We start from the raw sequence: 71,760 nt of genomic DNA, 5'->3' as shown, positions 1-71,760 counted from the left end.
TCCATGAAGTTGCTCGCCAACTATTACTTCTACTACTATGGCTAACGCGTTTAGCAATAAAGTAAAGTAATTTACATGGCGTTTCTCAATGACACGCAGGTCATATAAAAGAATAAAGACAACTCCTATGGCTCCTGCCGGTTGTCATACTCATCGACATGCAAGTCGTGAATCCTATTACAATAGCATGAACATCTCATACATCACATATAGATCATTCATCATTCATCACAACTTTGGCCATATCATATCACAAACCACTTGCTGCAAAAACAAGTTAGACGTCCTCTAATTGTTGTTGCAAGTTTTACGTGGCTGAATTAGGATTCTAGCAAGAACGTCTTCTTACCTACGTTAAAGCCACAACATGATTTTTCAACTTCTATTTACCCTTCATAAGGACCCTGTTCATCGAATCCGCTCCAACTAAAGTGGGAGAGACAGACACCCGCCAGCCACCTTATGCAACTAGTGCATGTTAGTCGGTGGAACCGGTCTCACGTAAGCGTACGTGTAAGGTTGGTCCGGGCCGCTTCATCCCACAATGTTGTTGAAGCAAGAAAAGACTAGTAGCGGCAAGAAAGTTGACAAATCTACGCCCACAACAAATTGTGTTCTACTCGCGCAAGAAGAACTACGCATAGACCTAGCTCATGATGCCACTGTTAGGGAACGTTGTGGAAAACAAAAATTTTCCTACTCGTTTCACCAAGATCCATCTAGAAGTTCATCTAGCAACGGGTTATCGGATGCATCTACATACCTTTGTAGATCGCGTGCGGAAGCGTTCAAAGAACGGTGATGATGTAGTCGAACACGACGTGATCCAAATCACCGATGACCAAGCGCCGAACGGACGGCACCTCCGCGTTCAACACACATACGGGACGGGAGACGTCTCCTCCTTCTTGATCCAGCAAGGGGGGAGGAGAGGTTGATGAAGATCCAGCAGCACGACGGCGTGGTGGTGGATGCAGGGCGTCACAGTAGCAGGGCTTCGCCTATACTGCGAGAGAGAGACGTAACGGGGAGAGAGGGAGGCGCCAGGGGCTGGTGTGTCAAGTCCCTCCTCTCCCCCACTATATATAGGGGTACTAAGGGGGGGCGCCGGCCCTAGTAGATGGAATCTACTAGGGGGGCGGCGGCCAAGGGTGGGGGGCTTGCCCCCCAAGCAAGGGGGCGCCCCCCTTAGGGTTTCCCCTCAACCCTAGCCGCATGGGCCCTAGGGGAGTGGCGCCCCAGCCCACTTTGGGCTGGGTTACTTCCCACTTCAGCCCATGGGGCCCCCCGGGATAGGTGGCCCCACCCGGTGGACCCCCGGGACCCTTCCGGTGGTCCCGGTACAATACCGGTGACCCCGAAACTTGTCCCGATGGCCGAAACAGCACTTCCTATATATAATTCTTTACCTCCGGACCATTCCGGAACTCCTCGTGACGTCCGGGATCTCATCCGGGACTCCGAACAACATTCGGGTTACTGCATATACATATCTTCATAACCCTAGCGTCACCGAACCTCTTCCCCCCAGAAGTCTGCCCGAAGCTGGAGGTGCTTTTCCTCATCTGTTCCCAACAGATTGAGAAAGAAGTCATAGATATGTGCCACGATGTCAGCCTGACTAACCAAAATCCCTTGACCAGATTGGAGTCTCAAAATCGAGCACTTCCGTTTACGACCGTTGGCAAAGGCGTGGAAATATCCCGTATTCGCATCGCCCTTGGTAACCCACTTGACGCCGCCCCGACGGTGCCAATATTCCTCCTCCTCCCTGAGAATGGCGAGCACCTGGTTCTCAAGAGCGTAACGGTGGGCCCATTCGGCTTCCAGGAAGGATCTGGAGTCAGCTTGTACGTCGAGGGCTTTGATTTCAGCAATAATAGCTTCCCGAGCGCGCTTCGCTTCGCTCCCATGGTTTGCACCCCACCCACGGAGGAAACCCCAAAGGGTCCCAACCGCCGCGATCCAAGTGTCCAAGGGACCCCTGGAGCAGCCGACCGCAGCTCTGCCACGCTCCCAGCGCGCCATGAGCAAGGGCCCGAAGCCCTCTATCTCAAACCACCCAGTTTCAAAGAAAAAGCGGGGGCTGCGCTTGATCCGATCCTCCCCCGAGCCTAGGATCAGTGGCACATGATCCGACCCAATACGCGTTTCCGCAACCAGCGTACACATGGGGAATAACACTTCCCAGTCGGAGGTCACAAACACCCGATCTAGAACACCGCGCACCGGCGACAGTTGCTTGTTGGTCCACGTGAATCTAGCGCCAGTCCTAGCAATCTCCCGCAGGGCGCATGATGCAATCGTATTATTGAACAAGTTAACTCTAGGCCAGTCAATGTTAGGATTATTCTTATCCGCTCCCGAACGGATAAGGTTAAAATCACCCCCAAGGACAATGGGGACATTGGCGCCTTGCTTAGCCCCAACCAAGCTTTGAATTTCTCCCAAGAAATCAGCCGCCCTAGAGTGGTCAGCCGGGCCGTAAACGCAAACAATTGCCCATGAAGCAAGCGAGATCTTGTGTTTAATCGTGACAGAAATGAAAAACGCGCCCACATCCCAGCTTACAACATCGCATACATCACTGTTACATCCCAATAGGAGACCACCAGAATGGCCTACAGACGGCACCCAGCCCCAGACAAAACGATGAAGAGGATCGTAGGCAGCCAATTCTCTATACGTGAAATCATCTTTAATCGTCTCCTGGAGCGCAACCACGTCAATGCGCTCCCTAGCAATGTATTCTTTAAGTTGGGTCCGACGGCCAGCGTGGCCGCAACCCTGAATGTTCCAAAAAAGGTAGCGCATCTAAATAATACGGTTGCAAAGGCGCACCCCCCTGGATGTCACCGGTTTTGCCACTCGTTTTTTAGCCGGGGCACGGCTTGTCGAGGGGATAGCCTCCACCTCCCTGGCGTCAGCGTTCCCACTCGCCACCATAGCAGACCCAACAGGGTCGGAGTGTTAGGGAACGTTGTGGAAAACAAAAATTTTCCTACTCGTTTCACCAAGATCCATCTAGGAGTTCATCTAGCAACGAGTTATCGGATGCATCTACATACCTTTGTAGATCGCATGCGGAAGCGTTCAAAGAACGGTGATGATGTAGTCGAACACGACGTGATCCAAATCACCGATGACCAAGCGCCGAACGGACGGCACCTCCGCGTTCAACACACGTACGGGACGGGAGACGTCTCCTCCTTGATCCAGCAAGGGGGGAGGAGAGGTTGATGAAGATCCAGCAGCACGACGGCATGGTGGTGGATGCAGGGCGTCACAGTAGCAGGGCTTCGCCTATACTGCGAGAGAGAGACGTAACGGGGAGAGAGGGAGGCGCCAGGGGCTGGTGTGTCAAGTCCCTCCTCTCCCCCACTATATATAGGGGTACTAAGGGGGGGCGCCGGCCCTAGTAGATGGAATCTACTAGGGGGGGCGGCGGCCAAGGGTGGGGGGCTTGCCCCCCAAGCAAGGGGGCGCCCCCCTTAGGGTTTCCCCTCAACCCTAGCCGCATGGGCCCTAGGGGAGTGGCGCCCCAGCCCACTTTGGGCTGGGTTCCCTCCCACTTCAGCCCATGGGCCCCCCCCGGGATAGGTGGCCCCACCCGGTGGACCCCCGGGACCCTTCCGGTGGTCCTGGTACAATACCGGTGACCCCGAAACTTGTCCCGATGGCCGAAACAACACTTCCTATATATAATTCTTTACCTCCGGACCATTCCGGAACTCCTCGTGACGTCCGGGATCTCATCTGGGACTCCGAACAACATTCGGGTTACTGCATATACATATCTTCATAACCCTAGCGTCACCGAACCTTAAGTGTGTAGACCCTACGGGTTCGGGAGACAAGCAGACATGACCGAGACGACTCTCCGGTCAATAACCAACAGCGGGATCTGGATACCCATGATGGATCCCACATGCTCCACGATGATCTCATCGGATGAACCACGATGTCGAGGATTCAATCAATCCCGTATGCAATTCCCTTTGTCAATCGATATGTTACTTGCCCGAGATTCGATCGTCGGTATCCCAATACCTCGTTCAATCTCGTTACCGGCAAGTCACTTTACTCGTACCGTAATGCATGATCCCGTGACTAGACACTTGGTCACTTTGAGCTCATTATGATGATGCATTACCGAGTGGGCCCGGTGATACCTCTCCGTTATACGGAGTGACAAATCCCAGTCTTGATCCATGTCAACCCAACAGACACTTTCGGAGATACCCGTAGTCTACCTTTATAGTCACCCAGTTACGTTGTGACATTTGGTATACCCAAAGCACTCCTACGGTATCCGGGAGTTACACGATCTCATGGTCTAAGGAAAAGATACTTTGACATTGGAAAACTCTAGCAAACGAACTATACGATCTTGTGCTATGTTTAGGATTGGGTCTTGTCCATCACATCATTCTCCTAATGATGTGATCTCGTTATCAATGACATCCAATGTCCATAGTCAGGAAACCACGACTATCTGTTGATCAACGAGCTAGTCAACTAGAGGCTTACTAGGGACATGTTGGTGTCTGTTATTCACACATGTATTACGATTTCCGGATAACACAATTATAGCATGAATAAAGACAATTATCATGAATAAGGAAATATAATAATAATGCTTTTATTATTGCCTCTAGGGCATATTTCCAACACGGAGACGACCAGCGCCGTGGCAGAGGCCTCCCTGGCCTTAGCCAACGTGGCAGCTGCGGCCAAAGCCGCTTGGGCATCTTCGCGAGCACGAATCAACGATACTAACTCTCCTATGTGCTTCTATGTGGGTAAATATTTATTTGAGGGGAGTTTCTATTAGTAATTAATTTGATTGATGAATTATTCTTTCTAAGCTGACAAATTTTAGTGTTTGTTTCTATCCTACACAAATAAATATTTCTTAGATAACCTTAAAATTGGGAGTTTCTATTAGTAAGTTGATTGATGAATTATTCTTTCTAAGCTGACAATTTCTAGTGTTTGTTTTCTATCCTACACAAATAAATATTTCTTAGATAACCTTGAAATTGCAAATTTCACAATTAGTTATCAAAGGATTCATGGCATCCTTCAATTTTATTTACATTTCCACTAGCCCTCGTCTTTTGCTTCTCCACTATTTGCCGCTCATTCACCACCTGCAACGGCCAACCATATGCCCTAGCCTATTCTTCTAAAGTATTGATTATATGATTGTCTCATGTGTAGCCCTTGGTGTTACCACATCACTCAATTTTTTGGAAGGTGAAGGAGGGGGGTGATTCATCTTTCTTTGGGCGTGTTAAATATGTATCGTTTTACTATAGTCACACAACACACTAACAATGTTTTAATTATGATTATCAGCCACAATCACATTTTTTGTGATGAAATTTATAACCACTTTTTAGTTATGATTATATAATATTTTTTCAAACAATGATATGTATGCTCGAACACAAGCACACCATTGGTTCTTTGACATACTACATATTAGACAGTTGCTCATTAGAGTTCCTGATATGTATTGACTACCAAAACCTTGTTAAATATTTATCTTTGATACCTCAATACCATATGTTTTGATGTTGAACATTGTTCGATTTTTTTATGCATATGCATGCAACACGAACTAGATAGTGGTTGAAGTTACACTTAACAATGTGTGTCACTGTTTCAAAGAGAATGATTATTCTGTTGCATTATCTTCAGTACCCAATAAAGGTAGTATAGTAGGTATGCACATAGCGTATAAAGTACAACTATACTTGGACACTGAACCACCCATCATATCAGCTAGCACGTACATGCACACAAACATAGGTCATTTTCTTAAGATTTTTACTTTTGTGTAGCTTTATGGTGGCTTCTTGTATGAGGTGTTTTCTTCTTCATTTTAGATGGATGATTTTTTTTCTTGCCAAAAAAATGTTATACATATGTAGCATGATTCTAGCATGTATTTAAATTCATTTTCCATCACATCAAAATTTGAAAATTGTTACATTTAGAAAACAACAATTTCATTACACACTGTTTTTCACGTATGCAGAGAAACAAAATTGTGACCCGATAGTTTCATCTGTATGTTAGAGGGGTTAGAGTGTACATATTTAAGTTAATTTAAATTACGCACTAACAAAGAGCCAACAAAAGGTATCGTGTACTTACGCTTTATCAAACCACCCGACTATGGTTGCATTAAAAAAATACCTGGCGTGGATCTATAGGTAACAATTAATTACTAAACCATTTGCAAAAGGTACAGCACGCAGCTCTCCTTGGAGTGTACTGCCGCGAATCTCTCAAAAATAAATAAAATGCTGCCACAAATCTTGAGGAAATATAATACCGCTACTGGTACTGGAAGCAAGGATTACAGCAGGGTAGAGCTGTAGATTTTTACCATGGAATTTGCTAAGCATCGTTCTACTCTCTGCATCAAGCATGTGCGTACTACAGCTCGCCGAAGACAAACGTAGCTTAGTGGCTAGTGAGCGAGACTAATTAAGCTTGAGGTCTTACTGGCTAATTGCATACGTCAAAAAGTAAAATTAACTTCCAGAGTTTGCAGGCAGGGTGGCCGAAGCATATGCCATGCACATACAAGTGGACTACAGATTATTACTGTACTTTTCTGTTCCTTCCAATAACATTGTACTGGATCTACTTTGTAAGAGCGAGACAATAAGCATCGTACGTCTTGGCTTAAACAACTCCACACTCCAGACATAGAAATGCTCCGCCGATGCAGCGTAAATAGTTACTCCCTCCATTCCACAATGTAGTGTTTATAGATTTTTGTGAAAGTCAAACTTTGTCAATTTTGATCAAGTATATAAAGAAAATTATCTACATCTACAATATCAAACATGTACATTCTGAAAATATAACTCACGATGTATCAAATGATGTGCATTTAAAAGGAAATGCAACACGAGGACTTCCCAGAAGGTCACCCATCCTAATACTACTCTCGCCCAAGCACGCTTAACTTCGAAGTTCTGATGAGATCTGGTGCTTTAGTGTTGGTTGTGCTTTAGCAATGATCTTGGTGGAAGATTCTGATTCGAGGAGTCGGCTGGAGTGCAAGGAAAAAAAATGAAGAGGGCACGATAGGAGGGTCGACTAGCTATGAGACCTCTCCCCTCCCCTCCCTCCCCCTCCACCCCACCCAGGATGGGTTCTCCGGCGACCTCGCCGTCATTCCTGCGCCGCCCCCACCCTCCCACCCCTTCATCGACCACACCAAGACCCGTCTCCACCAGCCACGCCCCTCCTCCTTCCCACCAGTGCCCAGATATGTTCAGGCCGCCCAGGTCTCCCTTCGTTCGTTCCTTAAGGTTGGTTGCGCCGCCGGGCTCTGCTTCGAGCAATAACTGCTACGGCTTTTCGGCCAGCACACCTCAACGCTGCTTTCGGCTACGGCAGTCTTCATCTCCTTTTCACGGGTTCTACGCCCGCTCGACTCGGATCTAGTGGCGGCCCTGGTGCAAGCTTGCTTCGGAGGCCTTGCCCATGAATTCGCTGCCTCCAAGATCGACAAGTTCGCATACAGGCTGTTGGTCGCCTCTCCGGCCATCATGCACGCCCTTTGTCAACTCCCTCCAATCCACCTCAGGGGGCTCTCCTTCTCCTTCCTCATGCTCCCACCTCCATTGGCGCCTTGCTCCTCTGGCCGCTCCCCCCTCCGCACACCATCGTGCTGCTCTCTTGCCGAAGTGCTTCATGTAAGCGATGATCTTGGCCTACGCTTCGAACAATCCGTCAACCTCTCCATCGGTTCTTCGGTTACGCCTCCCATTCAGCCTGGCTGCCATGGATGCCGCTCCTCCGGTAGAGTGGTGCAGTTTCCCTTCCCCCTCAACGAATCCGTGCTGGCTCTTATCCTAGCTTGTCTCTTCGGCAGAGATTTCGCAGCTTTCAACGTCACCCTTGATGATGACGCTCGTTTCTCCTTCACGGTGGCCGACACTGCTGTGGCCACCCTCATCGCCGCCTCGGGGGATTTCGCTCGGCCCGGAATCCTCCTCAGGTTCCTGCTGCCTAATGCTGCTAGACGTCGCAAGGCTGCCTCGCCGATGATCCACCATGCGGCCGCCCTGGCGGCGGCTGCACCTGAAGGCGCCCCTCTCCGTACCCTCGTCACCTCCAACGACAGCTGCATGAACAACCCACCGCCTCCTTCTCGCCAGGGGCCCAAGGTACGCCGCGTCCGACCCGGTGTTCGTTTCCGTAACCTTCTACTGCATGATTTTCACGTAGAAGCCACCTCATGTCCCGGTTCACCCACCAGAATGCCAATTACACCCGTTTGGATAGCGGTTAACTGCATTAAGCAAGTGGTTCCTAGTACTAAGTTAATCTCTGATGCCTTAGACCACCTTTTCTCCAGTTTTAGTATGTTTAATTCGCAATACGTCAGCGAGCGCCTGTTCTGTACCATGGTCATCTCTAGAGACGTCCGCAAATATCCCGTTCTCCTCTACGTTTGTCACATTTTGAAATTCATCTCTTTGACTCTAGCGCTCGTGCCGCTCGCCTCATTGGCCAGACCAACGGCACGCAACCTACTCCAGCAGCCCCTATTCATCATCAGTCGGTGACACCCCCCTCGGATCACCTCCGAGCTTCGATCCTTGGGCCTCGCCCTAGCTTAAGGCCCTGTTTGGTTCCAAATAAGTCACCAACTTATAAGTCGAAAAGTACAAAAAGTGACTTATTTTGCCAAACGGACCCAACTTATAAGTCACCCCAACTTATAAGTCATAAGTTGCTCCAACCCAACTGAAAACTTATAAGTCACTCCCTTTTGCGTGGGTCCCATCACCTTTATATTAAAAAACAAGGTGGGAAGGTGTGCTCAGGTGACTTATAAATCAGGTGACAACCAAACAGACGTGACTTATAAGTCACTGATTTTAAGTCACCTGACTTAATCAGGTGACTTATTGAAACCAAACAGGGCCTAAGCTTCCCTCCCATCGCTCCACCCCCACCCGCTTGTGCTGCCCCATCGCATTAACCGCTACGTACGCGCCCTCGGCCCTCGCCCCATGCATGCATGATCATGCACGCCTCGCGTACCCCCTCATCGAGCCCCGTCCAACGAGCGATGCATGTGATCCCCCGTCCACTCCCCGTACTACTTCCCTAGGCCCCACACCACACCAACCTGATCACACATGCACAACCAAACCAGCATCCCACACATGCACAACCACCTACCCGGCCAATCTCATCGGCCCAGTCACCAACCCACCCCCTCTTGCATGCACCATCTCCTCGCAAACGGCACAATATCCTGCCCCGCTGCCATGTGATCTCTCGTACCGCACGCCCGTCAATTCTGCTATCGTTCCATCCCCCTGCCCACGCATGCTTGCACCGGAAAAGCCTACTATTAGCCTTACTCTTAGGCCTCCTATTCCCTGCTTCAGCCCATCGGTTCCCAAAGCTGCTAGCGACGAGCGGTCACTTTCTGTGACCTCGCCCCCCATGCATGACGCCCTGGCCCCACCATCAGTCCTGGCCCCACCACCTAATCTGTCACCCACGACCCGCCCCATGGACATCTCTTGCCCCCGCAGCTGCCCATACCCTCAACCGCTGACAGCGGGTATGACGCCCGGATAATTAAGCTACAGTAATCCCACGTTAACGATGCCATGTCACCTCGGTTATTGTTGCTAATCTCGCATTAGTTCGAAAACATTTCAAATTCGAAATTTAAAATCAAGCAAATAATAAAAGTTTTCAAATATTAAAACTAAAATGTTCAATAAATAGTAGACAAATCAGAGGCGAGGATAAAATTGTAAAACACATTATTGAAATATGATAAGTCATTTAAACAATCTCAAACAGTGGCTGAATACATTATTTAATAACCTTTTAATTAATCTAAATCTAATATGAAATAGTATTTCACCCAAACTAGTTTTTGGTGCTAGGATCTAATGCACTGCAATTTATGAGCTAGCTCCCATATTTTATAAAAATTAATTAGGTGCTAAACATTTTTGAAAAACAGAAAAAGGAAAACAAAGAAAATAAACAAAAGAAAAAAAACAAAACAAAACAAAAAAAGAGAGGAAAGGAAACCCCCCATCCTGGCCTCGGCCCAGCAGGCCGATGGGCCGCCAGACCGGCCCACCCCGGTCCCCCTTAACCCCCCACTCCCCCTTGACCTAGAGCGGTCCCCCCACTTCACCCACTCCCCTCATGCCTCGCTCCTCCTCTCCCCACCCCGTCTGGATCGAGATCGGGAGCAACCGTGCCCCCGAACCCGTCGACGCCGCCGTCGCCCGGAGGACCACCTCGCCGGAGCTCCCCCCGCTGGATCTGGATCGGCACTCGAGCCGATCCCCGGTGTTCGCGCTCGCCACCGTTCGCCGTCACCACATCGGACCCCGTCGCCGCCCGTCGCCGGAACCTCCCCGCCGGCCTACCTCCTCCTCATCGCCGGCCTGCTTCCCCTCCGGCGCCGTCTTCCCCGCCGTCCTCCTCGCGCCCCGTTGCCTCGACCCCTTCTCCGCACGGTGAGGCCCCGGCCTCTCCTTCTCCCCCTGCTTCAGGCCGCGCCCTGGCCGCTCGCATGACGGCGCGTGCGCCCGCACCCCTCACCTCTGTCCGCGCCCGCGCTCCATCGGAGCGCACCGAGACCCGAGCCTCGCTAGCTCCTCGAGCTGCAGCTGTGCCGCCCGCGCGCTGCCTCTTCTACTGCACTACGGCCCGCATCGCCGTGGCTCCCGTCCAGCCACTTCCCCGCAGCTATCTGCCGCGCCTCAAACCACTGCTCCGCCTCCCCGCGCGGCCTCGCCGCCCACTGCCCGGCGCCGTGGTGCCCGCGGCCGGCCGGCCAAGAGCCATGGCCACCGGTCCACCCCCCTCGAATGCATGAGCTCGCCCCTAGCCGGCGGCACTCGCGCGCGCGCCCCCCGGGTCTAGGCGCCCGTGCACCCACACCCGATAGCCCACCTGTTTACCCCTGTGCCATTGACAACTGGGCCCCACCCCCTAGGAAAAAAAAGAAGAAGTAAAAAAAGCAAATCTAAAATAAATAAATTATTAATTAATTAATTAATTAAGTTAATTAATTCTGTTATTAATTAATTAGTGATTTAATTAAGCTAATTAATTATGTTAACTAAACTAATTGAATCTAGTTAACCTAATCTTTTAGTTAAGCTGATTAACTCTGATTATTTAAACTCTGTGAATGACAGTGGGACCTAGCTGTCAGTTTGACTAGTCAACAGTTAGAATTGAACGCTGATGTCATGATGACGTCATAAATGCTTTTCGATTAAATTAATTCTGCTCATTCTAAAAATCATTTAAAACTTTGAAAATCATATAAAATAAACCGTAACTCGGATGAAAATACTTTGTACATGAAAGTTGCTCAGAACGACGAGACAAATCCGGATACGCAGTCCGTTCGTCGGCCACACATCCCTAGCATAGCAAACACGCAACTTTTCACCTCCGGTTCATCTATCTGAAACGCGAAACTCCGGGGATACTTTCCCGGATGTTTCCCCCCTTCGTCGGTATCACCTATCCCTGCGTTAGCTCACCCCTGGCGCCGCATATTGCCTTGTTATATTTTGCGATGCTATTGTTTGCTCTGTTTTTTATTTGTTTCCCCTTCGTTGCTTCTTTTCGGTAGACTCCGATACTGCGATAGACCCCGAGACCTTTTGATGCTTCGGTGTTTGACTACGGCTACGCTTCCGAAGATTCCTTTCGTCTGCAGAGCTTCCAGGCAAGCCCCCCCCCTTGATCACCAGATATCGCCTATTCCTTCTCTATACTGCTTGCATTAGAGTAGTGTAGCATGTTACTGCTTTCGGTTAATCCTATTCTGATGCATAGCCTGTCATTGTTGATACAGTTGTTACCCTTACCTGCTATCCTACTGCTTAGTATAGGATGCTAGTGTTCCATCAGTGGCCCTACACTCTTGTCCGTCTGCCATGCTATACTACTGGGCCGGGAGGTGATCACGGGCATATGCTATATACTTTGTACTGTTACATTACTTATGATACTGTTCGGAGATGGGGGCTGAAGGGGCAGATGGCTCCATCCCGGTAGAGGTGGGCCTGGGTTCCCGACGGCGCCCGACTGTTACTTTGTGGCGGAGCGACAGGGCAGGTTGAGACCACCTAGGAGAGAGGTGGGCCTGGCCCTGGTCGGCTTTCGCGGATACTTAACACGCTTAACGAGATCTTGGTATTTGATCTGAGTCTGGCCATTTCGTCTATACGCACTAACCAACTATGTGGGAAAGTTATGGGCACTCGACGTCGTGGTATCAGCCGAAGCCTTCGTGACGTCAGCGACTGAGCGGCGCGTGCCGGATTGGAACGTAAGCCTGCTCTTGTATTAAGGGGGTTAGTTCTGCTTCCGGCCGCGTTCGCAACGTGCAGGTGTGCTGTGCGCTTAGGTTTAGACCGGCGTGCTGACCTCTCTGTTGGCCTAGGTGGGGCTGCGACGTGTTGATCTTCCGAGGCCGGGCATGACCCAGGAAAGTGTGTCCGGCCAAATGGGATCGAGTGTGTTGGGTTATGTGGTGCACCCCTGCAGGGAAGTTAATCTATTCGAATAGCCGTGATCTTCGGTAACAGGACGACTTGGAGTTGTACCTTGACCTTATGACAACTAGAACTAGATACTTAATAAAACACACCCTTCCAAGTGCCAGATATAACCCGGTGATCGCTCTCTAACAGGGCGACGAGGAGGGGATCGCCGGGTAGGATTATGCTATGCGATGCTACTTGAAGGACTTCAATCTACTCTCTTCTACATGCTGCAAGATGGAGGTGGCCTGAAGCGTAGTCTTCGATAGGATTAGCAATCCCCCTCTTATTCTGGCATTCTGCAGTTCAGTCCATCGATATGGCCCTTTACACATATACCCTTGCATATGTCACTACTAGGAAAAGGGCTAAAGGTGAAATTGACACTAATGACGCACCAGAGAAGTGGTGCGCCACCATTAGTGTGGAAGACACTAATGGCGCACCAGGCACAAGGTGCGCCACTAGTAACAAAATGTTTTTTTTTCATTTTTTCAAACATACTAATGGCGCATCCAGGCAAAGTGCGCCATTAGTAGTTAGAACTACTAATGGCGCACCAGCCATAGAGTGCGCCACTACTGTATTTTTTTTACTTTTTTGCAAAACTACTAATGGCGCACCGTGGCATAGTGCGCCATTACTTGTTTAAACTAGTAATGGCGCATTGTGCCACGGTGCGCCATTAGTATAGAAATTATTTTTAATACTTTTTTGCAAAACTACTAATTGCGCATGTATGTGTGGTGCGCCATTAGTATGTTGGGTTACTAATGACCTGTCCGTCAACAGGCACCTCGGCAGGCTCGCCGGATGGGGTCACCGTGAGGGTCGCCGCGAAATGCATGTCGACTTCGAGGGTCGACTCGCCAACTTTGAAAGAGCAAACCTAGTCGCGCTACAACACATAGACGTGGTCGATCCTTGGGTGGTAGAGCACAAAACCTTTATTGAGAAGACGTACAATGACCGAGGCCAACAGAGGACGGAAGGAGATATAATCAAAGAGCACAACTCATGTTTCACGCGTTGGTTCAAGCAGAAGCGGGACCACCCTACCTAAAGGACGTCCGTTTCATAGAAGAACTCCATTTGCAAAAAAGAAGGGCAAGAAGATTGTGAAGAGATAGCTAGCTAAGATTGATTGTATTTAAATTGTAGCCTTCATTTCTCGGGCACTTTTTGATATCATGAATATTTTTAAATTTCATGGGCACTTTTTGAATTCATGAGGACACTCGATCTCGATCCCCCTCCATCTTGATCTCGATTCCCCCTCCATCTCGATCGCTATCCCCCTCCATCTCGATCTCGATCCCTCCCCCGCTCCATCGCCGCCGACGAGCACCCCCCGCACCCGCCCCCGCTCCACCGCCGCCGACGAGCACCCCCCGCACCCTTTCCCGCTCCACCGCCGCCGACGAGCACCCCCCGCACCCATCCCCGCTCCACCGCCGCCGACGAGCACCCCCCGCACCCTCCCCCGCTCCACCGCCGCTGACGAGCACCCCCAGCACCCGCCCCCGCTCCACCGCCGCCGACGAGCACCCCCCGCACCCTTCCCCGCTCCACCGCCGCCGACGAGCACCCCCCGCACCCTCCCCCGCTCCACCGCCGCCGACGAGCACCCCCCGCACCCTCCCCCGCTCCACCGCCGCCGCCGATGATTTTTTCAAATAACAAATTTGATGATATTTTTAAAAAATTATTACTGTTTTTATAAAAAAATATTACTATTTTATATTCATATTCATTTTAAAATAATAATAATAATAATAAAGTGTAGACTACAATTGTTGTTAAACAACAATTATTACTGTTTTTATAAAAAAATATTACTGTTTCATATTCATATTCATTTTTTAAAAAATAATAAAAAAAAATTCTTACTTATGGCGCACGGGTGTCTGGTGCGCCATTGCTATCTAAAAAAAGAATACTTATGGAGCACTGTCCCGCTGGTGCGCCATTGCTATGAAAAAAAACATTCTAATGGCACACCGCCTGGGGGTGCGCCATTAGTAATCTTCCCCCATCCACACCGCGCCGCACCTTCCCCCTCCCTCTCGCCAGACTACTTCGATTTGTCCCTCTCCCTCCACCGCGCCGCTCCACCGCGTCGCCGCCGCCGCTGCACCGACCCACTGCGCCGCAGCCGCCCACACGCCCCCACCGGCTCCCTCTCCCCTTCCTCCCCCTCGAGCGCCGCCTCCCCCCGAGCCCCGCCTCCCCCCTCGAAACCCTAGAAACCCCGCGCCCCCCGCGTCGGCCCCTGCCCTGCGCCACCTCTACCTCAGTCCGGGCACGGGGTGCAGGACGACGACCGCGGCCGCCGGCCTCCCCACGACCAACCAAGGCGCCCAGGAGGACCGCCGCCGTCTCCCTCTTCGACTACGAGGACCTGGACGAGCACGGACGCCCTCGAGCCATCCCTTCGCCGCTGCCAACCCCGACCCCTCTGGTGACCGGCCGCGCCCGCCCAGGTACCTCTCCTCCTTCCTCCCTCTCCACCGTTCCTCCCCACTCCCTGCCCATGGGCGAGCACCCCTCCCATCCTGTACATTTGTTGTCTCTTTTAGCCATTGCTGCGGATTTACCATCACTAGGCAGTGGTCCATAGGAGGGGTCGATCTCTATTTTTGGTTACAATGAGAAATTATTGAAAGGGATTCATTCATGCTGATTACAGACGGTGTATTTGGTTCTGTCGACTGAACTATAGAGCATGTATTTGTCATGTCCAATCGATTTTTTTGTTCTGCTATCATAGTGTCTTTGATATATGAAAATCATATCTATCAATGTTCCTGTGTGCTTGCTAGCTAGTTTATGATATATTACCTTAATCTCTTGGGCAAGAAGGTGGTGCTGCTGACTGTGATCTTAAACAAGAACAGACCGGCATCCGTTCGATCTAGCATCGACGAATTTTGCAGATTTAAATTCTTTCATGTTGAAGCATTCCCATATCCCCTTGCAGATCTCAGTGTCCTCTCTCAAGTTTCTGCTTAAATCTCTGCAAAACGAGAAAGCCGCACGAAAAACTACCTTCTTTCCCCACTTCCATCTGAAGTTCTGAACATTGTGAAGGTCATTTTTGAAGGAAATATGCCCTAGAGGCAATAATAAAGTTATTATTTATTTCCTTATATCATGATAAATGTTTATTATTCATGCTAGAATTGTATTAACCGGAAACATAATACATGTGTGAATACATAGACAAACAGAGTGTCACTAGTATGCCTCTACTTGACTGGCTCGTTAATCAAAGATGGTTATGTTTCCTAACCATGAACAAAGAGTTGTTATTTGATTAACGAGGTCACATCATTAGTTGAATGATCTGATTGACATGACCCATTCCATTAGCTTAGCACCCGATCGTTTAGTATGTTGCTATTGCTTTCTTCATGACTTATACATGTTCCTATGACTATGAGATTATGCAACTCCCGTTTGCCGGAGGAACACTTTGTGTGCTACCAAACGTCACAACGTAAATGGGTGATTATAAAGGTGCTCTACAGGTGTCTCCAAAGGTAGATGTTGGGTTGGCGTATTTCGAGATTAGGATTTGTCACTCCGATTGTCGGAGAGGTATCTCTGGACCCTCTCGGTAATGCACATCACATAAGCCTTGCAAGCATTGCAACTAATGAGTTAGTTGTGAGATGATGTATTACGGAACGAGTAAAGAGACTTGCCGGTAACGAGATTGAACTAGGTATTGGATACCGACGATCGAATCTCGGGCAAGTAACATACCGATGACAAAGGGAACAATGTATGTTGTTATGCGGTCTGACCGATAAAGATCTTCGTAGAATATATAGGAGCCAATATGGGCATCCAGGTCCCGCTATTGGTTATTGACCGGAGACGTGTCTCGGTCATGTCTACATTGTTCTCGAACCGTAGGGTCCGCACGCTTAAGGTTTTGATGACAGTTATATTATGAGTTTATGAGTTTTGATGTACCGAAGGAGTTCGGAGTCCCGGATGAGATCGGGGACATGACGAGGAGTCTCGAAATGGTCGAGACGTAAAAATCGATATATTGAATGACTATATTCGGACATCGGAAAGGTTCCGAGTGATCCGAGTATTTTTCGGAGTACCGGAGAGTTACGGGAATTCGCCGGGGAGTATATGGGCCTTATTGGGCTTTAGGGGAAAGAGATAGGAGAAGTTGGGCGCCCCCCCAAGGCCTAGTCCGAATTGGACTAGGGGGAAGGGCTGCGCCCCCTCCTTCCTTCTCTCCTCTTTTCCCTTGCCTTGACTCCTACTCCTAATACATGGAAGGACTCCTAGTTGGACTAGGAAAGGGGGAATCCTACTCCCGGTGGGAGTAGGACTCCCCTAGGGCGCACCATAGAGAGGGCCGGCCCTCCCCTCCTCCACTCCTTTATATACGGGGGCAGGGGCACCCCATAGACACAAGTTGATCCACGTGATCGTTCCTTAGCCGTGTGCGGTGCCCCCTGCCACCATATTCCACCTCGGTCATACCGTTGTAGTGCTTAGGCGAAGCCCTGCGTCGGTAGAACATCATCATCGTCACCACGCCGTTGTGCTGACGAAACTCTTCCCCGAAGCTTTGCTGGATCGGAGCCCGGGGAGCGTCATCGAGCTGTACATGTGCTAAGAACTCGGAGGTGCCGGAGTAACGGTGCTTGGATCTGTCGGATCGGGAAGACGTACGACTACTTTCTCTACGTTGCGTCAACGCTTCCGTTGCGGTCTACGAGGGTACGTAGACAACACTCTCCCCTCTCGTTGCTATGCATCACCATGATCTTGCGTGTGCGTAGGAAATTTTTTGAAATTACTATGTTACCCTACAATTTTTAAGCAGAACAGAGATGAAGATCATTCATTCCTGTCAACATCATGCAACAGTGCTTACATTTGTTTTACATCGCCGCCTATTTTTCTGAAAATGAAGCATGTGGCTGTACTTTATTTTGGAGTAGTATATTACAAATACTTGAGTGAAATTATGTGCATATGTGACCATGTGAGACATTTTCTGCTAGATATTCACTACAACCCTTTATTATATTTTAAACTTGGCAAGAAAAATAATAATAACTAGTTTGTTTTGAAGTTGTTACCCAATTAATTAAGTCACTGGCAATATCACCAACAGTTATTTGTATTAAAATCACATCTATTATTTCGTTATTTTTGTTCTGATATTAATTGTGCTTCTATTAAAAGAATTGGGAGTTACTCACTGTACTAGAACTCTATAGGTTCACTTTGAGAATGTAAGCACCTATTATTGCTACTGATATCATTGGCTCATTACTGCCTTTGTGCAATGCAGAACTGTTAAGAGTGATTTGGAGGATTCAAGATTCTGTGAAGCTCTTTTGACATTTAAAGCTCAGAACTGAAGGTACTTAATAAACTCAAAAGCATTGATGATAACTCTTGTTGCCTAGAAACAGAGGTAGTTTACATATTGCATTGCTGGTGTTTGTTTATGTTCAGAGTTTAAGCACGTGTAGTGTAGTGTAGTGTAGTGTAGTGAGCTTGTTCTAGTGTAAAATCAGACTAGTATGGCCCTGGCCACAATCTGTCAACTTAGCCTTCTGTGATTTTCAAAACAAGTTAACTGCATTCAGATCTCTTGATGCTCAAAACCTGTCAATTTCTATCAGCTTTTGATCTATCAAGTTGATATTCAGTCAAGTTGATGTCAAACTTGACACATAAACAACAACTTTAATAAACAGAGAGACAAGTGTTAAATCGGTGAAAGTAAAAAAGTGTAGTAGTAGTACTTGGTACCAATAATTCTCTGGGCAAAGAAAAAGAGCAAGAGGAGGGAGACATGGAATAAGTCTTGACCTGAAATGTAAACTGAACCCAAAACAAGACTTTCTGCATTTAAACGAGTCCCAATGGACCTACTGCCAGCTTATTTGTTCTAGGACATTATAGTTTTACAAGCTTCGGCAACTTTTTCTTAACTGCTGCTGCTGCTGTTATGCCTGTATTCACTGTTGCTACTGCTGTACTTGTCATGATGTTGTACTTGTGATGATGCTACTTGTGATCTTCTGAATGACCCATTGACGACTTCATTATGCGGGGATAATGATTTTGCAGGTACCCCGAGAGGCCCTTGAGTTTGCCGGAATGTCGATTAACTTCCGTTCCGGCAAATTCGGGTACTCCATATGTCCTATTTTCAGCAAAGGTCATGCTGAAATTTTTTGTGAATTTTAGCATGACTTTGCTAAAAATAGGACATATGGGGTACTTGTGACTAATGTTGATTATCTTCTGCTCAAAATTTATGCTGCTATAATGTTGTAAGGGTACTAATTGGTCTCTTCTGCTGCTTATCAGAGATGGGGGGAAGCAGCCACTGCCGCTCTGCCTCACCGGAGTATGAGTTGGATGCTTTCGAGTTCTTCACTATCATACTTTCTTCTTCAGTATCAGCCACGAGGCAGGTATATAAAACTAGAGATCTCCCCTTCACCCATCTCATTATGATAACTCTGTTGTTTGCTACATCACTCCTTGTCCCAAATTGCATAGGCTGCCTGGCGCTTTTATGAAGATGCTGGGTGATGATCCGCCAGATAATGTGAAGCTCTGACAGGCCGGTAGCGGGGTTCGCAGGCTGTGGGACGTGGAGTCGGTGATCGAGGAGGGCCACATGTACCTATGCCGTGGCTGGGAGAAGTTCTACAGTGCCTACGACCTGAGGACCGGGTACTTTCTTCTCTTGAGGTACGACGATGACGCCACAATGCTCATCGTGAAGGTTTTCAACAAGACTATGTGTCGCATGCGCTGCGCTGAAGACGAAGATGCCAGTGCGTTCTGCCTCTTCTTATTCCTCTACATTTGGCTTTGTCTCACATCGATTGTTAACGGTCATTGTTGCATTTGGACAGGCAATGGGAGCAGCAGCAGCGACACTGGCTACAGCGATTCTGGCAGCAGCGATTCTGGCAGCAGCGAAGACAACAAGAAGGATGATCCGGACTGGAGTGGGGGAGAAGAGGAGCAGAGTGGGGATGAGGAGCTGCAGGATGACGATGGGCATTAGACTGAGGATGACCTAGCGCTGGTGGTGGCTGACCAAGGGCAAGAGATGGTGGTGGCTGACTAGGTGCAAGAGATGGTGGTGGCTGACCATGGGCAAGAGATGGTGGTGGCTGACCATGGGCAAGAGATGGTGGTGGCTGAGGGTGGCCTCGCGATGGTGGTGGTGCCTGACAATTACCACGCACCGGTGGTGGCGCCGGCGATCCCACAGCTGGGCGACATGACCATGCCAATTGTGGTAGAAGACTACATCCCACAGCTGCCTCCACCGCCTCGCCGCTCTTGGCGCATCAGGCTGAGGAAGGAGAAGGAGAAGAACAATGAGAACTGAACTATGTCAGGTATGTCAGATCTCCAAAATGATATATATATATATACTTAGTTACCTATTTATCTCTAATATGCTTAGTTTCCTATAGGTTAGCTCCAAAATTACTTATGTTAGCACAAAATGATCAAGTTTACATAATAATCTTATAGTCTTCTTCTTATTCTTCTTCTTATCCAAAATGACATATGTTAGCTTCATTTTACATAAGTTGGCTCTAATATGCTAACTTAGAGCTTATATGCTTAGTTTCCTATAGGTTAGCTCCAAAATTACTTATGTTAGCACAAAATGATCAAGTTTACATAATAAGCTTATAGTCTTGTTCTTATTCTTCTTCTTATCCAAAATGACATATGTTAGCTTCATTTTACCTAAGTTGGCTCTAATATGCTAACTTAGAGCTTATATGCTTAGTTTCCTATAGGTTAGCTTCAAAAGTACTTATGTTAGCACAAAATGATCAAGTTTACATAATAAGCTTATAGTCTTCTTCTTATTCTTCTTCTTATCCAAAATGACATAGGTTAGCTTCATTTTACCTAAGTTGGCTCTAATATGCTAACTTAGAGCTTATATGCTTAGTTTCCTATAGGTTAGCTCCAAAATTACTTATGTTAGCACAAAATGATCAAATTTACATAATAAGCTTATAGTCTTCTTCTTCTTCTTCTTATCCAAAATGACATAGATTAGCTTCATTTTACCTAAGTTGGCTCTAATATGCTAACTTAGAGCTTATATGCTTAGTTTCCTATAGGTTAGCTCCAAAATTACTTATGTTAGCACAAAATGATCAAGTTTACATAATAAGCTTATAGTCTTCTTCTTATTCTTCTTATTCTTCTTCTAGTCTTCTTCTTCTTCTCTTCTTCTTCTTCTTCTTCTTCTTCTTCTTCTAACTTCTTGTTTATCGTTTTGCAGATTTGATTTAATTCACGGAAGCTTGCATGGATGGAGTGCTTCTTTTCCATTTGTGTTTTTATTTTGTATCAATGTGAAACTTTTGTGAATTGATGGATAACGGTGTTGAATGAACATTGTGAAACTTTTGTAATATGTAACGATGGAACTATGTGTTGGCCATGTATGTATATATGATAAAACTTGTGTGTTGGATATGATCTGGTGGACGCAGGTAACATCGTTACATATGGCCCCCTGTATGTAAGCTAAGCAGATCTGTGTTGTATGTTATCTCTAATATTTTTTAACCTGTGAAAATATCAGAAATGAAAAAAACCCCCAATATTCATACTAGTGGCGCACCACACAAGACACTAATGGCGCACTGTTATAATCACACTAATGGCGCATCACCCATCAGTGCGTCATTAGTATGCCAAAGCACATGGTTAAATATGGCCCCCTGAGAGGCATACTAATGGTGCATGGTGTTCTATACTAATGGCGCACTGCTTGGTGCGCCATTAGTATACCAGATACTAATGGCGCACCGGTGGTGCGCCATTAGTAAGAAATACTAGTGGCATGATACTAATGGCTCACTAGCAGTGCGCCATTAGTAGGCAAAACTGGTGCGCCATTAGTAGGCCTTTTCCTAGTAGTGTGTAGTGTAGCTCCTTGCTTGCGAGTACTTTGGATGAGTACTCACGGTTGCTTTCTCCCTCTTTTCCCCCTTTCCCTTCTACCTGGTTGTCGCAACCAGATGCCAGAGCCCAGAAGCCAGACGCCACCGTCGACGATGATCCCTACTACACCGGAGGTGCCTACTACTACGTGCATGTCGCTGACGACGACCAGGAGTAGTTAGGAGGATCCCAGGCAGGAGGCCTGCGCCTCTTTCGATCTGTATCCCAGTTTGTGCTAGCCTTCTTAAGGCAAACTTGTTTAACTTATGTCTGTGCTCAGATATTGTTGCTTCCGCTGACTCGTCTATGATCGAGCACTTGTATTCGAGCCCTCGAGGCCCCTGTCTTGTATTATGATGCTTGTATGACTCATTTTTATTTTTAGAGTTGTGTTGTGATATCTTCCCGTGAGTCCCTAATCTTGATCATACACGTTTGCGTGTATGATTAGTGTACGATTGAATCAGGGGCGTCACAGCGGGCCCTGCACCCTTGACCCCACCCCAACTGACCCTACCCCACACGCGCTACTGGGTCTGTGCACACACAAGGACCAACTAGCCCTAGAGCCTTACAGCCGGGCCACCCCACTGGACCCCGGCCCCGCTGGACACCCAACACACGTTTGCGACCCGGCCATGACCGCGGACGGCTCTGGTCAGCTCTTGGTTGCTCGGCCCGGCCCCGCACACGTCCCCTTTCCTTCTAAGCTATCAACCTCGATCTGTCCCTGCCATGGCAGTGCCCAGCATCCGTCGCCTCCAGCACCGGTAGATTCCCACGCCACCTGTTGCTCGCCCCTTCACACCCCCCAGACCACACCGCCTCGATCACCCCACATCGCCTCTCTTACCGGGAAGCGCTTCTCTCCCCTGTCGCCCATCCCCGCCAACGCCACCCCTCCCTTTATATACAACCCTCCTCCACACCCTCTAGATACACAATCACCACCACCACCCTCACAAGAAAGCAGCAGCGCAGGCGACGACGCTACTTCTGGTGCCTCAGCCGCGACCACGTCGTCTTCAACTGCCGTGACCACGTCCGCTGCGCTCGCTGCTTGCGGTTCGGTCACCGGAGCTTTAGGTGCACAGCCCCTCGCCTCCTCCCACTCTTCCCGCCCCTACCTCGCAACCCTAGACCTGAACTTAACCCCTCATTCTGCCTCCCCAGCACCATGAACCCGGACGCCCCTGCTCATGCCAGCGACGCCGATGCCGCGCCGATGGAGTCTGGTCTGATGATCAGCTCCATGCGCCTCGACGTCAACTCTGCTGCCACTTCGCTCCCTCTCCGACTTGGCGCCCCCTCCACGCCCCGACGCACCACCGAGCCTGATCTCATCTGCCCGGAGTAGGCCGTTGACCTCAACTCCTTGCTGCCGGAGCTGTCCACACTAGTGGATAGCACCGCGGTCAAGCTGCAGCTCCACCTGGTCAAGGCTATCCGCGACCTCGACGACGCCGCCGCGGCTACCGCAGCCCGCCTCTCCCTTCCTCCGCCAAACCCCACGCCTACTCTCCACTCTCCGGCCTCCGGCTCCTGCTTCAACAGGGCCCCCCAACCTTTTGAAGGTAATATGCCCTAGAGGCAATAATAAAGTTATTATTTATTTCCTTATTTCATGATAAATGTTTATTATTCATGCTAGAGTTGTATTAACCGGAAACATAATACATGTGTGAATACATAGACAAACATAGTGTCACTAGTATGCCTCTACTTGACTAGCTCATTGATCAAAGATGGTTAAGTTTCCTAACCATAGACATGAGTTGTTATTTGATCAATGGTATAACATCATTAGGAGAATGATGTGATTGACTTGACCCATTCCGTTAGCTTAGCACTTGATCGTTTGTTTACTGCTATTGCTTTCTTCATGACTTATACATGTTCTTATGACTATGAGATTATGCAACTCCCGAATACCGGAGGAACACTTTGTGTGCTACCAAACGTCACAACGTAACTGGGTGATCATAAAGGTGCTCTACAGGTGTCTCCGATGGTACTTGTTGAGTTGGCATAGATCAATATTAGGATTTGTCACTCCGATTGTCGGAGAGGTATCTCTGGGCCCTCTCGGCAATACACATCACTATAAGCCTTGCAAGCATGATAACTAATGAGTTAGTTATGGGGTGATGTATTACGGAACGAGTAAAGAGACTTGCCGGTAATGATATTGAACTAGGTATTGGATACCGACGATCGAATCTCGGGCAAGTAACATACCGATGACAAGGAGAACAACGTATAGTGTTGGGCGGTTTGACCGATAAAGATCTTCGTAGAGTATGTAGGAACCAATATGAGCATCCATGTTCCACTATTGGTTATTGACCGGAGACATGTCTCGGTCATGTCTACATAGTTCTCGAACCCGTAGGGTCCGCACGCTTAAAGTTCGATGGCGGTTATATTGTGAGTTTATGTGTTTTGATGTACCGAAGGAAGTTCGGAGTCCTGTATGTGATCACGGACATGACGAGGAGTCTCGAAATGGTCGATACATAAAGATTGATATATTGGAAGCCTACATTTGGATATCGGAAGTGTTCCGGGTGAAATCAGGATTTTACTGGGGTACCGGGGGTTACCGGAACCCCCCCGGGGGTTTAATGGGCCAAGATGGGCCTTAGTGGAGAAGAGGAAGGGCGGCCAGGGCAGGCAGCGCGCCCCCTCTCCCTCTAGTCTGAATTGGACAAGGAGTGGGGTGGCGCCCCCCTTTCCTTCCTCTCTCCCTCCTCCTCCCCCCTTCTCCTACTCCAACTAGGAAAGGAGGGAGTCCTACTCCTGGTGGGAGTAGGACTCCTCCCTGGCGCGCCTACTCCTGGCCGGCCGCCTCTCCCCCCTTTCTCCTTTATATACGGGGGCAGGGGGCACCTCTAGACACACAAGTTGATCGTAAAGATCTCTCCCAGCCGTGTGCGGTGCCCCCCTCCACCATAATCCACCTCGGTCATACTATAGCGGTGTTTAGGCGAAGCCCTGCGGCGGTAGCTTCATCAACATCGTCACCACGCTGTCGTGCTGACGAAACTCTTCCCTGAGCTCTACTGGATCGTGAGTTCGCGGGACGTCACCAAGCTGAATGTGTGCTGAACACGGGGGTGCCGTACGTTCGGTACTGAGGATCGGTCGATCGTGAAGACGTACGACTACATCAACCGCGTTGTCATAACACTTCCGCTTAACGGTCTACGAGGGTACGTGGACGACACTCTCCCCTCTCGTTGCTATGCATCACCATGATCCTGCATGCGTGTAGGGATTTTTTTGAAATTACTACGTTCCCCAACACCTTTGCACCCATCCCACGCCCCACTACTCTCCCCCTCATCGTAGCTCCCCCCACCTTGTCCAAGACGGCGTTGCTCGCTACTCCTTCGTCCACTTCCAGACTCCCATGCACAACCCTTTCCCTGACATCCGTCGTGTCCTTCGGGAACGCGCCGGTGATCCACTCGTCCGCGTCGCCGCCTCCTTTCGTGGAGCCGCTCTGGTGTCCTTTCCCAACGCCGCTGCCCGTCAGGATGTCATCCGCCGCGGCCCCCTTGATCTCCATGGCAACACCATCACCTTTGAGCCTGCCGAGGATCACGCCCACTCCACTGCGCAGTTTGAGGACGACCTCACTGAGCTTGAGGCCATCGGCTTTCCCCTTGAGCTGTGGCATCCTGCTGGCGTCCATTTCGTCCTTAACTTCCTTGGCCACATATACACCATAGATCAGTATTGCATCATGGATGAGGATCGTACTTCTATTCGTGCCATGGTTGCTCTTTTCAAGGGCACAAAGCTCCCCGATGCCCTCACTGTGCAGCTTCCGAACCTTGACATCCTCGTGGTTGACTTGCATGAGCACGGCAAGATCACCCACATCGGGCCCAGCGACCCTTCCCCTTTCTCCTTTGATGATGGAAGCTTTGACAACGATCAGGAGGGCAATGACTCCAATGGCAGCGGCTCGAGCCTAGGGCTCCTTCGCGCCTCTGCTGCCATGGCTGCCCTAGGCCCGATTGTTGTCTCTCCCGAGTTTCCTCAAGGCCCACCCCCTCCCCCCCCCACAACGCCGACCTCGCCGCCAACGCCTTCGTTCACCTCGCTCTCTCCTCCTCCGATGATGATGTGCCTGTCGCTAACCTGGACCTGGCCTCTCCCGCCGTCCTTTATGGCATCCTGCTTAACATGCCACCCCAGCCAGCAGATCTCTCTCACGCGCCCACCGTTATGCCACCATCACCACCCTCGCCGCCTGTGCCTCAGATCACCCCCTCCCCCCCTCAACAACACCCCCATTCTGCCCACACCACCCGCAACTCGCATCCCTACTCCACCCGCAGCCGCTGCCATTTCTTCCTCTGGGCCCGGCGTGCTGCGTACTTACGTTCGCCGCCTGCGCTCCACTGCGCCTCCTGCCGCACCTGCTGTGGCTCCGGAGGCTCCGGTGCACGTTGCCGTGGCAAACAAGCGCCGCAACGCGAAGAAGAGGGCCAAGGATGCTGTCCACGTGCGCCGGAGCGCGTGCTTGGCTAAGCTTGAGCCATATGGTTGTCTTCACATGGAGGATAAGGCGTCCAAGGCCAAGGCAAAACGCCTGGACTGGCAGCACGACGCCCAGGACTTTGAGGCTGCCGTTCACGACGCCAAGTTGGACGCTGCCGACCTGGAGCCGGCCTCCCCCTCCGCCCTGGCAGCTCTGGCCTAGGCCTGTGGCTCTTCCATGGAGGAGGCCGACCTCGTTGCCTCTGCGGCGTCTGCTGGCCGCTAGTGATCTTGCCATCCAAGGCTCGTCGCTCGCTCGATCTATGTGGGATCTTTCTATCTACCTCTATCGTCGTTTGGTGTCATGTTTGTTTCCTTAGATGAGTAATGCTACCTTATTAGTTTGTTCCTGGAACATTAGAGGTCTGGGTCATGTCGACAAATATAAGGATGTGCTTTCGGAACTTTCCTCTATTAAACCTCATTTGCTGCTTCTGCAAGAAACGAAACTTGCGGCCCCGTCTATGGTAAAAATTAGATCTTTTCTTCCCCGGTCCCTCGACATGCAGGTCACGCTACCAGCCTCTGGCACTTCCGGCGGGCTGCTCACAGCCACTAACTCCTCCTTCCTTACAATTCTCTCCCACATGAACTATACTTACTGCTCGACGGTTCAAGTGCAATCTTTGGCGAGTCCCTTAACGCTAACCATCACAAACGTGTATGCCCCCACAAATCGTGCCCTTAAATCCGAATTCCTCTCTGAGCTGGTTTCCATCGCTCCGCCCGATCACTCCCCTTGGCTACTCGTCGGGGATTTTAACCTCATTCGCTTCCCTTATGAGAAAAACAATGACAACTTTCACTCCAACAAGGCCTCCGCTTTTAACGAGACTTTAAACTCACTTGCCCTCCTAGAACTCCCCCTCTTAGATCGTCGCTTCATGTGGACTAACAATAGAGAATCCCCAGTGTTAGAACGCCTGGATCGGGATTCCTTTAACCTAGCTTGGAACAACGCCTTCCCCAACTCCAATCTCACGTCCCTCACACGCACCACCTCCGATCACGTTCCACTACTAATATCACTTTCCACCTCTGTACCCCGCTCCCGCCTTTTCAGATTTGAACGTTTTTGGGCCTCAAGACTAGCCTGTAGGGAAATTGTGGCCCAGACCTGCGGCCCACCCCAGCTCCCTACCTTTTCTGCCTCGGCCCACCTAGCCCATACTCTTCAAACCTGCCGCTCCCGCCTAAACGCTGGGCCAAAACCCTCTCCCCCGCCCATGTCAGGGAAGCCAGATGCAAACGTGTAATCATCTTTTAGACCGAAAGGAAGAGCACCGGCCCCCAATCCCAGCTGAATTCTGTCTTCGTAACATTCTAAAACTTACTCTCCAAAGAGCGACTCGTGATCGATCCAGTCTCCTTCACGAACGTGCCAAGTTTAAAAGTGCGATCCTCGGCGACGAAAACAACAAATTCTTCCATGTCTCGGCTTCCCAATGCTTTCTAAAAAACAAAATTCCGGTCCTTATCGACCAGGGAACAGAGTTTCACTCACATGCGGAAAAAGCCCACATTCTCAAATCTTTTTACCATAATTTGCTTGGTATCGCAGTAGATACTAGCTGGAGCTTCAGCCTTGCACACCTCTACCCTGCCCAAATTCCTCAACTTCGACACCTTGACTCAAACTTCACTAAGGACGAGATCAAGCAGGCTTTCCTCCAGATGAACTCCAGCGCCAGCCCCGGTCCTGATGGCTTTGGTCCCAGTTTCTACAAAACTTTTTGAAACAACATCAAAACTCCCCTCCTTGCCTTCTTCAAAGACTTCGAGAACCAAACCGCGGAAACCGAACATTTCAACCGATCCACTATGGTCCTACTGCCCAAGTCCACCAACGCCCAATCTGCAGACGCGTTTCGCCCTATGACCCTGCAGAACTGCCCCATCAAAGGCATAGCCAAAGTTCTTACCAACCGACTAAAAACTTACATCCCTCTGCTCGTCCATGGGGACCAAACTGGTTTCATCTCAGGACGTTGCATCGCCGAAAACTTCATGTACGCAGAAGACCTCATAAACACTTGCCATAAACGAAAAGCCACTGCGATGGTACTGAAACTTGATTTCAGAAAAGCTTTTGACTCTGTGTCATGGCACGCCCTTCTTCTCATCCTGTAGCATCGGGGTTTCCCCACCCGTTTTTTCTCCTGGATTTCTGACCTGCTTACCTCTGGCAAAACGGCTGTCATGCTTAACGGTGTTCATGGTGATTGGATTAACTGCAAGAATGGACTGCGCCAAGGCGACCCCGTGTCCCCCTACCTTTTCATAATAGTTGCAGATGTTCTCCAGCAGCTTATACTAGCCTCAGTTGCGTCTTGCCCCGACCTTCGCCACCCAATTTACCCTGATCTCCCACCGGCCATTCTACAATACGCTGACGACACACTCATTATTGCTCACGCTTCACCTAACGCCGCCGTTCTTCTCCGATCGCTTCTGGACCAGTTTGCCCAAGCCACGGGTCTGCGAATTAATTACTCCAAAACCACGTTCGTCCCTATGAACCTCAACGATGCGAAAACGCTTGCAATAGCTCAAACTCTGGTTTGCCCTGTTTCCTGCTTCCCGCAAACTTACCTCGGCCTGCCGCTCTCCCCCGTTAAGCTTACTGCTGCGGCCTTTTAGCCAATCATTACAAACTGCGTTAGTTACCTTCCTGGTTGGTGTGCTAGGCTCCTCTCTCGCCCCGGTCGGCTGGTCCTCATATCCTCTGTGCTAGACTCGCTGGCTACCTACTTCATGTCTGTGTTCAAACTGCCCAAAAAGACGATTAAAAAGCTTGATGCCATTAGACGCGCGTTTTTATGGGCTGCCGATGAGTCCTGTTCAGGTGCTCAATGCCTTATTGCTTGGTCTAACATATGTAAACCGAAAGAGTTCGATGGTCTAGGCATCAAAGATTTATCTTTACAAAATGACTGCTTGCTTATGAAGTTTGCCTACAAATTCCTTTCCACCTCCTCCCACCACGAGTTGCCTTGGGTTGCATGGTTAAACAGAGTCCACTTATACAGCATCCCACAGATAGGATCATGCAAAAACCCTCCTACCTAACCAAGGTTGTGCAAGCCCAAATACAGACTCTCTCCTCCATCACCTTCGTCCTCACAAACAACGGCCTAAGAACTTTCTTCTGGCACGACACTTGGCTTGCACATGCCCCACTAGCTACTCTTTTTCCAGGACTTTACTCTCACTCCATCAAAAAACACATCCTAGTCTTCCATGTCATGCAGTATGGGCTACTTACGAACCTAACGGATCGGCTAACCACAGCCGCCTCGCGCGAGCTGGATGAGGTGATGTTGTTATTGCAGGACTTTTCTCTGTCACCGAGCCCTGACAAGAGGCATCTGATCCATGTCACCGCCTTCTCCTCCAAAGCTGCTTATAAGCTGCTCACTCATGAGAATCAAGAACATGATCACGCTGTCCTAATCTGGCGCTCCAAGGCGCATCCCAAACTGAAGATCTTCGCCTGGCTGCTCTTCCATGGGCGTCTGAACACCAAAGCAAATATGTTCCATAAGCACATTGGCACGGATGCTATGTGTCCAAGGTGCTCGGCTACCTCGGAGAACACAACTCACCTTTTCATCCGATGCCCTAAGGCAAATCTGGCCTGGCTGCAGCTCAGCCTCACCCCGACTGTCAGATTCCAAGATCTCTGGCTTGCTGAGCTCCCCCCAGGTCTTGAATCCTCTACATGGCCCGAGGTGCTCCTTGCAATTATGTGGAAAATTTGGGATTCTCGGAATGCTGCTGTATTCAGGAACGAAGATCACACTGCTATCTTCACAATCACCAACATTTGTAATGACTTTGATCTCTGGACCAACCGGTTCCATGTACCGGTAGATAAGGTGTCAGCCAGGATCTGGCTGACGTACCTCTCCTCGCGGCTTGTCGTCACCCTGTAAAAACCTCTCCTCGGCTTTGGATGAGCTTTGAGTAATATAATTCAGGTGGGGATCCTCTCCCGCCCGGTGATTTCTCAAAAAAAAAATGATGTGCATTTGGTATTCTAGATTTATCTACTTTTCTCTATAAACATGGTCAAAGTTTGTAATGTTTGACTTTTGCAAAAATCTATAGGCACTACATTATGGAACGGAGGGAGTATGTTCCAGCGCAGTCTGCAGACTATTTATATTAAGTATTGATCGATATGTTGTGTCATGTGTACCCTCACACTGCATCCACCCTATGTGGTTCTTGTGAGGTGCATATCTGCACAAATTAGGTGGCCACATCACTCATTTTTTCAGGGTTCCCATCTTTCTTTGGGCATGATAAATATGCATCGCTTTAACATAGACACACAACACAACAGACATGGTTTCAAATATGATTTTTCACATTTTCTTGTGATGAAATTTATAACCACTTTTTAGTAACGATTATGTAATGTTTCTCACAGTGGGTAGTATCGATCATAAACTAGTATCATAGTGTATGATACCATTTAGTCACTACCTTCTTATTGCATGGTATACTATCTTATTTACAAATCTTTAGAATCTCAATGTGAAATTGGTACAAGATTTATTTGGCAATTAAATTGTATCTTTTGTGCACTTGCATGATACTACTATCACCTCTCTCATCATTAGTTGTAGTATCCCATCATTAGTTATCGTTTGTGCACTTGCATGGTGTTGGGTGGCATTGCATAATACACTATGAGAGGTGTTGGAGTGTACATATTTAAGTTATTTTTAATTTGCAGGGACGGGAAGGCATGGTACGCACAAACAAGGAGCCAAACTAAAGGTATCGTCAACCTAGGCTTTGTCAAATCACCCGACACATGAACATGCATACAGATTCTTGCGTCTATAGCTGGGCGGTGCCTTTTGCAATTGGTTTAGTTAGGCTTTATCATCGACCAAGGCTTTATATATCAGACCAACGGACAGATTCACTAAAGAATGGTGCGCACGCCAGTATTCTATGGTTGCATTAGGTTAACCCTGGTGTGGATCTATAGGTGACAATTAATTAACTAAACCAGTTGTAAAAGGTACAGCACGCAGCTCTCCTTGGAGTGTACTGCCGCGAATCTCTCAAGAACAAATAAAAAGCTGCCGCAAATCTTGTGGAATATAGTACCGCTACTGGTGCTCGAATTAAGGATTACAGCGGGGTAGAATTGTAGGTTTTTTACCATGGAATTTGCTAAGCATCGTTCTACTCTCTGCATCAAGCCTGTGCGTACTACAGCTCGCCGCAGACAAACGTAGCTTACTGGCTAGTGAGCGAGACTAAGCTTCAGGCTTAGTGGCTAGTGGCATACTACGCCGAAAAATAAAATTATTTTTTAGAGTTTTGCAGGGTGGTCATGCACATACAAGTGGACTATACATTATTACTATTCTTTTCCTTCCAATGATGGAGTACTTTGTAAGAGCCAGACAATAAGCATCGTCTTGGCTTAAACAACTCCACACTCCACAGACATTGAAATGCTCCCCCGATGCAGCGTAAATAATTAATTTCCAGTGCAGCAGACAGTTTACATTAACTAATGATTGTGGATCTCGAGGGGGGAAATAATATGAATTCAAAGGAATGCAGTAGTAGATATTAGATGGCACCATCAAGTTAGGCAGCTCTCTTCACCAGCCTTTGCTTGCTTCTCACGCGCACACTTCACACAAACGCTGCTAGCTCGCCAGGTAACCGAGAGAGAAAGTAGACTAAGCTCAAGATGGCAACGACAATCGTGACCGCCGCGACGGGGGTGATGAACCCCCTCATCGGCAAGCTCACCAAGCTGATGGGAGAAGAGTACAAGAAGCTCAAAGGGGTGAGAAAGGAGGTGGCTTTTCTCAAGGACGAGCTCAGCGCCATGAATGCTGCCCTTGAGAAGCTGGAGATCATGGAAAAGCTCGAGCCAGGTACCAAGGACTGGAGGGACCATGTCAGGGAGATGTCCTACGACATGGAGAATTGCATCGATGACTTCATGCAGGATATTGGAGGTGCCGACGCCAATGCCAGTGCTGGTTTCATGAAGAGGATGTCTCGACGGCTGAAGACGTTGAGGGTGCGTCACCGGATTGCTGGCCAGATCGAGGAGCTTAAGGCTCGTGCAGTAGAGGCGAATGAACGGCGAATAAGGTACCACAAGATTCGCTGCTCGCTCTTGGTCCACAAATTGTTGTTGTGCGAGCGGTCAAACGTCTTACCCTTCTAGGGGCGACGTGTTCATGTTATATAGGAGGGAGCCAAAACCCTAGATGGCTTTACATGATGCGGTTACAAGAGATAAGAGAGAATCAAGATACAACTTGAGAGAGAAGAAAAGGAGGAGATAGTTACAGGAATATCTCATACAAACTACCTCCTAGCTATATCTCTATATCTCAACAATATACCAACCGCATAGGTGTTTAACACCCCCCCCTTAATCACAACTTCATCAAGTTGAGATTATGCTTAAACTCCTCAAAACTTTTGATAGGCAGGGCTTTAGTAAACCCATCGGCAACTTGGTCCTTGGAGTGAATGAACCGAATATCAAGCTGTTTCCGTGCAACTCTTTCTGTGACAAAGTGAAAATCAATCTCTATGTGCTTTGTTCTGACATGAAAAACTGGATTTGCAGATAAGTAGGTAGCTCCAAGATTATCACACCATAAGCATGGAGCTTGAGAACTCTTTATACCAAGTTCTTTTAGCATTGATTGAACCCATATGATTTCAGCTGTAGCATTTGCCAGTGCCTTGTACTCTGCCTCTGTGCTAGACCTAGACACTGTGGTCTGTTTTCTTGCACACCATGAAATCAAGTTTGGTCCAAAAAATATTGCAAATCCACCAGTGGAGCGCCTGTCATCCAGACAGCCTGCCCAGTCAGAATCAGAGAAAGCACTAACAAGAGTGGAGGATGACTTGCTGAAACTAAGACCAATGCTCAAAGTATGTTTGACATATCTGACAATGCGCTTTGCAGCAGTCCAATGCACAGTGGTAGGTGCATGCAGAAGCTAACATACCTTGTTGACAGCAAAAGAAATATCAGGCCTTGTTAGAGTCAAGTACTGTAGTGCACCTACCAAACTCCGGTACTTTGTACTGTCCTCTTGATTCAAAAGTTGCCCTTCTGTGAGAGATAGCTTTTCTAAGCTGGATAATGGAGTGAAGGAGGGTTTACAACTTTGCAGGCCCGCCTTTCTTACCAAGTCGGTTGCATACTTCTGTTGAGAGAGATGAAGTCCATCCTTGTGTTTCTTCACCTCAATTCCAAGAAAGAAATGCAAATCTCCAAGATCCTTGAGAGCAAACTCTGCACTTAAATCCTCCAACAATGATGCAATGGCCTCACTAGATGAACTTGTAACAATAATATCATCAACATAAATGAGAACAAATATGCATGTATTGAGCCTATTGTAGATGAACAGTGAGGTATCTGACTTGGAAGGGACAAAGCCAAGTGATTGCATCTTGTGACTAAGACAGGAGTACCACGCCCGTGGGGCTTGCTTCAAGCCATAGAGTGCTTTATCAAGTTTGCAAACAAATGAAGGATTAGATTTGCTCTCAAACCCAGGAGGCTGTTTCATGTACACCTCTTCTTCCAGAACACCATGGAGAAACGCGTTCTGCACGTCTAGCTGTCTGAGACTCCATCCTCTAGACACAGCAATAGATAGAACAAGTCTAATGGTAGCAGCTTTCACAACAGGGCTAAAGGTATCCTCATAATCAATACCATATCTCTGTTTAAACCCTTTTGCAACAAGCCTAGCTTTGTATCTGTCAACAGTTCCATCAGATTTTCTTTTAACTCTGAACACCCACTTGCAATCTATAAGATTTTTACCTTGCCGTGGGGGAACCAAATGCCATGTTTTATTTTTCTTTAGTGCCACATATTCTTCCATCATTGCTTTTCTCCATCTTTCATCTCCGACTGCCTCATCCAGAGTCCTTGGTTCAGCTTGTTCATCTGTAGAGAAAACTAGGCCATATTTACTCATATGTTTGTAATTAAGAGGTTGAGTTACACCTTTTTGCTGCCGTGTGAGGCGCCGCGATCCCGCCACAGAATCAGCCGGTGCAGAAAATCCCGAATCATGCACAGGAGTTGCTGGTGCAGGCGATCCCGAGATAGATCCGCTCGGCACCCGCGCCGGATCTTCTGTGGCTCCAGCGTGCAACAGAGAAGCTGTTTCTGCCACAGAGGATCCTGGGTGGCCAGCCGGCTCATCATGGGCACATGATTGCGCGGGGCCACGCGAATCAGCACCGAGACCCGCACCCACCTGGCTGGATGGCTCAGCGCTGGGCCCCACGTTGGTCGGCTGCACCTGGGCGCGCCGCTTGTAGCAGCGCGGTTCGGCAGGAAACCGCGGGCCGCCCGAGCCATCAGGACGTCGCCACATGGAGCCTGGCGATTGGAGCGGGGCTGACGGAGGACTGCCGCCACCCGAGAGCTGGCGCGTGGCGTGCGCGGAGCCGCGGGAGCCCGCGCGGGCGGCAGGTTCTGCTGCTGTCGGGTCTGACGCGCCTGCAGGCGCTGATCCCGGCGCAGATCTGCTGCCCTGCTGCTGATCCGGCGACGATCCCAAGGAGGATCTGCTCCGCAATTCTGGACACAGCAAATATGGCACTTGGAGGCCAATTTCTTCATGATTCTGCTCAATTTCTTCATCATTTTTCTCACTGTTTGTTCCTGCGACATCACAAGAGGACTCATTGACACCATTAGGAGGGTTAGTCAGCATTGAATCATCACAAGTATTTCCCCCTTGATCAAGGCCGAGGAGATGGGATGGCAGGAGGAGGATTTCTTGGCGAAGCAAGGCACCGGCATTGGGATGTAGGTCAGCAAAGGGAAACTTTGTTTCGTCAAAAACAACATCACGTGATATATAGACGCGCCTGGTGGATACATCTAGGCATTTTACACCTTTGTGTTGAGCGCTATACCCGATAAAAACACATTGTTTTGAGCGAAACATAAGTTTGCGTTGATTATATGGACGAAGATTTGGCCAACATGCACACCCAAAAACACGAAGTATTATAGTCAGGTTTAGTGTGGAGTAGCCGTTCTATGGGAGTTTCATTATTAATAACACGACTAGGAAGCATGTTAATGATGTGAACGGCTGTGAGGAAAGCTTCATCCCAGAATTTGAGAGGCATGGAGGCGCCAGCTAAAAGAGCTAAACCGACCTCAACAATGTGCCGGTGCTTGCGTTCGGCAGACCCGTTTTGTTGGTGAGCGTGGGGGCATGACACATGGTGAGAGATGCCAAGAGTTTGAAAGAAGGAATTTAATTTCTCATATTCTCCACCCCAGTCTGATTGGACAGCAAGTATCTTGCAGTCAAACTGGCGTTCAACGAGTGCTTGAAAGTTTTTAAAGACGTGAAAGACATCGGATCGTTTCTTGAGAAGATAAATCCAAGAAAACTTACTATAGTCATCAATGAAGCTCACATAGTATGTATGTCTACCAACTGAGGTGGGGGCAGGACCCCACACATCGGAAAAGATTAATTGCAATGGTTTGGTAGAAACACTCGTAGAAATAGGATAAGGTAGCTGATGACTCTTAGCTCGTTGACAAGAATCACAAATAGTTTCAATATTGCGCTCACTAACAAACGGGAGCTTATTCTTTCTAAGCAATTTTTCAACTAAAGAAAAAGAAGCATGTCCTATACGATCATGCCATCGTGTGGATGAAAGCTTGATAGCACCACAAGCTTGTTTATTCAGTCTCCTAAGCTCCGGAATCAACGGATAGAGTCCACGAACACATCTACCTCGGTAGAGGATGCTCTTCGTCGCCTGATCAATAAGGGTGAAATTCAAGGAAAACATGATTATCAAAGGCAATTCTATGGACAGAAAGGAGACTCTTGTCGGCGTTGGGAACATGCAAAAAATTTCTAAGATGGATTTTACGAGAAGGGGTACTAAAACTTGAATGACCAATGTGACGGATCTCCATACCTTCACCACTAGCTGTGTGGATTTGGTCCTTGCCGCGGTATTTCTCCTTCATGGTCACCTTCTCGAGCTCGTTGGTGATGTGGTTGGTGGCGTCGCTGTCGACGTACCAGTTGGTGTCGATGCCGTAGGAGCCATCCGCAGCCGCCGCCACCTTGTCATCATCTTGAGAGGAGTCGTCATCCTCTTCATAGCGGTACCAGCAATCTTTTGCTGTGTGCCCCAACTTGCCACAGATCTGGCAACGAGGAGCATCAGGACGTGCGCGAGGGTTGCCGCCGCCGCGGCGAGTTCGGTTGTTGGAGGAAGAACGCTCGCCGCTAGTGCGGGAGTTGGGGCCGCCGCCGTTGCCGCCGCCACTGGACCTCCCCCTGCCACGGGAGAAGCCGCCGCGCCGAGAGGAGCCACCACGACCGTGAGAGGCCGAGTTCGCGGAGGATTTGAAACCGCCGCCGCTGGGCCCGTGGAAGTGCACCATCCTCTGATCAAAGTTGGAGAGCATAGCGAACAGCTCGTCGAGGGTGACAGGGGTCACACGAGCGTCCAGAGCAGAGATCAGAGGCTGGTAGTCAGCATCGAGCCCGTGGATGATGTAGGAGATGAGCTCGTCATCGAGGATCGCCTTGCCCGCCGCGGCCAGCTCGTCGGTGTAGCCACGCATGGTGGCGAAGTAGGAGGCGACGGAGAGGTTGCCCTTCTGCGCATTGATGAGAGAGGTGCGAATATTGTTGATGCGACTCACCGATTGCGACGAGTACATGCCGGCGAGCGTCGTCCAGAGCGCGCCCGCGGTGGTGACCGTGGTCACCGTGAGGAGCACCTCCTTTGTGAGGTTGCCCAGCAGGTAGCCAAGGACCTGCTGGTCCTCCCGGACCCAGATTGGGTGGAGAGGGTTGGGCATTGAAGTCTGCTTGCCTTCCTTGTCGGTGCTGACGAGCAGCTTTGCCGGCTCCGGCTGGGTGCCATCGACGTAGCCGAAGACCCCGGCGCCACGCAGTTGGGGAATCATCTGCGTGCGCCACATCACGTAGTTCGTGCGGGATAGCTTCTCGGTGACCTGGCCATTGAGACTAGCCGGGAGGGAAGCGCCGGAGGAGGAAGACATGGTAGCTTTGGCACAGATGGATTTTGATAGCTAGATGAGTTGAAGAAGAGGGGCTCTGATTACCATGTGCGAGCGGTCAAACGTCTTACCCTTCTAGGGGTGACGTGTTCATGTTATATAGGAGGGAGCCAAAACCCTAGATGGCTTTACATGATGCGGTTACAAGATATAAGAGAGAATCAAGATACAACTTGAGAGAGAAGAAAAGGAGGAGATAGTTACAGGAATATCTCATACAAACTACCTCCTAGCTATATCTCTATATCTCAACAATATACCAACCGCATAGGTGTTTAACAGTTGTATGTTTTTTGTATTAAAAGGTGGACTATTTTCATTAATTTCCTTTCCATGTTGTGAACACAACATAGATGACGTCATAGTTATGCTTTTGCTTATCCGACAATAAATCTGAAAAGGTTTTGTCTGAGTGCAACTTCAAGCATAGCCTCCAAATTATACTACCAAACACCATGTAGGAGGTCTGACTATTTAGAAGTTCTTCATATTTTGCATGGTACTCCAATCATAGCTCCCAAATCACTATTCTATTTTCCTCCATTTCTCATTTATATTATACGCAAGCTATATTCGTAAACCACATTCTACCACAATATTTCCAAAATACATATTGTGCTGCAATCGGCATATAGTTTGACAATATTTCAAATGCTCAAAGTTCATTAATTCAAATTCAGATTCAAAACAAAAAGCATGCATGGTAGTCATCAAACATAGACATGCCAAACAGTTTAAAGGCATTCAAGGGAAACTATGATGCGCCATTGCATTGCCACATATTTGCCCCTAAATAATCTCGAAGTTGTGAATAAATCTTCATCTCGCAAATATAGCCGTGCATCTCAAGAAACGCCTCAACTAGGAACATGCGGTTTGAGGCGCAATGCTTTTGTGAGAAACATATGCAATTGTAGCTTCCTCCTTTGACATTCCAATCAATTCCAGGTACAAGATTGATGATTGCAATACTAGTTGTGGCTCTGTGGATATTGATCCGCGGATTTCAGTGATGTACAAAGACGCTGCTGGACTTGTGGGTACTGATGGCCCAAAGAAGGAGATTGTCAGTTTGTTAACAGTCACCGAGAAGAAGCTCAAGGTGGTATCCATCGTGGGATTTGGAGGACTGGGTAAAACTACCCTTGCTAATCAGGTGTATGATGATCTCGAAGGGCAATTTGACTGTAAGGCATTTATTCCTGTCTCTCAAAAACCAGACATGCCACGGCTTCTCAACAACCTAAGATTAAAGCTTGGGATAAATGAATCCTCTGGTATTTGTGAGGTGCAAGACATCATCGATCAACTTAGAGAACACCTTGCAAACAAGAGGTATAGTTATTTCGTATAGTTACATCTTTACTTCTACAAGCATTGCTGCATTTCTGCAGGATAGTTTTGAGTAACTAGATTTAAATTTACACCCTATGTTTCCAAACGTATTTTGGGCTGGCTGTCCACACATGACTTTACTATGAATGTTTTTTTACAACGAAAGACAAATCATTATAAAATCATCAGAATTGGAAAGTGTGTTTTAACACTGATCCAACAGTATCATTTGGTTGTAACATTACTCGCATAATATTAGATTAATTCGCTATCAAAGAATTTGAGAAGTCAAAATGTACCTGACATACAAAGAAACCAAGGAGAAGTGCAAGAATGCCTTACAGTCAAGTTGCCCTCCAAGATCATGAGCCAACCGATGGGTCATTTATACAGAACTAAAGTTTAGAACACTAGCTCGTTGACAGTTTATACATGAAACTAGATCAGTTTGCAGAATTCATCAATGCCATAGAGAATTATATTGTTCCATCCCCTAGGTCATTTGTCCTGGATCTACATGTTAATGATACCAGATTAGAACGCGGAAGGGAAATTTTAATTGCGAGTTCCCTTCCATTTCGAACATGATACTTAATTAGTGTGCAGAATTATAATTCGCAAATTCAAATGATCATTGGTTTGTTCATTATTGTAGTCATTTAAACGTGATATTAGACAGCTATGCAAAATCAAAGTCTGAATCATGGACCGCTCGCCTGCCACTGTACTGAACTTGTAGGTTCTTCATAAAAACTATTTCGTATAAACAAAGTTGTCAACGTGATGAAGTAGGTCGCTTGTACGTAACCTTAGACAAATATGTCGAGTTTCTAGATGAGCAAATGCTTATATTAGACCTGTAGGAAGACTTACAGTCCAAGAGTAGCATTTTCATGTGGTGTTAAATTAGGAATATGCCAGTGACTGCAAATTAAGAAATACAATGTATACCATATTGACCACTCTCAGTACTGAATGTGTCATCATACAGCAGCAAAACAATTGTTATGGAAAATTGGCAATGATCTGTTTTGATGAAAAAAAGTAAAACCTGCTATTTTGAAAGTCAAATTTTAACATGCCATGCAAGCTGTTACTGTTATTTTGGCTTGAATATTACACAAAAATGTATAACTTATCCATAAGAATGGCATTTGCACGCATTTACACAAATATATCTAACTTATCCATAATGGGTTATTTGTTTTTTATTGATGCTTTAACCTGCAATATTTTTATATGCCTCCTAATGCAATTTATAACACCATATTCAACAGGTATTTTATTGTAGTCGATGACTTGTGGGATGAAGAAGCATGGGACATGATAAGATGTGCCTTTCCAGAAAATGGTAACGGGAGTAGAGTAATAGTAACCACCCGAGTGAAAGCCGTTGCAATCTCAGCATGTTCAAATAATTATGAGCACGTCTACAAAATGAAGCACCTCAGCTCTGAAGATTCGAGAAGGTTATTCACGAGCAGAGTATTTGGGTCTGAAAACAAGTGTCCATCTAATTTTGAGGAAGTTTCAAATGAAATTCTGAAGAAGTGTGGCGGATTGCCACTTGCAATCATCACTATAGCTAGCCTATTGGCTTCCCGTCGAGAAAGATCAAGGAATGATTGGGAGAACATACGGAATTCTCTAGGTGCCCAGTTTGCCATAAATCCCACTCTGAAAGGGATGAGGAGTATATTAAACCTCAGCTATATGAATCTCCCTCTTCATCTCCGCACTTGTTTTCTTTACCTTGGCATGTATCCAGAGGACTATGAGATTGTGAGGGATGATCTCGTCCGAAAATGGATAGCCGAAGGCTTTGTCAGTAGTTTGCATGGAACAAATTTGGAGGATGTTGGGATAAGTTATTTCAATGAGCTAGTCAACAGAAGCCTGATTCAGCCTACAATGAGCATATACGGGCAGGTGTGTTGCAAAGTACATGACATGATGCTGGATCTGATCTTGAGAAAGTGTTCAGAAGATAATTTTAATAGTGTGGCATATAGTTCTAAAGAGATGACAAGACTGCGTGACTGCACTTACAAGATCCGTCGGCTGTCTCTGATATCAAGTGTTGATAGAACAACAAAAGAAACAATATCTTGGACAGTTTCGGATAGCACGTCACAAGTTCGGTCATTGACATGGTTCGGAGATTGCAAGTCCATACCTCGTCTTTCTCAGTTGAAGTATATCCGTGTGTTATTCTTTGAAAATTTAGATGTATCTTGGGGTTCACATCTGGACCTCACTGCTATCAGCCAATTGTTCCAACTGAGGTATTTAAAGGTTCCATATTATTGCAATGCAAAGCTTCCCAAAGAAATTCGGGGGCTTGTGCATTTGGATACGTTGGATGTACAAAAGGGAAGCATCCCGTCAGACATAGAGCACTTGCCCCGTTTGTCTAATCTGACAATGGGTTCGTTTGGGAAGATAGGGCTACCTGAAAGGATCGGGATCATGGAATCACTTTGCACACTCGATGGTTTCAAACTGCAGAGTTCGCTGGAGGCTCTTGAGGGCCTTGGTAAGCTGACTAATCTGAGGAGTCTGAAGCTTTATAGCTCTGATGATGATCAGCGCAATCTGCTGGAGAAGTCGAAGTTTGATGCTTTCGCCTCTTCTTTTTGTAAGCTACGCAACCTCAAATATCTATGGATTGTAGGCAATCAGGATGATAAGGACGACATTTTAGCCTCAGTTTCAGATTGTCCTGCCCTTATCGAGGAAATGTGCCTTCGCAGGTGGAAGATGTTGGGAGTTCCTAAATGGATCGGTGATCTCAATTGCCTGCGACGCCTGGGATTGTCTGTTAGGGAGACGAAAACTGATGCTTTTACTATTCTTGGAGGACTGCCATCCCTTGTATCCCTCTACCTTACAGTTGGCACATTCCCTAAAGAAGAGGCTGTAATCATGAGCAAGGGATTATTCCCAGTTCTGGAGCGCCTTACATTCCTCTCTGACGAAGATGTTATAGCATATCTGCGGTTCGAGGCAGGAGCTATGCCCAAGCTACGACAGCTCAGTCTGCATCTCAGAGTGCCGCAGTGGGGTGGAGCTGCACCAGTTGGTATGGAGCACCTCTTAGCCCTCCAGAAAATCAGTTTACTTGTATTCGGCACCAAGAAGGAATCTCGTGAACAAGTGAATCTTGAAGTCCAGTCTGCGTTTAGGAACGCCGTGCAACTGCACCCAAGACCTCCTTCCGTGGATATTACCTGTTTATTGTGAGTGAAGCATGAACGGATCACGTGCACTCAGCAGTCTGTCTCTGGACAGGACAAGGCTACAGCCTGTACTGTAACTCACATCATCTCCTCTGCTATATGTTGTACACTTTTTCCATTTAGTTTCTCCGGTGTTTGATTTCTTGAGTGTTATAACATCAATATTTCTTGAGTGTTGAGAGGGTATGAAACCTCAACCATTCGTTTTTTTAGATCGAAGACGCCAGATGCGTCCGACTTTAAATTAATAAAGCCCCAACGGCAGAGTCATACCAATAAATCTTACAACACCCAAAAGCCACCTCGGGCCACGCACAAGATCGAGCTGAGAAAAGAAGTTACTGTCGCGTTACAAGGCATTGCCCGTACTGAGCACGCAGGCTCGTCAAGCACTCAAAAGAGACTACGTATACCACCGTAGTCAAGGCTCCATAGCCGCCGCGTACACTTGCAGAATACGTTGTTGCGCTGTCTTGATCAAATCAGCATCCTTGCGTCTCCCCAACGGACTCCACTGCTGCAAAAGAAGATTGCATTTGAAGATGATATTAGCCGGATGTGTTGGCAAGATCCCCTCGATCGTGAGTTTATTCCTAGTTAGCCACAAGGACCAAAGAAGTGTCCCGACACAGCTCCACACGACCTCAACCATTCGTTCATAGTACTTTCTTGCTACGTGTTGTTGTATATCCAGAAAATCACATGATTAATAAGGTATTAGTATAAAGTTGGATCATCTATTTTAAAACGGAGAGAGTACCTTGCAGGGACAACCATAGAACTGGTCTTTAAAAATCCCCAAACTAATTTGAGTCCGATTTTTTTTTCCAAATCTTAGTTTCTGTCTTTTTTAGTATATCTTTCGCTTCTGCTAAAGCTAATGAGCTGTCACCTACCTACTGATTACTGCATGCAAAGATGTTTACCCTGTCACGGGCTCACGGCAAACAAACTTGTTGTACTCCGACCGAGGTGGTTGAGCAAAAGCCGTCATGAGTACCTGACCGGCGGCTGAGTACCATGGGTACCATCGAATCTTGGTCTTCCGACCGAGGTGGTTGAGCGAAAACCTCGTCGTGGTCACCGAGTCCGTGTCGCCGCTGCACTCAACAGTGAAAACATGTTACACCAACTGACAACATTGTGTGCTGCATGTCTGCATCGGAAAAAGATCTTTCCCGGTTTCAGACTCTTCAGCTTACCTGAACACCCATACCCTGATCCCAGCCTTGATCAGCATCCTGTACGTCGGCAGCATCGACAACTCAGAGTCGCTCCATGTCTTGAAGAGCACGTCATTGTCAATGTCAAAACATCCCCTACTTGTTAATTGATCTTCAATATAATGGCCCAGCCATGACAAGAACGAAGAAGAAAAGTTTGTCCGAAACTGAACCTACAAGCAGTCCATGTGTAGGGAATCCTTGTAGTCTTGGCGTGCATGGCCCTCTGCACGTCGAGCCGGTTGTAGTACTTCTCGGCGTAGGTCTCCATACAGGGGTTGTAGCTATTTGATCTCCGGCGGATGAGGGTGTCCTTTAACCTCTGCACGGCACGGCGATGGCGGCTGGGGGCGGTGGAGCTGCCGGATGCCGCAAAGGAGGCGTGGCAAGGAGGGCGTGTAGATGTTGTACTGGTTGATGTCCCCGAACCCGTGGTTCATGGCGTAGCTCATGGCGCAGTTGCAGGCATTCGAGACGTTGGCACTGCTGAAGTTGCACAACTTGAGATCATGGCCTGCGTCCAACAGTAGGTCACCGTGCCGACGTTGTCGTAGTAGTTGTCGGTCATCGCGTTCCCCACCGCGTGTACATCATCATAACCCACAAAGACATGGAAGATTCAGTGCGATCGATCCACTGGTAGAATGCTGTAGCAGAGCTTTTGAGTTCTCACAAGGATTCCCTTTAGGTTGATGAAGGGATTCGGTGAAGCCATGTTGTACTCGACGTTCTTCCTTGTCAAATGGGGCACGTGGTGGCCTTGTAGAACAAAAGGGAAATGAATGGAAGTTACTTGTCAGGTGACACTGTCAATAATTCCTGTCATGGTGCTAGTGTGACAGTAATCACTGATTTTTCTGCTGGTGCTCTGAAAGTCAGAACAACACACTCACTAGCGTAGCTTTCTCCAGCAATGTAGAAATCCAACTCATCAAGAACTGCAGCGAGTCTTGAGCTGCATCACATCCACATCAAGTTACTAGATTTCAACATCCAAAATTGTACATTACCCAAATGACTGTACACCAAGGGTTACCAGTTCTCTCAGTGGCTGTAAGACTTAAGATCAGAGGAGGTGTTGGAGTAGGAGGAGCCGAGGAAGAGAAGGTCTGCCTCTGCATGCAGTAACAAAATTCAGTGAGTCACCTGTCCTGAATGCATAACAGCCGCGGTGGTATCTGAGGCTGCTGGCCGGCTCATCTCTGTTCCACCAGTACTTGCTGAGGTAGAGCCCTCTGTCCCGTTGGGAACGGGACGATCTCTTCAGCCTCACTGTAAGCCACCGAAGAGCATCCAGGTTCTGAGAACAAAATTATTCAGGAAGTGCATTTTTTTTTTACTGTACTAGGTTTGCACTCCCATTTGAAGATTCATTTGTCTTCTGTTGCCATGGAAGTTGATGATGCAGCAAGTGAAATATGCGCATTAAGTGGGGTCATGCAAGCAAAAGTAGATGGGAAAGTTTCAGAGCATATCACATTTCTACCACCCCTCGTCCTCTGCTTCTCCCCTATAGGCCGCCCATTCACCACCGGCATGGGCCAAGCATATTCTTCTAAAGTATTGATCGATACGACCGTGTCATGTGTACCCTCACACTGCATTCACCTTATGTGCTTCTGGTGAGGTGTATATCTGCACATATTGGGTGGCCACCAGTGGCGGAGCCCGGAATTAAAGATCGGGGGGGCCAAATGACTCAATTTTTTGATAAGAGAGGCCAAACAATACTAATGCATGTATTTTGTCTAAATTTTACACTGTTAATGTACAAACTAGTAGCAAATCAGCGATCATAGGGGGCGCCAGGGCCCTGCTGGTCCCCCTGTCTCCGCCACCGGTGGCCACATCACTCATTTTTTGGGGGGTTTCCCATCTTTCTTTGGGAATGATAAATTTGCATCGCTTTAACATAGACACACAATATAGCCGACAGGGTTTCACTTACGATTTCTTCACATTTTCTATGATGACATTTATAACCACTTTTTAATTACGATTATGTAATGTTTCTCATAGTGGGTAGTATCGATCATAAACTCGTATCATAGTGTATGATATCACTTTAGTTACTATTATCACCTCTGTCATCATTAGTTATACTAGTATCTCATCATGAATTATCGTTTGTGCAATTGCATGGTATTGGGTGGCATTGCATAATAGGTGTTTGAGTCTACATCTTTAAGTTAATTTTAATTTGCAGGGAGGAGAAAGCATGGTATGCACTAACAAGGAGCCAACTAAAGGTAACGTACCTACCTTGAATCTTGTGTATATAGTAGGTGGGTGGTAATACCTTTTGCAATTGGTTTAGTTAGGCTTTATCGTCTACCAGTCTACCAACCGACACATTATCTAAAGCATGATGCGCACGCCACTATTCTATGGTTGCATTAGGTTAACCCTGGCGTGGAGGTCACACTGAGAAGTTCATGTACTAGTTCCATGCATATGATATCAGTGTATCATAACTTGGTATCAGACTATTTTTGGTGGGGAGTATCATATATTAGTATCATGCATATGATACTACTGTATGATCCTACCTTCATACTCCCGATCTTCGGTGAAGAGTCTATGTTTGACTTTAAAATTTGTCCACTATAGGCCGCCCATTCACCAGCGGCAAGGGCCAAGCATATTCTTCTAAAGTATTGGTCGATATGATTGTGTCATGTGTACCCTCACACTGCATCTACCCTATGTGGTTCTTGTGAGGTGCATATCTGCACAAATTGGGTGGCCACATCACTCAATTTTTTGGGGCTTCCCCATCTTTCTTTGGGCATGGTAAATATGCGTCGCTTTAGCATAGACACACAACACAACTGACATGGCTTAAATTATGATTTTTCAAATTTTCTTGTGATGTAATGTTTCTCAGAGTGGGCAGTATCGATCATAAACTAGCATCGTAGTGTATGATACTGTGAGAACCCAACACTTGGTATAAACTACTAAAGTCTGATGATTACTGAAGAAACGGACACGTTTACTGTTCACCCACAGCTCACTTACCCCTCCGCTGCGGCACCGTCTATCTCTGATCCAAGGGTCCACAATAACCTACTGTTTATCTCCCTTGCTGTTCCTGTTGCTAGGCTATATATTAGCTATGTAAGCTGTAAGGCAGGATCATCTTATCTCTTGTATATTTGGGGTTGAACCCTAGCCGCCGCCATGTTCTGGCCGGCATAAACCTTCTTCTGTAATCAAGCATTTTCTGTAGTAGAATCCCGCTCGGTGCATTGATTTCCTTGTGTGATCTCTGAATTTCTCTGAATCTTGAGCCTCTCTGACCTCAACTAGTTCAGGGCATGACAGATACCACTTTAGTTACTAAGTACCTTCTTATATTGCATGGTATTCTCTTACTTATAAATCTGTAGAATCCCAATGTGAAACTGTGTACAAGATTAGTAAAACTTGTATAAATTTTGTCGTTTGTGCACTTGCATGATACTACTATCACCTCTCTCATCATTGGTTGTAGTATCCCATCATTAGTACTAATCGTTTGTGCACTTGCATGGTGTTGGTGGCATTGCATAATATCACTGTGACTCTGTGAGAGGTGTTGAGTGTACTACATGTTTAAGTTAATTTTAGTTTGCAGGGACGAGAAAGCATGGTAGGCACAAACAAGGAGCAAGTTAAAGGTATCGTCTACCTAGGCTAGCTTTATCAAAGGTGTCGTCCACCCGACACATGAACATGCATACAGCGTAGTAGTATATAGGTGGGTGGTACCTTTTGCAATTGGTTTAGTTAGGCTTTATCGTCTACCAAGGCTTTATCAAACCAACCGACACATTAGCTAAAGCATGGTGCGCACGCCAGTATTCTATGGTTGCATTGGTTTAACCCTGGCATAGATCTTTAGGTGATAATTAGTTAACTAAACCAATTGCAAAAGGTACAGCATGCAGCTCTCATTGGAGTGCACTGCCGCGAATGTCTCAAAAATAAATAAATAGCTGCCGCATATCTTGGGGAAATATAATACCGCTACTGGTGCTCGAATCAAGGATTACAGCAGGGTAGAACTGTGGATTTTTACCATGGAATTTGCTAAGCATCATCCTACTCTCTGCATCAAGCCTGTGCGTACTACAGCTCGCCGCAGACAAACGTAGCTTAGTGGCTAGTGAGCGAGACTAAGCTTGAGGTTTTACTGGCTATTTGCATATACGTCAAAAAGTAAAATTAATTTTCAGAGTTTGCAGGCAGGGTGCACATACAAGTGGACTATAGATTATTACTACGTTGTAATGGATCTACTTTGTAAGAGCCAGAAAATAAGCATCTTCTTGGCTTAAACAAGTACACACTCCACATTCCACAGACATAGAAATGCTCCCCCGATGCAGCGTAAATAATTAATTTCCAGCGCAGTCTGCAGATTGTTTACATTAACTAATGAATGTGGATCTCGAGGGAGAAAAATAATACTCCCTCCGTCCGAAAATACTTGTCATCAAAATGGACAAAAAGGAAATGTATTTAGAACTAAATGCATCTAGATACATCCCCTTTTATTCATTTTGATGACAAGTATTTTCGGACGGAGGGAGTATGAATTTAAAGGACTGCAGTAGCATATAGATGACACCATCAAGTTAGGCAGCTCTCTTCACCAGCCTTTGCTTGCTTCTCACACGCGCACCGCACACAAACACTGCTAGCTCGCTAGTGAACCCAGAGAGGAAGGAGGCCAAGCTCGAGATGGCAATGCCAATCGTGAGCGCCGCAGCGGGGGTGATGAACCCCCTCATTGGCAAACTCACCACACTGATGGGAGACGAGTACAAGAAGCTCAAAGGAGTGAGGAAGGAGGTGACTTTTCTCAAGCACGAGCTCAGCGCCATGAATGCTTCCCTTGAGAAGCTGGAGTTCATGGAAAAACTCGAGCCAAATACCAAGAACTGGAGGGACCATGTCAGGGAGATGGCCTATGACATGGAGAATTGCATCGATGACTTCATGCAGGATCTTGGAGGTGCCGACGCCAAGCCCAGTACAGGCTTTGTGAAGAGGACTGTTCGGCGCCTGAAGACACTGAGGGTGCGGCACCGGATTGCCGGCCAGATTGAGGAGCTCAAGGCTCTTGCAGTAGAGGCGAATGAACGGCGAATAAGGTACCACAGATGCGAAACACCATGTAGGAGGTCTCACTATTTTTGAAGTCCTTCATGTTTTGCATGGTACTCCAATCATAGCCCTCAAATCCCTATTCTATTTTTCTCCATTTTACATTTATATATATGCAAACTATATTCATAAACCACATTCTACCGTAATATATCCCAAACATATGTATTGTGCTGCAATCCACATATAGTTTGACAATATTTCAAATACTCAAAATACTTTAATTCAAATTCATATTCAAAACAGAAAGCATGGTAATCATCAAACATAGACATGCCAAATAGTTTAAAGGCATTCAAGGGAAACTATGATGCGCCATGGCCTTGCCACATGTGTGCCCCTAGATAATCTTCAAGTTGTGGACAAATCTTCATCTCACAAATCTAGCGGTGCACCTGAAGAAACGCCTCAACTAAGAACATGATTTAAGGCGCATTCTATTGTGAGAAACATATGCAATTGTAACATCCTCCTTTGACATTCTAATCAATTTCAGGTACAAGATTGACGACTGCAATACTAGCTGTGGCTCCGTGAATATTGATCCGCGGATTTCAGTGATCTACAAAGACGCTGCTGGACTTGTGGGTACTGATGGCCCAAAGAAGAAGGTTGTCAGTTTGTTAACACTCACCGAGAAGAAGCACAAGGTGGTGTCCATCGTGGGATTCGGAGGACTGGGGAAAACTACCCTTGCTAATCAGGTGTATGATGATCTCGAAGGGCAATTTGACTGTAAGGCATTTATTCCTGTCTCTCAAAAACCAGACATGCCACGGTTTCTCAATAGCCTAAGCTTAAAGCTTGGGATAAATGAGTCCTCCGGTATTTGTGAGGTGGAAGACATCATCGGTCAACTTAGAGAACACCTTGCAGACAAGAGGTATAGTTACATCTTTACTTCTACAAGCATTCTTGCATTTCTGCAGGATAGTTGAGTAATAGTTTAACTAGATTTAAGTTTACACCCTATGTTTCCAAATGTATTTTGCCTGTCCGCATATGACTTTACTATAAATGTTTTTTTACAAAGAAAGACAAATAATTATAAAATCATCAGAATTGAAAAGTGTGTTCCAACACTGATCCAACAATGTCAATTGGTTGTAACATTACTCACATAATATTAGATATCACATAATTTGAGAAGTCAAAATGTACCTGACATACAGAGAAACCAAGGGAGAAGTGCAAGCATGCCTTACAGTCAAGTTGCCCTCCAAGATCATGAGCCAACCGATGGATCATTTATACAGAACTAAAGTTTAGAATATATACTAGCTCGTTGGCAGTTTATATATGAAACTAGATCAGTTTGCAGAAGTCATTTGTCCTGGATCTACATGTTAATGATACCAGATTAGAACGCGGAAGGGAAATTTTAATTGCGAGTTCTCCGCCCTTTTGAACATGATACTTAATTAGTGTGCAGAATTATAATTCGCACTGCCAAATGATCATTGATTTGTTCATTAATGTAGTCGTTAAAACGTGGTATTAGACAGCTATGCAAAACCAAAGTCTGGATCGTGGACTGGTTGCCTGCCACTGAACTTGTTGGTTCTTAGTAAATACTTCCTCTGTCCCAAATTACTTGTCCCAAAAATGGATAAAAATGGATGTATCTAGACCTAAAATACGTCTAGATACATCTATTTCTTCGGCAAGTAATCCCGGACGGAGGGAGTATTTCATATAAACAAAGTTGTCAACGTGATGAAGTAGGTCGCTTGTATGTAACATTAGACAAATATGTGGAGTTGATATCCAGATCAGCAAATGTTTATATTAGGCCAGTAGGAAGACCTACAGTCCAAGTAGCATTTTCATGTGGTGTTAAATTAGGAATATGCCAGTGATCTGCAAATAAAGAAATACAATGTATACTACCATATTGACCGCTCTCACTACTGAATGTGTCATCATACAGCAGCAAAACAACTTGTTATGGAAAATTGGCAGTGATCTGTTTTGATGAAGAAATAAAACCTGCTATTTTGGAAGCCAAATTTTAACACGCCACGCAAGCTGTCGCTGTTATTTTGGCTTGAAAATTACACAATTATGTCTAACCTATCCATAAGAATGGCATTTGTGTGGCGTGATTTCCCCAAGGTTATTTGATTTTATTGATGCTTTAACCTGCAATATTTTTAGATGCCTCCTAATGCAATTTATAATGCCCTATTCAACAGGTATTTTATTATAGTCGATGACTTGTGGGGTGAAGAAGCATGGGACATTATAAGATGTGCTTTTCCAGAAAATGCTAACGGGAGTAGAGTAATAGTAACCACAAGAGTGGAAGCCGTTGCAATGTCAGCATGTTCTTATCACTATGAGCACATCTACAAAATGAAGCCCCTCAGCTCTGAAGATTCGAGAAGGTTATTCACGAGCAGAGTATTTGGGTCTGAAAACAAGTGTCCATCTAATTTTGAGGAAGTTTCAAATGAAATTCTGAAGAAATGTGGCGGATTGCCACTTGCAATCATTACTATAGCTAGCCTATTGGCTTCCCGTCGAGAAAGATCAAGGAATGACTGGGATAACATAAAGAATTCTCTGGGTGCCCAGTTTGCCGTAAACCCCACACTGAAAGGGATGAGGAGTATATTAAACCTCAGCTATATGAATCTTCCTCTTCATCTCCGCACTTGTTTCCTTTACCTTGGTATGTATCCAGAAGACTCTGAGATTCTGAGGGATGATCTAGTCCGAAAATGGATAGCCGAAGGCTTTGTCAGTAATTCACATGGAACGAATTTGGAGGATGTTGGGATAAGTTATTTCAATGAGCTAGTCAACAGAAGCCTGATTCAGCCTACAATGAGCATATACGGGCAGGTGTGTTGCAAAGTACATGACATGATGCTGGATCTGATCTTGAGAAAGTGTTCAGAAGATAATTTTAATAGTGTGGCATATAGTTCTAAAGAGATGACAAGACTGCGTGACTGCACTTACAAGATCCGTCGGCTGTCTCTGATATCAAGTGTTGATAGAACAACAAAAGAAACAATATCTTGGACAGTTTCGGATAGCACGTCACAAGTTCGGTCATTGACATGGTTCGGAGATTGCAAGTCCATACCTCGTCTTTCTCAGTTAAAGTATATCCGTGTGTTATCCTTTGAATATCCATATATACCTGGGAGCTCACATCTGGACCTCACTGCTATCAGCCAATTGTTTCAACTGAGCTATTTAAAGGTTTCATCTTATTTCTATGCGAAGCTTCCCACTGAAATTCGGGGGCTTGTGCATTTGGATACGTTGGATGTACCAAATGGAAGCATCCCCTCAGACATAGAGCACTTGCCCCGCTTGTCTAATCTGACAATGGGTTTGTATGAGATGATTGGGCTACCTGAAAAGATCGGGGTCATGGAATCACTTCGCACACTCAATGGTTTCACACTGGAGAGGAGTTCGCTGGAGGCTCTTGAGGGCCTTGGTAAGCTGACTAATCTGAGTAGTCTGAAGCTTGATAGCTCTGATGATGATGATTGCGATCTGCTGGAGAAGGCAATGTTCGAGGTTGTGGTCTCTTCTATTTGTAATCTACGCAACCTCAAATATCTCGAGATCGAAGGCTATCATGATGATAAGGACAACATTTTAGGCTCGGTTTCAGATCCTCCCGCCCTTATCGAGGAAATGTGCCTTACCAACTGGAAGATGTTAGGAGTTCCCAAATGGATCAGTGATCTCAATTGCCTGCATAGCCTGCAATTATTTGTTAAGGAGACGAAAAATGATGCGATTACTATTCTTGGAGGACTGCCATCCCTCGTCTACCTCCACCTTAGAGTTGCGACATGCCCTAAAGAAGAGGCTGTAATCGTTAGCAAGGGATTATTCCCAGTCCTGGAGTGCCTTGGATTCTCCTCTGACGAAGATGTTACAGCACGTCTGCGCTTCGAGGCAGGAGCTACGCCCAAACTACGAGACCTCAGTCTGACACTATATACGCTGTGCTGGGGAGGAGCTGCGCCAGCAGGCATGGAGCACCTCTTAGACCTGCAGCAAATCAGTTTTACTTCATGCGGCAACCACAAGGAATCTGTTGAAGAAGTGAAGCTCAAAATCCAGTCTGCTTTTAGGAACGCCCTGCAGCTGCACCCAAGCCCTCCTTCCTTGGATATTATCTGTTACGACTTTTGAGTGAAGCATAAACGGACCACGTGCACTGAGCAATCTGTCTCTGGACGGCCTCTACTGTAACTTTCATCGTTTCCTCTGCTATATGCATGTTGTATACTGTTCTTCATTCATTTCTCTGGTGTTTAATGTCTTGAGTGTTGTTGCATCAATATCTCCAGTGCACTCTGAGAGGGTATCAACTCCAAACCTCAACCATTCATTTATGCTTTCTACAGTACATGTTGCTGTATATTCAGCAAACCATGTGATTATTGAGGGATTATTTGGTTTGAGAAATGGCTGGCAAAACGGTTAGTTACTACTAGCTATCGTAATTTGCACGGACAACCTTAGAACTGGTCTTTGAAAAGCCTGGAAGTGATTTGAGCCCGATTATTTTCCAAATCTTAGTTTCCGTTTTTATATCTTCCGCTTCTGCTAAAGCTAACAAGCCACCTGCCTACTGATTACTGATTACTGCACATTGATGTCTGCACTTACCTCGTCAATAAGATGTCTCTGCACTGTGCAGCTCATCCCTAACAAGGATGGGATAGAAAGTCGATCGAGCGGTCGAGTGACGAGTAATGATTACTGGAAGCTACTACTCCGTCCCGTAATGTAAGGTGTTTTTTGACATTAATATAGTGTTAAAATATGTCTTATATTATGAGACGGAGGGAGTAGTAGCTAGTGTCTTCCACTAGTGTTCTCGGCTCGCTCACTAACTGGATTAACAATTGACATGCATGACCATCAGACTCTCAACGCAAAATCAGGGGAAGCTATGCGGAGAAGCAGAGAGCATTGCGGCCGTGGCAAGTGCTCTTCAGGCCGTGAATGCAGGTTTGCAGAAGATTGGGAGTGTTGGCCAGATCAAGACAGGATTGAAGTGGTGACGTGTTTCTGAATATGGCTGACTCAAGGCAAAAAAGTATGTCCCATTTCATCCAGTTACATTCAAGCTGTCGGCGAGACCGTCGATGTCGCGCCGTCGCCGATGGTGATCTACACGGACGCGCGGTGTTAGAATAAATCCGAGGCATACCGTCGATCATCTGAAGACCAAGCAATTACACAAGCACGACACCGAGATTTGTTAACGAGGTTCACCGACATGGCTACATCTCCGGGGTTTGACTACGGGCGCTCCTCCCCATGACACCGTCACAATACCGCACCCGGGTCGCCCGGGCGCGGGCACACGCCGCCGGCTCCCCCGCGTGCCCGTGCTATTATGTTGGCATAGGTTACATCGTGTGTCTAGCCCCGCTATATATGAGAGGCTCAGGATACAAGTGTCCTACTAGGACACGACTCCATATCCTATCTAAACACAATACAACTACAAGTCCAACTGTAACCTACCTTGTACACAATATTCGACACAACTCTAACAAACTTCACCTTGGCGAATATTCCCCACCACCTTAAGTTCGTCGATGCATCAAACTTCCATGTACATTGGACTTGAGCTTATCCTGTGAGCACCGCTGCTACTCCAAAGACTCCATATGACTCCACCTGCAACTTGTAGTCCCTTCTTTTCTTGACCACAGTCAACACTCGAGCAAAATTAAGTTCCTTGTTACTCTAGTTTGAGCTCTCAACTTCCAGAGTATCCGTCCAACACCATCACACACTGATCACTGACCTGCGTGAAAGTGAACAACTCACATATTGGGTATCACACATAAGAGTTACCTGAACTCAACATCACCGCTCCTTTCTTGACCGCCTGTCTGAAACTTGAAGAAATTTCACCGTTGCTTGTAGTCATTCCAAGTCAAATTCGCAGTTGTCTCACCACATGTATGACCACCAGAGCCCTGGCCCGTCTCCATGTCCGTGCGTACCGCACGCCTCGCCGTTATTACCGCGTCGAGCCTCCGCTGTCCTGGTCGAGTCTCAAGGGTCGCGAAACCACATCACTCAACCCCCACTGCAGAGTACCACCGATCATGACCGACCGATGACGAGTATCACGTCTCCATCAGACCACTGGTACCCAGTCCAATCCACGTGTCTCTCGCTATCCCACTGAAATAGGCTTCGACTCTCCGTTAACTTATGCCGTAGCCCCTCCATCAGTTCAGAGTGAAGTCGTCCATCAGACTCCAGCTCCACCTTCAACATGACTCCATGTAGCTGCGCTATGCTACCCCGCGCTCCGTTGACTTCAAGCTCTCTTATGTGTGCACCATCTTGAATCAACCCCGCACCATAGTCTGTCAAAGCCGCATAAGCCCTCAGGCCTGCACCACGTGTTTCCACGCCCCAGAAGTCGGTCACCATCAGCATCACGCTCCTATGTCGTCGTCGCTGAAATCACCGCCGTCTTCTGTTTTGACCGACATCCCCGTCGATCCGTCAGACAGTCCAGTCCGACTCAGCCGAATTATCCGACTGCAACCATGCCCCACCCTGCGTCGTGTCCGCCCGCACACCTCCGTGCATTGCTTGACGCCCTGTATATGCATGTTCCCTGCACGCGCATTGCAGACTCCACCAAGCCTTATGCGTATGTAGTTGTCCTTGCCTTGTGGCTGCCCATTGTAATGTTCTCAGCTTGCTCCTTGGTACCGTCCTTAAGCACATCAGCAAACCGACCGAAGAAAAAAAACATGTCCATGCAACATGACCGTAGAGTCCAAATTGCACAATCCCTTCTCTTCTTCCTTTAATTCCCTTTGCTGTACCGCTCAACCAGGACTTAAATCATGCCTGCCATAAAATGTACTTGCAGCGACGACTCAAACTTGGACTTTTTTTTTTTCACACAAATCTCACTTCGTACGTACAACCCTGCACGTCTTGACACAGAGCTCCCCAGCCTCGCGCATAGGCCTGGTGCGTCCAGCCCCGCCTGGGCCAGCGTGCCGCAGCCAGCCTGGGCCGCTGCTCTACAGCGCCAACCCACATGGGCGCCTAACCTGCGCCAGAGCCGCCGTCCGTACGCTATGTCACGAGCTTCCGTGCGCACACGCCCTCGATCTGATCTCGCCCAAACTTCATACACACCGCCGCGATCTGAGGCGGTATCTCGCCGAGACTCGAAACATCGAGGATTTCCGCTGTACGCCTTGCTCCACGTGCGCCCGAGGGTTTCTGCACGCCAACACGCGTCTGCCGTCAGCTTCCGAATCGATCTGCCGATCTCGATGCTTGCCTATGCGCCTGTCGTCGCTTGCACGCGCTCTGCTGCACGCACCGCTGCCTTCCGATTGCTTCCTAGCAGAACTCCCGCCGCCCATCGATCTTTTCCGGTCTCAGGTCTCGATCACTGACCAATTCGACGAATTCTACTCCGATCTCTAGATCAACAACCGCAACCTCAAATCGAACCTTGCTCATGATACCACTTGTTAGAATAAATTCGAGGCATACCGTCGATCATCCGAGGACTAAGCAATTACACGAGCACGACACCGAGATTTGTTAACGAGATTCACCGACATGGCTACATCCCCGGGGCTTGACTACGGGCGCTCCTCCCCATGACACCGTCACAATACCGCATCCCGGCCGCCCGGGCGCCGGCACACGCCGCCGGCTCCCCCGCGTGCCCGTGCTATTATGTTGGCATAGGTTACATCGTGTGTCTAGCCCCGCTATATATGAGAGGCCTAGGATACAAGTGTCCTACTAGGACACGACTCCATATCCTATCTAAACACAATACAACTACAAGTCCAACTGTAACCTACCTTGTACACAATATTCGACACAACTCTAACACGCGGCGGTCCCTGGTGTCGCGCACCTCACAGTCCATAATGTTTGTACCCGACGTTGGACACCCGGTGGCTGCACTGGTATGCGTGCACGTGACCGTCGACGACGACGTCGACCCTGGCGCCGACGGCCCGCTGCTCAAACTGCGCGCGCATCGGCAGGTAGTGGAAGCTGTAGCTGAGCTACAGTTGCTCTTGTATCACGGCGAGTGAATCAACACGACGATCCACGGACCGGTCGGCGTGCTTCCTGCAGCCACAGCCACTGCGACGTGTACTTGCCGTACGCCAAGTAGGATGCCACAAAGACAACTAGACAACGTGCGGGCTTGCTACTATTTTCCTTCCAAAACAGAGGACAAAAGCCTCGTCTATTTATTACAAAAAAAAATTAAATACATAGAGCAACTTTTAGCAGAGTGATCATATGTGTTGGATTGATAATAACCACGCGCATACCGATTTCGGTTAAAAAAGGTTGATCCATCCAAGTCGCCAATCACTGACGATTTCCACAACTCATTGTAGCGCCGCCTCCGGCCGTCACCGGTCCCCGCTGATGACGCCATGGATATCGCATCGACCCCCGCATCTCATTCCCTTGGTTTGGAGATGGATCTCACGACTTCCTTGTCTGTCGCGCCTCTTGCTCCTCCATGGGCCTCAAGGGCAGGCCACCACTGCCTAACTTGTATGTGTTACCACCGATGTCGTCAACTTAGGGCGATGGCCTCCCCTGCCAGCGCCGCAATGCCCCACAACGAAGAAACATAGGTAGAAGACGGCGGCGCCCCACATCCGCCTCCTCCACCCTGCATCTCGGTGGAGGGCGAAACTCAAGCGCCTACCCAGCCGGACGCACTCGAAGATTTACTGATGAGGTTATGAAAAACATCCATCATTGTCTTTTGTTTCGATTGGTTTGATTGAATGCAATGTGACCGTGTAAGAATGCTTGTGTTTAATGATGATTTCACGCATTTTGAAGTATCGGTGGCGGATAACGAGTCATTCCTGATAGTATGATGCGCTATTTATTTTTTGCGACTAATGATGTCGATCTTGATGGCCCAATGGTGTGGCACTTTGAACAATAAGATGTCGAGGGCAAAGATACCAAATTGGATCAATCCCAGCCCTCTAGTTTGTCAAGGAAGAAGAAATTTGGGTCACAAACTGCGCCACGGAAGTAGAAAATTCTCTTGTGAGGGCATGGCAAGGCATCACTCTTGAGAGATTAAATGGTGCAAACTATTGGGGGTACATCGAGGAGCATTTCCATTAACGACTTGGGCATAACTCGAATTGTACACTTAAATCTCGCACACACCAATGGGGTATGATTGAAGTGATGTACAACCGTTCGGCGGGTTGTTTGGACCAGGTGACGCACGCTCCTCCTAGCGGTGTCACCATTGATCAATATGTTAGCACTCACTGTTTTGATTGCCACATTTGCATCACTTTGAATATTTTATTCAATTTAGCATTTGTATGTTGTATGGTAATATATCGCAAGAGAGGTAGCGGCAAATGGCCAAGTTGAAGGGCAAATCATTTGTCCTCCAACATTGTTGGAATGTGTTGAAAGAATGAGAAGTGGAAATCAAGGAATGATGAGGCTCCTCCAATCATAGGAAGTCGTAGAGCAATTCCTCTCTTGATTTGGATGACGCCTAGGAAGATGCATGATGGTGATGGAGAGAAAAGGTGAAAGTGCAACTCTTTTTCCAAAGTGTGTTAAGAAGCCCACCATCATTCTTGAAGCAGTTACATCACAGAAGCTCTAGATTTGGCAGGCTTTCTTCGGCATGTCCGGGTCTCACAATGACATTAGAGTGTGCTACAGTGGTATCCGGTGTTTGTTAGGATGACTGAAGGACAAGCTTATCTATACAATTATGTTGTCAATGATCATGACTACAACATAGGCTATTTTAATGATATCTATCCTCTATGTGCGACCTTCATCAAGACTATCTCTAAGCCAGTTGGTTAGAAAAAGCTCATTGACAAGGAGGTAGAAATGATATGGATAGAGCATTTGGAGTGCTCCAAGCATGTTTTGTAGTTGGTCGAGGACCTGCAAAAATATGTTGTTTCATCATGTATAACATGATTGTGGAGGACGAGGGTGAAGGAGCCGTATGAGGTCTGAAATTTGAGATCACTGGTCTGAAATTTGAGAACACAAGTGATCCTATCCAACTTGCAATTAAAAGTCCGGCAATGTTTGAGGAGTTTCTTTTTTTATTTTTGCAGTTAAAGTTTGAGGAGTTTGTCCAGATGAATCAACAGATTCGGCGCCGAGCAACTCGTGAGTAGTTTAAGAATGATTAGACGAGCATTTGTGGACGATTAAAGGGGACAACTAGAACATAAGTTGAATTCAAGTTGAATTATTTTATTTGAAACTTAATGTTTGGTTTGTAATATTTAAATTTGAACTAGTGTTGTACTTGAATATTTTCGTTGCTTGAAGAATTATGCTCATGTATAGTTATTTTGGAGTGCCACGGACTTGAAAAAAAAACAGAGACAAACATGGGCGAAAGTTTGATGGATATGATGCATGTCCGACTTTCGTATTCGTGTCTGCGAACCCATAGCGAGTCCGATTCGAAGGCGGCGTTGAAGACGGACTCAGACTTATATGTTTGAAGCATTTGACAGTAATCTTGGGGTTTCGAAGTGCTTCCTGCAGGTACGGCTATGGTATTTCTGTTGTCCATTTCCGGCATCCGGTCGTGCATGGTGCATTCATGCAAAGTTCGAGACCAAAGGAGAAGCGATCAACTCAAGCAAAACGCCGTTGCAGTCACATTGTGTGCGACTAGGGCGATCGCACTACATGATATTGATACTCTATTCACAGTCGACACAGCAGTTCGTACGCTCTGCACCACACAGACAGGAGTGTCTTCGCGGAGCACGAGCTAGTGGAGCGCGCAGGAGACGTCGCATCCATCCACCTGCTCCAACTCGTCATGTTTTTGTTTTGTGTCCTGCGTCGAAAAGGTGGCGAGTGGTCTACCGTTGCACTCGCTGTCGCCGCCCCGCCCACCGTGTCGCTTTCGCGTACGTGCCCGCGCGGTCCTCGTACGCTTCACCGGAGGCCGGCGATGAGGTCGTCGTAGAACGCGCTGAACGCCCCCATCTCCCCGCGCGGCAGCGCCACCCCGACCTCGATGCCGCCACCGCCGTCGAGGTTCTCCGCCAGGGCCAGCGCGCCCGTCCGTTCCACCGAGACGATCTCAACCTTCTGCGGTCGGCCCCAGGGCTCACCCAGGTCCGCTGCTGCGTAAATCCCCAGCTTTGGTGACCCGGCCACGGTCACCGCGCGCGCCGCCGCGCACTCCCGCACGAGACGCACCCACCAGTATGCGTCCCGCAGCGCCCGCCCCTGCTCCGCGAGCGCCTCGATCGCTCGCCAGATGGACGCCGACGCCGCCGACGCGTTGAGGCCGACGCCATGATCATCCTCCGCCTCCTCCACGCGGCAGAGACCCAGGCAGTTGCCGAAGTAGTTCCCCGGCACCGGCGGGCTCGTGCGGGGTTTGCACCCGGTCACGAACCCAAACTGATGCCGCGCATTGCAGTTGGTACCGTTGCCGCCGCGCGCGTGCACAATGCCGGCCCACGCGGCACCGCACGCCAGCGCGTACGGCGAGCAGCGCCTCGCCGAGGTCTCCGACTCGACGCGCTTCCCCAGCCGGCCTAGCAGCTCCTCCGTGAACCGGAACGTCGCGAGCACGACGACGGCACCGCCCGGCCGCCTGCTCAGGTCCCAGTCGTCCAACCGCTCGTCGCCGGCCTCCGCGAGCTCGCGGACGAACAGCTCTCGGAGACCGGCGTCGTCGCGCACCACGCCGCGGTCGAACAGCGGCGGCGCGACGTCCACCACCTTCTTGTCGGCGCCGACGAGCAGGCGGTGGATGGCCGCCCACGTCCTAACAAAATGCACGTAGCTGGAGCCGTCGGCGACGGCGTGGTGCAGCGTGGTGCCGACGCAGATGCCGGCGCGAGGGAACACGGTGATCTGCACGGCGAACACTCCCCGAGACCCGCCGCCGCGGCTCGGCAGCGGGGGCAGCAGCGCCCGGAGCCTCGCAGTATCGCGCGGCTGGTCCCCCGCGAGGTCGCCGAAGTCGTCGCCGCAGACCGCCACCGTGAGGCGAACAGAGTCGCCGTCGTTGCACGCGACCTCGGGCTCGGCGGGCAGCTCGCACGGCAGCCGCCCGGCCAGCGGGTAGAAGTGGTGCAGCGCGGCGGCCAGGGACGCCTTGAAGAGGGGCAGCTCGCGGCGGAGGAAGCTCGGGACGTCGAGTAGGTCCCGGTCCGCGCTGCCGTAGAAGAGGACGCGCTGCACGGGCGGGAAGGCCCAGAAGACGAGGTCGAAGAACGTGAGCGGCAGCGCGCGCGGCTGCCCGGCCATTGCCGGCGGCGACGGCGAGACCTCGCACCGGTCCAGGACGGTCACGTGCTGCAGCGGCTCCGGCGCCATTGGTGCCTAGTGATCTGCTACCTCGAATCGAATCGTACTGGGGTGGCGTGGCTAGTGCTGTAGCGCGAGCGGGAGACGAAGTTCACGAGAAGGCCAGCAGAGCAGGAGACGTGGATGCACAGAGCCACCAGCTCCCTCGTACTACGAAATTGATGTTATGTTTTTGAGGGGCACAAAGTGCAGCTTGTCGGTAGCATACATATCATTTCGAGAAAGGGTCTGTTTAGGACGCATGTAGATGTGACATAACCTGATCTTTACTATGTCTGTGATCTATTTTTTTTGTCTTGGTTTTTTTATTCTTTGTTGCTGCCTTATTTGTGGGAGGTTAAATGTGATATCCTTCGCCAACAGAATACCTCCTCTGGTTTCCACGGCCGGGGGAGGTATTCTGTGGATAGCTTCGCGCTAGACACCTATTTTCTCACGGGCATGGTGCATACTAAGGTGGGAGATCCATGGTGGATCTCGGTGGTGTATGGTCCGCAACAGGTGGAGGCCAAAGGCCAATTCTTGGAGGAGTTGAGTAGAAGACGCATGACTTGTCATGGACCGTGGATGGTCTTGGGTGATTTTAATATGATCTTGAGCGCCGCCGATAAAAGCAACACTAATGTTAATACAAGGGTGATGGGGATGTTTAGGGACTTTGTGGACGACCACGAGTTGAAGGAAATGTACATGCACGGCAGGAGGTACACTTGGTCAAATGAGAGGGACTCCCCCACTCTGACCAAGATCGACCGCGTCCTTACTACAGTGGAGTGGGAGCTTGATAACAATGATTACCTGCTACAAGCGTTGTCAACTGGTGTGTCTGACCACGCACCCCTACTCCTCACTACCAGTGCGGGTTTCTGTGCTAAGAAGAGATTTCGGTTCGAGATGTTTTGGACAAAGTTGGATGGTTTCGATGAAGCGGTCAAGGAAGCGTGGGTTTGCGACCCTGAGATTGTTGATCCCTATAAGAGGTTGGATGCGCTATTGCGTAACGCGGCCGTGTATCTCCAAGCATGGGGGCAGAGGAGGATGGGCAACGTAAAGGTACTTATGCGAGTGGCTACATGGGTCATCCATAGACTGGATATTGCCCAGGAGATGCGACCTCTTGACAGACAGGAGGTTTGGCTCAGGAAAACACTCAAGCATACTTTATTGGGGTTGGCTGCTATGGAACGTACGATTAATCGTCAGAGATCAAGGATGAAATGGTTGAAGGAAGGTGACGCTAATACCAAACTTTTGCAAGCGGTCGCGAATGGGCGCAGATCTAAAAACTTCATCCCACACATTAAGAGTAATGGGGTGGTCATTACGGAGCAAAAGCAGAAGTAGGGTCTCTTTGGCCAGGCGTATGAGAATCTCATCGGCAGGGATAGTGCACGGGAGTTCTCTCTGGACTTGCAGTACCTAGGCATGCAACAGTATGATTTGTCGGAGCTTGAGGATATGATTACTGAGGATGAAGTGTGGAAGGTGATTAAAGAAATGCCACCGGACCGCGCCCCTGGCCCGGATGGGTTTATTGTAACTTTTTACCAGAGAGCATGGGCTACCATCAAGGAAGACATCATGGCGGCTATCATGAAGTTCTATGTTGGAGATGGCAGAGGGATGGCAAAATTGAATAAGGCTCACATCGTGCTCATCCCCAAGAGGTCCGACGCTGAGGAGGTTGGGGACTTCAGGCCAATTAGTCTGACACATAGTGTGCCAAAGTCCTTGCGAATCGCCTCAGGAAGCGCATGCCAACGATTGTGGAGGCAAACCAGTCGGCCTTCATCAAGGGCCGACACCTTCATGATAATTTCATGTTGGTCAGGCAGGTGGCCAGGAAGATATATGCAAGGAAGAAACCAGGAGTGTTTCTAAAGCTGGATATATCTCGGGCTTTTGACTCGCTTTCATGGCCCTTCCTTTTCGAGGTTATGGCAGCGAAGGGTTTTGGGGTGAGATGGAGATCCTGGATGGCTATACTTCTTTGAACGGCTAGCACTAAGGTGATCGTAGATGGGGTTCCGGGCAAAAGCATTGCACTGGCGTGCGGTCTGCGGCAAGGGGATCCCGTCTCCCCTCTTCTTTTCATATTGGCTATGGATGCGCTCACGGCTATTGTCAGGAAAGCCTTGGAGTTGGGAGTGATTACTGATATGGTGGGGATCGCGGCTGTCCAGAGGATTTCGATCTACGCCGACGATGTGGCTTTGTTCATCAAGCCGACTACCCAGGAGCTAAGTTTTGTTAGAGCTGCACTTGATGCTTTTGGAGTGGCTTCGGGACTGCACGTTAACTACAGGAAGTCATCCGCGGTGGTGATCCGAGGGGAGGAGGAGGATAAGGCAAGGGTAGCTGCCCTGCTGCAGTGCACAATAGCTGAGTTCCCGTGCAAATACCTAGGCCTGCAGTTGGCAGTCAAGTGCCTCACCAAAGCAGATTGGCAGCCCTTGCTGGATCAAGTTAGGCATCTCGTCCCGGCTTGGCAGAGGGGATTGATTCAACGCCCGGGCAGACTCATCCTAGTGCAATCAGTCATTTCGGCTAGGCCGATACATCATCTCATGATTGCGGACGCTCCTGCCTGGGTGTTGGAGGAGATTAACAAGTGGATGCGATCTTTCTTCTGGGCTGGTAAGGACAAGGTGAATGGTGGGCAGTGCCTAGTCGCTTGGGATAATATCTGCAGACCCAAGTGTAATGGAGGGCTTGGAATCAAAAACCTGAAGTTACAATCTTTGGCGCTGAGAGCTCATTGGGAGTGGCTTCGAAGGACCGAGCCTTCTAGGCCGTGGCAAGGGCTACCAATGATGGATGACCATGATGCGAGAGAAGTGTTTGACAGCCTGGTGCGGATTGAGGTTGGTTCAGGCGAGAAGATCTTGTTCTGGAAAGACCGGTGGATTAATGGAATGGCGGTCATAGACATCGCACCCCTGATCCTTGACACGGTGCAGCCAAGAACTATCAAGTCCAGAACGGTGCAGGAGGGCTTGACGGATGGTAGATGGGTTCTGGACTGTCAACCCGAGGCCTCTTTCATGGCTCAACTCCAGTGCATGCATTTATGTCAGGCGGTGGCCTCGGTGGCTAGGAACCTGGATGTGCCTGACAGTTTTGCTTGGTCTTGCTCCACCACGGGTGCCTATTCGGCGAAGGCGATCTATAGTAGCCTTTGCTCTGACCTGCCACGACCACCTTTGGCTAGTGGCATTTGGAGGAGCTGGGTGCCTCTGAAGTGTAAGATTTTCGCGTGGCTGGCTATGCAGTACAGGATTTGGACTTTGGATCGGAGAGCGCGACACGGCCTGCAGGACGAGCCTTCCCCGTGCTTTTTCTGCTTGCAGGATCAGGATGACACCGATCACATCCTATCCAGCTATACGTATGCCAAGGAGGTCTGGTGCACACTTCGGTACACACTTCATATCAACATCGGAGATCAGGAGGCAGGGGAACCCACCTTTCACTGGTGGATGAGAGTCAGGGTCAGCTTCCAGACGGCGGAGAAGAGGGGTTTCGATACTTTGTTTATTGGGACCATCTGGACTTTGTGGAAGCAACGGAACGCAAGGGTTTTTAACAGAGTTAACCAACAAATGCGACCTAGGGAGGCAGCGAGGTGGATCCTAGATGAGTTGGCAGAGTGGAAACTCGCGGCGGGAGGTGTAGGAGGTTTACAACGTTTCGTGAGAATAGCCTAGTTTTTTCTATGTTTGGTGTTGGAGTGGGTGTGTGGATACCTGAATGTTCGCATTTGGGTGTCACTTCTTGTAAATGTCTTTGCTCCCTTCTATAAAAATATGGTACGCCATTGGCGTACTCTCGAAAAAAAAGATGTGATATCCTTAGAAAACATCTAGATGTGAATTAGACAAACTGTTCGAGAAAATGCAGAGAGATACAAACACAAAGGGCGTGTTTGGTTGCCCACATTAGGCCCGGCCTGACCCGCGCGGGAATAAGAGCATCTCCAGCCGTTCACCCCCAGGACGCATAAAAATCGCCTCCTGGGGGCGAGCCGGCGATACAATCAGTGCTGGGGCGGTTTTGCGCCCAGTCGTCGCCCCCAGGTGCCGATATTGGCCCACTTTTTAGCCCCATTTCGATGAATAAAGGGCCCATATGGGCGACAATAGGCCCACATTCGGCGTGGTTCGCCGTTGCTCGGCGTTCAATTATCAACATAATTTTTTATCACATATTTCATCACAGAAAAATCAAATACTTCAACAAAATAGTACAACAACAAATAGTTCAATACAAATTATATAGTTCAACAAATAAAAACTCATATTTCATCACACGTCGCGCCTGGCGTCGCCCTTGAGCCTCCATAGGTGCTCTATCAGATCTTGCTGCAGTTGATGATGCACTTGTGTGTCTCGGATCTCCTGACGCATACTGAGATAGGCAGTCCAGGTTGCCGGTAGCTGGTGATCAACTTCGGCTAGAGGACCCTGCCTGTAGTATGGTTCAGTGTCAAACACTGGGTCTTCTTGCTCGCTCTCGATGATCATGTTGTGCAAGATGACACAGCAAGTCATAATCTCCCACATTTGATCTTTCGACCAGGTCTGAGCGGGGTACCGGACAACAGCAAATCAAGATTGGAGCACACCAAATGCCCGCTCGACATCCTTCCTGCAAGCCTCCTGAACCTTCACAAACCAGGCGTTCTTGCCTCCTGGCACAGGGTTTGAGATCGTCTTCACAAATGTCGACCATCTCCGATAGATGCCATCAGCTAGATAGTACCCCTTGTTGTAGTGCCGCCCATTGATCTCGAAGTTCACCGGAGGAGAATGACCTTCAACAAGCTTGGCAAAGACAGGAGAGCACTGCAACATGTTGATGTCATTGTGAGTTCCTGGCATACCAAAGAAGGAGTGCCAAATCCAGAGGTCCTGTGTGGCCACCGCCTCAAGTACCACACTGCAACCGCTGTTGGCACCTTTGTACATCCCCTGCCAAGCAAATGGGCAATTCTTTCATTTCCAATGCATGCAGTCAATGCTTCCAAGATTCCCAGGAAATCCTCTTGTTGCATTCTGTGCTAGGATCCGAGCAGTGTCTTCCGCATTGGGTGTTCTCAAGTATTGCGGTCCAAACACTGCCACCACTGCCCGACAGAACTTGTAGAAACACTCCATGCTGGTGGACTCGGCCATGCGCCCATAGTCGTCCAATGAATCACCGGGAGCTCCATATGCAAGCATCCTCATCGCTGTCATGCACTTCTGGATCGAGGTGAATCCAAGTTTGCTGGTGCAATCCATCTTGCAGTTGAAGTAGTTGTCAAACTCCCGGATGGAATTCAAAATCCTGAGGAAGAGCTTTTGGCTCATCCGATAATGGCGCCGAAATGTTTTGTCGCCGTGAAGTGTAGCATCGGCGAAGTAGTCGGAGTAGAGCATGCAGTAGCCTTCGAGACGATGCCGGTTTTTTGCTTTCACCCGCCCCGGCCCCGAGCCACCTCGGCATGGCTTTTCATTGCTTGCCGGCAGCTGGGCGAGGGCGGCGAGCACCATCAGATGCTCTTCTTCCTGGACGTCGGCCTCGGCTTCTTCCTCCAGCAGCGCGGTGAGCGCTTCCTCATCATCCAAGTCCATCGCCGAGGCAGGCAAATCGCCAACACCTTGCCTCCGGTGGGCGTGCACCCGCCGAACTGCCCCTCCGCGGCCGGAAACGGCGGCCGGAAACGGCGGCCGGAAACGGCGGCCAGAAACGGCGGCCGGAAACGCCCAGCTGTTGTTGGAGGGGCTGCCGCGGCGAACCTCTGCTATTTGTCCGGTGGAGAATGGCTATCTAGCGGTGAAGGGCGGCGGGCGGCGTCGGGATATAGCTAGTGGCGGCTGAGGGAGTCCTGGATTAGGGGGTGTTCGGGTAGCCGAACTATACCTTCAGCCGGACTCCAGGACTATGAAGATACAAGATTGAAGACTTCGTCCCGTGTCCGGATGGGACTTTCCTTGGCGTGGAAGGCAAGCTTGGCGATGCGGATATTCAAGATCTCCTACCATTGTAACCGACTTTGTGTAACCCTAACCCTCTCTGGTGTCTATATAAACCGGAGGGTTTTAGTCCGTAGGACAACTTCATCATACAACAATCATACCATAGGCTAGCTTCTAGGGTTTAGCCTCCTTGATCTCGTGGTAGATCTACTCTTGTACTACCCATATCATCAATATTAATCAAGTAGGACGTAGGGTTTTACCTCCATCAAGAGGGCCCGAACCTGGGTAAAACATTGTGTCCCTTGTCTCCTGTTACCATCCGCCTAGACGCACAGTTCGGGACCCCCTACCCGAGATCCGCCAGTTTTGACACCGACATTGGTGCTTTCATTGAGAGTTCCTCTGTGTCGTCGCTTTTAGGCCCGATGGCTCCTTCGATCATCAACAACGATGCAGTCTAGGGTGAGACTTTTCTCCCCGGACAGATCTTCGTCTTCGGCGGCTTCGCACTGCGGGCCAATTCGCTTGGCCACCTTGAGCAGATCGAAAGCTACGCCCCTGGCCATCAGGTCAGGTTTGGAAGTGTCGGGACCCCGATTCTAAGTCACACCGATCTAGCATGTAACACCTCATATCACTTTGCGGCCTCACGCACGGTATCCCCACGGGTGTCGCCTTACCATGGCCCGGAACCGTTTGCGCCTTTTGGCTCACGTATATGATAGTATCGCTAGCATCCATATGACAGAGAACCCGGGTCGACATGACTAGTCGTGAACCCTAAGCGGCACTAACCCATGGGGACAGGCATACATGAATCAATTTCGAGCATGTCGGTCAGCAGCGTGTGAATCCGGGCTGTAGCACTAGGCTAACAGGACTCCGGTAACCCGGGCTGTAGCAGGCTAGGCAGGACTCCGGATGTCACCGCGTGACATTTCCCCGAAGGGACAGACACAGGAACGAAGTGAAACACATGCCGGCCAGTCAAGTGTCCTGAACAGTAGTGCTGGGCTAGCAGGACTCTGGTGAACCGGGCTGTAGCGGACTACTATGGCTCAAGGAAGCACTAGACAACATTTCCCCATAAGAGAGGCTGCCAAGGACAAACAACCAGATTGTCGAATCCCACACATAGCAATACACGTCACACGTACGCATAACATGCAAGTATGTGATGTACAACATGGCATCACAACATAACGCAACTCATATAGATAACGGCTCAGAAGAGCCACATAGCATAAATACAAACAGGGGTCACATGACCCATCATTTAGAGCATACAAGCAACGGAAGCATTACATGTCTGAGTACAGACAACTACAAAAGAAAAAGGCCGAGAAGCCTGACTATCTACAAGTCCCTCCAAGGTACAAGATCGTAGCTGAGGTAACAAGCTACTCGTCGAAGTCCAAGCGGTACTACTAGTGAGACAGATGTCTCACCTCCAAACATAAATAAAGCAAACGTGAGTACAAAGGTACTCAGCAAGACTTACATCAGATCCTATCATACATGCATTTGTATCAAGAAGGTAATGTGGGGTTTAGTTGCAGCAAGCCAGCTTTGACTCAGTGGCTATCCTGTTCTACGACAATGAGAAACTTCTTTGAGGTGAGGCAGCGCACACGAGTCCACTAATCACCACATCAATACACTACTATGGATTCATCCCCGTCTCTCCTACGAGAAGGCCATCCATAGCACTCACACTTGTCTTGAGCATTTTAGAGTATCCACTTTAAGTTGTCTAGGTACCACGTAAGCATCCAAGAAGTCCATAACCGAGGACACGGCTATTCGAATAGATCATGATAACCCTGCAGGGGTGTACTTCATCACACACGCTCTCACCACTTATCACCATATACCCGTCACGTATCTCGGCAACCTTCAAGCGGAAGCCTGGCGAGGGTGTCGGCCACGACCTAACTAACCACACAAGACTCTAATCCAGGTTTATCACCTATTTGGGTTCCATCCGCAAGGAGATCCCGCCGGGGTGTCGCTCACGGCCCCAAATGATGTGAGCAGGGTTCCCAAGACCACCATCCGGGTGCCACTTGGTACACTGTGCCACCTGTGCCTAGTCTGTCCCGAGCCCACCTTGCCGGGTGCCACTCGGTAGAAAAATAGCACTACCTACAAACACCAGAAACTATTTGCAACTCCTGGACAGAGATCAAGGCGGTTAATAAGCCGAGAGAGCTTGGAGCGCCCGGAGCCCAATGTGTGCTAGTAGCTAGTCATTGGACAACTTACACAGAACTCAGTTCTTAAGGACGGTCCCAATGAGACAACCCACCATGTACTCCTACATGGCCTCTCACCGCTACCTTTACCAAATCGTGTTCACACGCTTAACTCTCATTACCAGAACATATCATAACATTCCAATTCATTCCCGATGAATCAGACCTGACACAACTCTAAGCAATAGCAGGCATGGCATGGTAGGAACACAACATGGCTCAAACAACTCCTACACGTGCTAGTGGGTTTTAACTATTTATTGTGGCAATGACAGGTCATGCAGAGGAATGGGTTCAACTACCGCAGCATAAAGTAGCAGTTGAATCGTTGTTGTCCTAATGCAATAAATGAGAGCAGGAGCGAGAGAGTAGGATTGTATCGGAATGAACAAGGGGGTTGCTTGCCTGGTAGATCAACAGGGGGGCACTACTCCTCAGGCAGGTACTCTCGAACACTCTCCGGAGCAGGACCTATCGAGAAGGAACGGTGTCGGAAATCAAACACAAACATATGCAACATTATGATGCATGAACATGGTAATAATGTTACAATTTGCACTAATGCATCTAGCCACAATTTAAATGAAGTCCATATGGACCAAGGGTTCATATGCAAACTCCATATTTAGCATTTAAAAATGCCATTATCATGTTTTCACTTATACAGTGGGTATAAGTTGGTTGAACATGCATGAAAGTGGAACAGATGGATAGATTGAATTTTTCTGATAATTTTACATATATAAATTATTTCAATCTGAGCTACGGTTGAATTTCTATGAATTTTTGAAGTTTAGAACATTTTCTGGAATTTCCTGATTAATTTTAAACCAGAAAATGAAATATTGCGTCAGCATGACGTCATGCCTGCGTCAGCAGGTCAACGGAGCTGACCAGGTCAAACCTTACGTGTGGGGGCCACACGTCAGTGACCGGTTAGTTAACAGGGGGTTAGTTTATCCTAATTATAGGATTAGTGGCGCAGGGGCCCACTGTCAGTGTCAGGTTTAGTTAAATGGTGATTAGCCTTAAGCTAATCACCTGACCCATGGGGCCCACCTGACGGGCCCGCGAGGTCAAAGGGGTCAAACCCCATCGGCGTTTAGCCGCCGGAGAGGCCGAACGCGGCGGAGGGGCTCGGGATCACCAATCCGGTGACCAAAAGGACGGCGGAGAGCACCGGGGCGTAGCCCGTGCTCTCCCGCATCTAGTGGGATAGATAGGAGGAGGGGTGGCCGGAGCTCGCCAGAGCGAGGCTCGCGGCGGTGGCCGGAGCACGGCCAAGTGCGGGCGAGGGCTGCGGTGCATGGGGAGGCGAGCGGAGAGGCTCTACGGCCTCCTGGCGTCAGCAGGAGCACGGTTACGCGCGCGGGTGCGGCTGGCTCGGCCCCTGGCCACGGTGGCGCCATGGCCGGCGGCGAGGTGCTACAGCTTCGGTCGAAACGGCGGTTGCGGTGATCGAGAGGCAAGGGGAAGAGGGGCAAACGACGATGGAGCTCACGGCGGTCGTAGAGGGCGTCAAAGCGGGCTCGGGGAAGGCCAGACGGTGACGTACGGGCGCCGGCGATCTCGGGCGCTCGCGGTGGAAAACGGCGGCAACGAGGTCGAGGTAGGGCGTCCCCAGCTGCGCGGCTTGACGAAGACGAAGAAGGCGACAGGGCGGAGCTCTAGGACACAGCAGCGATGCGCGGGGAGCACAGTGGGCACGGCTATGGCGAGCGGCGACGACGACAGCGCTCGGGCAAACGGGAGAGGGAGCACCAAGGGAGAGGAGAGAGCTCGAGGGAGTGAGAGAGGGCCGAGGGGGATGCGTGGCGTTGTCGGGGGCCTCCAGCAGCGAGCGGGGAAGCAGGAGGTGGCCGACGCGTGCTCGCGCGCGTCGGGCACACGCGCGCCGTCCTCCTGGCAGGAGGTAGGCGACGACTGGCGTCGGCCAGCTGGCTGGGCTGGCCTGCTGGGCCGCTGGGCTGCCAGGTAGGAGGCCCAGGAAAGGTTTTTCCTTTATTTGTTTTCTTTTCTAATTTCTGACCTTTGTTTTAAATTAATAAAAATTCTAAATCAATTAATTTTCTTCTGACAATTTTTGCAGGGGCCTAAGGGATTATTCCAAAGCCCCTCACCAAAATTCAGAATTATTGGACAATATTTCATATATATATATATAAATATTTATCCAACGCAAATAATTATTGGATTAACTCCAAATGTCCAAAATAAATATTTATGAGCTCCTGAAAATATTGGTTTGATTTTTACCTCTCACCAATATTTTCAGAGAGTAACATGAACGTTTTCCTAGACCTTTTTGGAGAAATTTTTATCTGGATTATTTCCAGAAATGATTTCTGAGGGTTTCACAATCCCCATTTCAAAGTTAAATGAAATTTAAACATGATGCACACATGACTAGCTAGCCTAGGTCATACTAGAACTAGGGATGTGACAACTCGCCCCCACTCGAAGAAATCTCGTCCCGAGATTCAGGAGTCGGCGGGAAGAAAGCGGGGTACTCAGGTCGAAGACGATCTTCACGCTCCCAAGTAGCTTCTCTCTCGGAATGATGAGACCACTGAACCTTGAGAAACTTGATGTTATGATGTCAAGTGACACGCTCTGCTTGTTCAAGGATGCGAACAGGGTACTCTCGATATGTGAGGTTATCTTGGAGATCAAGCGTTTCGTGGTCCACTATGCGGATGGGATCCGAGAAGCAACGCCTGAGTTGAGAGACGTGGAAGACATCATGAACTCAAGAAAGATGTGGTGGTAGTTCCAACTGGTAGGCAACCTCTCCTCGTTTAGCGAGAATGAGAAAGGGACCAATATAACGAGGAGCCAACTTGCCCTTGATACCGAATCGATGGGTACCCTTCAAAGGGGTAACCCGAAGGTAAGCTTTGTCGCCAATTTCATAAGCCACTTCCTTATGATGACGGTCATACTGGCTCTTTTGACGAGATTGTGCGGTTTTCAAATT

The 71,760-nt window shown here is 48.4% G+C and overlaps 4 protein-coding genes and 2 pseudogenes across 4 annotated transcripts; 4 read left to right on the top strand and 2 right to left on the bottom strand.

Moving 5' to 3' along the window:
• Window positions 1-24,990: 24,990 nt before the first annotated feature.
• On the top strand, window positions 24,991-26,292 carry LOC147966384 (uncharacterized; annotated as a pseudogene).
• Window positions 26,293-31,781: 5,489 nt separating this feature from the next.
• Window positions 31,782-41,955, top strand: LOC125516956 (disease resistance protein RGA5-like). The gene is made up of 3 exons (XM_087528868.1): window positions 31,782-32,267; window positions 38,188-38,574; window positions 39,852-41,955. The coding sequence occupies exons 1-3, from the start codon at window positions 31,855-31,857 to the stop codon at window positions 41,815-41,817; spliced, it is 2,766 nt and encodes a 921-aa protein (XP_087384994.1). The 5' UTR covers window positions 31,782-31,854; the 3' UTR covers window positions 41,818-41,955.
• Window positions 41,956-42,735: 780 nt separating this feature from the next.
• Window positions 42,736-44,574, bottom strand: LOC147966383 (serine carboxypeptidase 24-like; annotated as a pseudogene).
• A 3,080-nt stretch (window positions 44,575-47,654) lies between these two features.
• On the top strand, window positions 47,655-52,490 carry LOC125530113 (disease resistance protein RGA5-like). The gene is made up of 3 exons (XM_048694512.2): window positions 47,655-48,177; window positions 48,687-49,073; window positions 50,386-52,490. Exons 1-3 carry the CDS (start codon window positions 47,765-47,767, stop codon window positions 52,355-52,357), a joined length of 2,772 nt encoding a protein of 923 aa, XP_048550469.2. The 5' UTR covers window positions 47,655-47,764; the 3' UTR covers window positions 52,358-52,490.
• A 6,445-nt stretch (window positions 52,491-58,935) lies between these two features.
• Window positions 58,936-60,754, bottom strand: LOC147966382 (malonyl-CoA:anthocyanidin 5-O-glucoside-6''-O-malonyltransferase-like). Its single transcript, XM_087527239.1, has one exon. The coding sequence runs from the start codon at window positions 60,572-60,574 to the stop codon at window positions 59,177-59,179; it is 1,398 nt and encodes a 465-aa protein (XP_087383365.1). The 5' UTR covers window positions 60,575-60,754; the 3' UTR covers window positions 58,936-59,176.
• A 378-nt stretch (window positions 60,755-61,132) lies between these two features.
• Window positions 61,133-61,909, top strand: LOC147966381 (uncharacterized). The gene has a single exon (XM_087530809.1). It carries the CDS (start codon window positions 61,133-61,135, stop codon window positions 61,907-61,909), a length of 777 nt encoding a protein of 258 aa, XP_087386935.1.
• The last annotated feature ends 9,851 nt before the right edge of the window (window positions 61,910-71,760 follow it).

The sequence above is a fragment of the Triticum urartu genome, chromosome 6A (assembly GCF_056163025.1).
Source record: "Triticum urartu cultivar PI428250 chromosome 6A, HENAU_Tu73, whole genome shotgun sequence".
Classification (NCBI taxonomy): Eukaryota; Viridiplantae; Streptophyta; class Magnoliopsida; order Poales; family Poaceae; genus Triticum; species Triticum urartu.
This window is presented reverse-complemented; position numbering and strand designations above follow the sequence as displayed.

Bases quoted from the DNA above. Each gene is read 5' to 3' on its own strand.
- LOC147966382 (XM_087527239.1), bottom strand. From the start codon at position 60,574: ATGGCGCCGGAGCCGCTGCAGCACGTGACCGTCCTGGACCGGTGCGAG.
- LOC125530113 (XM_048694512.2), top strand. From the start codon at position 47,765: ATGGCAATGCCAATCGTGAGCGCCGCAGCGGGGGTGATGAACCCCCTC. The intron at 48,178-48,686 runs GTACCACAGATG...AATCAATTTCAG, and splicing joins GCGAATGAACGGCGAATAAG to GTACAAGATTGACGACTGCA. The intron at 49,074-50,385 runs GTATAGTTACAT...CCTATTCAACAG, and splicing joins GAACACCTTGCAGACAAGAG to GTATTTTATTATAGTCGATG.
- LOC147966381 (XM_087530809.1), top strand. From the start codon at position 61,133: ATGGTCTTGGGTGATTTTAATATGATCTTGAGCGCCGCCGATAAAAGC.
- LOC125516956 (XM_087528868.1), top strand. From the start codon at position 31,855: ATGGCAACGACAATCGTGACCGCCGCGACGGGGGTGATGAACCCCCTC. The intron at 32,268-38,187 runs GTACCACAAGAT...AATCAATTCCAG, and splicing joins GCGAATGAACGGCGAATAAG to GTACAAGATTGATGATTGCA. The intron at 38,575-39,851 runs GTATAGTTATTT...CATATTCAACAG, and splicing joins GAACACCTTGCAAACAAGAG to GTATTTTATTGTAGTCGATG.